This window comes from Lissotriton vulgaris, chromosome 11 (genome assembly GCF_964263255.1).
Source record: "Lissotriton vulgaris chromosome 11, aLisVul1.2, whole genome shotgun sequence".
Classification (NCBI taxonomy): Eukaryota; Metazoa; Chordata; class Amphibia; order Caudata; family Salamandridae; genus Lissotriton; species Lissotriton vulgaris.
Window position 1 is genome coordinate 925061302 of NC_141699.1, and position 72089 is coordinate 925133390.

Genomic DNA, 72089 nt, shown 5'->3' on the forward strand with positions numbered 1-72089 from the left:
GAACCACACCTAGAGGTGAACACACGAAATCCGCCACTGGCGGGCATTGAAAAGGTCCTGCTACCCACCCCAAGCTGACCTCCTTGGTAATTTTCTTGGCCGCCACTGCCGGGTTGTGCTGAACGGATTGCTGATTTTTACAAAAGGGGCTCCCCCGAAAATTACCCGCCGGGATGTTGAAGCCATATAGGAAACCATTCCTCAAAATCCCGGCGGATACATGATCAGGGTATCTGTTCAGCCAGGGGGTCAAAGCCATGACATCAATGGGTGAAGACGATTGCCTCCCAAGCATCACTTCAATCCTGCTTGGATCCCCCCTTTCCTCCCGAACCACCATTCTTGGACCTACAGCTGCTTTCCGGGTGTGAGGAGTTCCCACCGCCCGCACAAGCATGCCGGAACCTACATGTTCCCTGGGGCCTGTTACAGTTACCTCTGTTGAAGCCCCAACAAACCCCACGCTTGCCCCCATTTCCGCCGGTCTTGGGCTGTGATTCCCCACCGGCGCTTGCTCGAAAGGGCTGCGTCGGCCTTTGTTGAACTGTCCCAGACCCGCTCACGCCCGGCGAGGACGTACCTGCCGATCCAGGCAAGAGCTGTTTGTGCCACGATACTGTGTCAAGGCAATCCCATGTTAAAGTTACATCAAAATCTTTTGACTTTCGAAAGTGCACATCATAACCTTTCCACTCATTCCCCCCGTACATGGTATAAAAATCCATGATCCTGTTCTGGTAACAGGATAGATCGGGCAACACTTCAGGTTTACGTTCCCCCATTACTGCCGTAAATATAGAGAAGGCCTTCACCCAGTTCGCTACGGTCTCGTCGACCCTAAATTCAGCCATCTTGGCCCGCCACATGCTGGGGTGCCATAAATCTTTCTGGGTCTTTGCTTACTCTATCTCACGATGGTCGGTTAATAATGAAAACATATTAACATATTTGTCACCCCATATAATTTCCTTCGTGGCCGCTGGGATGTGCTGGGCCACCCTTTCGCGCCTCGAAGGCACTGAACTCTCCCCCACCATTGGCAATGGGTTCTTACTGGGTTCAACCACCGTGTCTGCTGTCTTTTCTCGGCCAACTGTTGTCGTTCCCGGTGCGACCTGTGGGGGAATAGAAGGAACATTCGCCGTCCCGGCTTCTCTTGCCTGCCGTAACTGCTCGATTAATAATCTGGCTTCCTCGCCGGATCCCCCGCAGCCACAGCCCCCCCTGATTTCTTCTTAAGCCAGGGCAATACTGCCGCTAACTGAAGGGCCAGTTCTGGGGGCATCTGATCATCATCAACCGGAGTTATTACAACGGGGATCGGCAAACCCACGTCTGGACTTGGTACCGGGGTGTCCACCGGTGCTACGGGGGCTGCTGGGGGTACCTCCGGGACCGGGCCCTCCCTGGAAATCGTCCTCTTCTTAATATGCCTCCGCCTACCCTCAGGGACGACTCCCGGCAAGGCCGGACCCATCACCTTCTTAGGACGGCCCGCAAGGTTGTTCTGGGCTGCTATCTGCTTTTTTACCTCTGCCAAGCCCCGACCGATCGAATCTACTTTACCCAGTTTTCTGTCCATGACCGCCATTCGGTTCGACAAAGTGCGCAGTATCTTCTCCAAATTGGAGTTCTTTCCCGCTTTTTTGCCGGTCATGGCTTCGTTTACTCCGTTCGAGTTGCTCGACAAGGTCCTAGATCCTTCACACGACTGAAGCTGAAAAAGAAAGAACAAAGATTACCAGTTCTCAAAATTGCCGCTTTTTCGTCGAGGGCTCACGAGCAACGAGTGGTGCAGCCTTCAGAGCACTGGAACAAGAGGACGCTTCTTCGGATTCCCGCTCTATTTATCCGTTCTCGGTAGGGCGGGGACCCTCCTCAGGTACGCCCCCTGGGCGCGGTCTTCCGGGCGGGTGTCTAGGACAACCCCTTCTGGGCGGGAAAGGGCGCGCTCCGTCTACGCCGCTTTGGGCATTCCAGCCGAACCACGCCCCCCGCCCAAAATGGTTTCCCGGGGGGATCGGGCACCCATCCATACGTTCGGGGGGACCGAGTGGTCTTCCCTTTCCATATTTCCAGTTGGCAAACGAAATGGGGCTTACCATGCAAAGAGAGACCGTTTCTCACATGCCCCGTCTAGAATTGTATACATCCTTTCTTTACAAAGGGAATGTTTTCAATGGTAAAGAGTCCCACAATGTCCTTTGGGCACTTGTCGACATCATATCATCAACTGCTCCTTTCAGTATCATCCTTTTTTTGTTGGTCAGTTCATGGCCTGCACCATGGAGTGCTCTAAATGACACTGCAGCACCCTTGCAGAATATCTCTCTACTCTACACTTCGCTCAGATCAAGCTAGTTGTGTCTTTGAATTACTGTAATATGTTAGTTATTTTATAGTCTGACATACATGGTTGATAAATGACAATGCCGTGTTTGTGCTGCCTATGCTCTTTGATAACTGTAAGGACTAATAACATATTAGCATAGAATTAAAGCACAGATTAGCAGAGAATAAAGCAAGAAATTTTGCATGTTGGTGAAAGACTCTCAATCTCAGTGAGAAACAAAAAAAGCACAAAGGATACACAGGCTGCAAGCAAATCATAATATTTTAGGTTCGTTACTATGCAGTTTGTGGCTCACACTTGCAAAGTAAGTCAGAAAAGCAAAGAACAACAAAGAAATCCTGTTGAGTTTTTTTTCCCAGCACTGGCGAAATCTTTGCTCCTCTTACACAGAATTCCTTTTTTAGTCACTCTTTTTGGGGTCAAGGCTTTATTTTCACTTCTTCCCAACCGCTGTGCAGGGTATTCCCAAGCATCTGGTACCTTGCACCAAACGAAAAACATCTACGAGTTCCATGCTCACCACACATGCAAATCACACTCATCGCAGGGCACACAATCCTGCCAGGCACTCTCCGTTAAGCTTTAAAATAAAGCCAGTGAGTTATGAAATATTAACTCAGTGGAGTGAGCATTACATGGATCTTCATTTTCAAATAATTAACAAACAAGAAAAGACTCCTGCAAAGTAATGGGCTTTCTTTCAATTAGTAACTCCGGCATGTATTAAGGAATGCTTGTATTGAAGTGACTATGATGTTTTTGATGTAACTGATTAACAAAAGATGATTAAAAAAAATAACACAAAATGTGTGGAGTTGTGAGCACATTTAATACATCCAATAATTAGCCCGTCAAATCCAGTACATCTGGAATGACTCAGAGGCTTCCATATCAACTTGCTTTCCCTTCTTTAACTTGCTCTTCCTGCTTCTTCAAAGCCGTCACATTATAGTTTTCCCCTTCAAAGGGCTCGCATCACTTGGGGGTCGTCTTCAAATAGTTCACATCTCTGTAGGGGAGGGGACCCTTCCACGGAGACTTCAGAACACAGGGCGGATACGCTTTGACAAAGATGTTATGCTGTTGTAGGAGGACGGAGGAGGAATTTCTCTTTTAAGATTTCTTACATTGTTAATGCGCAGTGCTAGCCTTCAAAACTGTGCGCGTTGGTGGGCTGTCCACCTTTGAAGGTGTTTACGCCACTGCTCACGGCTTCAGAGTCAAAATCACAGGGAATGGAAGAGGAGGGCCTTACAGTTTGTGATGGGCTTTTGGTACCTTCTTCATGGTGATTTAGTACAAGGACAGACGTTGAACTAACTGCACAAGCATATTTCACCTTTTGCACTAATATAGTACATTCATACAATACATTTTTGTAATGCATGCACATGTTTCTATTATTAAAATCTAAAAATGGATGACTGGAATTGGCAAAACAAAAATTAAAATAATATAAAAACGATCGCATGCACGTTGTTTTTATTAAAATACTGAAGAAGACTGGAGCTAATACACATAACCATAAAAACAATGTATTTAGTATTTGCTGCTGCAATATTTCCATGTTTCCACACAGTAAATAACATTTGCGACAACCTGATAGTACTCATTTTTGATCTTAGGAGTATAGTAAGCTGAAGGCCTGATTTGGAGTAGATTGGTAATGCATACACCTCAGAAAAACAGCTGTAATGTAATTTACTTCATAATTGTAAATTCCACCGCAGGATTCTCCATGGGATGAATTACCATCATAACGCGTGATGCAAATGATCACCTGGTGAAAATTACATTTATGAAGTACATTACTTTGCTGCTGTTTTGTAGTGGCTTATACATTGTCACACTTCCCTAAATCAAGAAAAAGCTCTCTAGCACAGGTCATAGATTAATGTTCTTCACAGTATACAAGTGTTTCCGCCATTCATCACTCTTGCATTCGTAAATAATTCTTGTCCTTATGGTCCTGTAAATTCTTTTGTAGTTTTATTTCTGGAGATTCACAGCCGACACGTGTTTCGTCGTATTGGGAATGTAACCCACGACTTTCTCAAGGCTATTTCCAGAATAAATCAGTCATATTTATTATGTGGTGATACTTCGAACCCGCAATGGGGTTCAATTGGGGACGTCTGTTGGGTTATGATCCTATTTGTTGAAGTAGCCAATATGTGGCTTCCAATCCAAAAGCAGTGGCTTTCGCCAGCTTCAATCGTTATTCTCCTCAGTCCCCCGCCTTTTGTAAGACTCTGCTTGAAAATCAATCCTGTTGAGACTCCAACCTGTGAACTGTAGGTGTCACACACCTCAGCAGTTTATGCTTAACATACTGAGATGTCTCACATTCTGTGTTTTTGTGTTGACAGAGATAAAGGACAAATATACTCCAATAACAGGTGATATTAGGATATTAGGAAAAGAGGAGTGCCCAATACATCGCAGTTGGTCATTCTTGGTTGGGCACAGCACCATTCAACCTGAACAGAGAATAGTTTTTGACCAGGCCCTATGACCAACCCGCCACTGCCAACTATCAGTCAGTCAGTCTTGAAACGTTATTCGATTTCAGTAAATCAGAAAAGCAACAGAAATACATTTCGAATAATAATTCAAAAATGTAAAAACGTTGCCAGGAACCTCTACAGAATAAAAAATTGTTCTTATTGTAAGAAAGTGCAAAGGTGCAGTGCTACGCAGTGAAATTAAAACAGCAAACAAAAAAATATTTTTTAAGAAGACACACTAGCTGGAAACATTCCTAATACTGACAGCCCTACTAATGAAACTGAGAACAGCTAGACAAGTTTCATGAAATCCCAAACAATGTAAGATCTTAAAACCATTCTTAATGGAACTGGGGCTATGCAATCTCAAAAGCGGAAGTAAACAAGTTCTCCTCACAGAGTGGTAAAGGTCACAAAAAAATAAAAAATGTATGGTGGATTGTTTTGAAGAATTAGCACAAGTCATGGGGGGGGGGGCTGTGTCCTACCTCCTTGGGTAGGGAATGCCACTAAAAAGTGCACTGTGCCTATCTAAACTAGTTGAATAGACTCTATGGTGAGGTTTTAAAATGAGTGTCAAATAAAATTGCATTACTGGTAAAAGAGAATCATCCATCGGAATAATATACATCCAAAGGTGGTGAGGTGTTGCTATATTGCAGCCTGCCAATGCCTTTTCCAAATTAGCAGCTTTTTTTTGTTCGCTGGCCGTGGTCAAAATATTAGCTGGATGTGAAGCAGCTAGTTAGGATTTGCCTGGTAAGGTCCATATCGTCATTGGCCCACATTTTTACCAAAGGAAGTAGGGGTGCAAACCGAATGCTGTCTTCTAAGTAGCTAAGCCCCACTTCAGAGTGACACAACGAAGTTGAGGACCTCAGGGGGGCATCAAGAGTCTCTAGAAGAAGGTGTTCTCAAAGACTTGGAGCTTAAAGCAATCCCCATAACTCAAAAACACCAGTACCATAGGCTGTTATGGAAATGCACTTTGCCTTATACATTACTAACATTTTTTAGATTGGCTTCTGCTGAGCCTAGCTGCAAATCGAAAACAAGCCTACCCTATTAGCATGCTGCACCTTTAAAGTCAGAAGAGGATCCCATTTAAGCTGCTTATTAAAATGAACCCTCAGGTAACAGAAATTTGAAACAGTTTCCACAACATGTCCTTGCAAATAAAAAGTCTTAGTTTTGGTTCTTTGGACCACACACCATTATACAGAACTTGTTATGATTTACTTTTAAATCCAAGGAAGACATGAATTCCACAAAAGCATCAAGGGCTTTTTGTAGGCTATTAGCTGTCCTTGCCAAGAAGACAGCGTCGTTTGCATAAAGAAGAGTAGCTACAAACTGATTGCCAAACGTAGGAAAAATCAAGTTCTTCTGCAAAAGGAAGGACTCAAGGTTATATAGATGAGGAACAAGAAGGGGGCTAGGATGCTGCCCTGAGGAACACCCTTAGTGGAAGTAGGGATTCAGTGCATTTACCTTTAGGGCCTATCCATACTGTCACCGTTGTGTTCTAATGGAGCCGCCAATGGAGGTTAGCTAGGAGTTCTTCCACCCGCAAATCATCCACCATAATTTCTCCCAATTTACAGTGTTGAAAACGCTCGATAGGTCCATGAAGGCCAGATGTATTGAGCTCTTCACAGACTTTGTATACATGCTGACAATTAGACACTGCTCAACTGTCGCACAGCCAGCTCTGAAACTGTATTGGGTCTTAGATAATACATTATTTTCAGCAATCCATGTTTCTAGTCGGGATAAAACTTGCACCTTAGCTGTGGCGTCCATCAGGAATTTCGGCCTGTAGCATGCTGAATCATTTCTGTCTCCATTTTTAAAGATGGGAACCACTATGTCCTCTTTCCACAAAACTGGAAATTGACCAAGAACAACAGTCCTAAAGATGTTAGTAGGAATTGGGGCCAACAGAGTGCTTTAGTTTTTAAAGCGGTCTAGTGGAACTCCATCCAGGCATGGCAATTTCCTCCCTATGCCCAGTGTAATGGCCAATTTTACCTCCTGGACTGAATTGTAGAACTGCATTGAGAAGCCAAGCTCCAGTTTGTGCATGTGATGGCATTGCCTTCCCTGTCTGCAGCTGCCTTAGCTACGGGATTAAAAAATAAGCGGTGTGTGCAATCTATGCTGTCCCATTTATCAGGCTCTCAATCTTAGTTTGGGGATCCTCAGTAAATATTAGTTGATTAACCCCTTGGCTGCGGGGCCAATTGCCCCCGCTGTGCTGGGGGGAGGGGGGCGCGCACAGCGCCCCAGTGCTCATGTCGAGCTGAGCTAGTCATGAGCCACGTTTCTCATGTGCTCATGGTGAGCTGGGCTCGTCATGACCACACCCCTTCTTTAGAACGCCCAGCACAGGAGGGGAATTAGCCCAGCACCTGAGCGTTCTAACGGTCATGACAAGCTCAGCTCGTCATCAGCACACGAGAACCGTGGCTCATGACGAGCCGAGCTCGTCATGAGCATAGGAGGGGTTAATAACGTCCCCGTTTTTTTTTTTTAGTCTTGTTAGTGCCATTAAGCTAAAAGATCAGACCAGGCTTCGGCCCTAGGTGCTTCATTTCTTGCATCAAGAATAACTTTTACATTTTCTGTGGTATCCTGACTGAGTCCCTGTTTCTAAGGACTTCATTTAATGCAGCTTTAAGATGTTAAGTGCTTTACTGCAAGCAGTATTAAACCAGTGGTAAGGCTTATCAAACTGAGTGGGAGGCTTCACCATCAGGTCTGATGAAATGGCTTGGCATAGCCGTTCAAAGTCCCTTATCAAAGCATTAGGGGAAGGCTCATCCAATAGGCAGTTATCGATCAAGCTGGCATTTTCCCCCACTAGTTTGGCTTCACAGGCCACCAAAACAAAATGCTCCTCTTTCAGTCTATGACCTTGATGTTGACTGTACATAATGGGAGTTTGTATGGGTTGTTGATTTCCTGCCTTGTACTTAAACTTTAAACTTGCTGCCAAGGGGTTATGATCACTAAAGCAGTTCAGTATGACATAAAAAAATTAACCAAATGACTTTAGTTTCTGGCTAATAGCATAACATCTATTGTGTTTGGTTTCACCCCACCCAAGAAGGTAGGATACATAATACGATCCTCTTTGGCACAATCTGACAAAAGGGCTAAGTCTTTTGAGAAGGCAAAGTTATTTAAGTCTTCACCCTACTTGGAGTGTTTAAAGTGGACTGTAGAACGGCCAGCCTCATTTACCAAAGCAAACACCCTTGTATTCCTGAAATCACAAGGGGGACAGTAAAAATCCACTGCCCATAACAAACATGAAACATATCCTGCAGTATCACTCTTCTGGATTGCCTCGCTAAACTTATCAATAGCATGTGTGTTATTCTGATGAAAAACATTATGATAAAAGTTAATCACCACAATATCAGAAGGTTCTAAGCCGGTTAGCAGTATTAATTGAAACCATGGTGTAGACTCTAACAGCTTAACTTTTACCCTGTTGCAATTGAGAGTAATCAGGTTCAGTGTGCCACCCCTTACCCTCCCAAAGGAGACTTACAGAAGGAGCGAAACCCATTAATATGAAAGTCTGTTAGGGACCATGTTTCTTGAAGGCAGACGGACTCATTTTCTTTTTTTGTTGAAAGTAACTTTATTCGATTCATCACAATCATAAAAGATTACACAATAAAATATATAAATACCATCCATAAATCTTAATAAACCAGCAAAATTAATCAATTTTAAAATCATTATAGCCATCCCAACCCCTCAGTTTGTACAATTAACTAAATCGAAAATTCTTAATAAAATGAATACAATTAGATTAATTTTCTCACTTCCTAACGTTTCCTCATTATAAATGCAGTTCTAATAAAACTAAGTACTGCACTAGAAATTACAGCAGTAGATAGTGCCCTTGAATAGACTTAGCCGTCTTGATAAGAGCAGGGCCTAATAGCGTTCAATATAGGTTTAATAAAACGTGCTCTAGGGTATTTGTACAGGGAACAGAACAACATAACATGCAGTGTACTCTGTTTGGGCAAGTTATTACAAGGACAGGGGGCTAGGCTCTCACACCAGCCAGCCTGTTTGGGATAGGCCACTAGAAAATGCAGTGTTCCCAGTAGAAATCTGGTCAACAGAAAACGCGATTGTACATGCGAAGTAAAAGACAAATAAAATTGCTGGGGACCTAATGCCCCATCATCTAACGTTCCCCTGCCCTGGTTGGACATCCTTAATTCAGAGTGGTATGCATTTTTTATAAACATTTTCATATTGGGCTCAATAGTGTCTGGGTTATTATAACATTCCTCTAGGCCAATCTTATAAAAAGTATCCCTAACATAACGCAGCCAAAGGAGTGACATTGCTTAATCCAGGTTCTTACAAACTTTAAGGATACTCCTAGTGAAAGTCAAAGTCCCTGAAGACCAGATTCTTGCCCATAGGATAAGGGGTGCAATGTTTATCCTATCTTTTACGTATTCCAGGCCCACCTCTGAGTGACAAAATGAGGTTGAAGTTCTACTCTGAATCATGAAAAGCCTTTTTAAAAATGTGTTCTCCAAAACCTGAATCTGATAACTCTTATGATAACCCCATACTCTGGCCCCCACAAGTAGCTACAGATAAACATTTGGATTTACACAAAATTATCATTTCTGTAACCGGTTTATGTCCCCTTTTACATGCAAAACGAAACAGCCCCTCTGTTATTCTACTGGTCTTTTGGGCCCTTTTCATAATTAGTTTATCCCAGCTCAATTTGTTGTTAAAAACGTTACCTAAATAGTTAAAATTGGGCACCGTCTCAATGATTTTTCCATTAACATTAAACTTTCTAGTCTTAGTTTTTTCTCGACCACAAACCCTAATAAATGATTTGCCATAGTTTATTTGAGGTCCAGTCCTAAAATAAAATCAGTGAAGGTGGTCAGGGCCTTTTGTAAACTATTGGCCGTCAGGGTCATCAATACCATGGCCGTCAGGGTCATCAATACCATATCATCGGCATAGGCCAACAGAGGGACCGGTCTACCTCCTACTCATGGAAAATCCAGTTGCTGTTTAGTCAAGAATGACTCTAGACCATTAGTATATACAAGAAATAGGAAGGGGGCCAGGATATAACCCTGTCGCACCCATTCTGTGGAGGCAATGGGCCAAGTCTTCTCACCTCCTGGTTCAAAGCGCACAGCCACAGTGGTGGATTCAAGTAGCCTGCGTAATAGGGTATTAAGGGGGTCGTCAAAGGCCATTTTGCCCATCATTGACCATAGCTTTCCCCTACAAACAGTGTCAAATGCACTGGACAGATCCATGAAGGCCAGGTGAATCAAGACCCCCTGTCCTTCACCTGCTTGCCAATAATCAGGGACAGGTTAAGACACTGTTCATTTGTCTCCATCCCCTTTCTAAAACCATATTGGGTATCGGCTATTAATCCGAAAGCATTAGCCCGTGACTCCAAACGTGCTAGAATCACCCTCCACATAACCATACATGTGGCATCTATTAGGGAAATTGGCTGGAAACATGTGGGATCATTCCTATTTCCTTTTTTGAAAATGGTTAACAAAACTGCTTCCTTCCATGAAGATGGAATTTGACCGAGTATTGCCGCCTTAAAAACATTCGACAGCAAGGGTGCCCACAGGTAAAGATTACTTTTGATCAAATCTAAGGCTACCCGTCTGGACCTGGTGCTTTCAGAGATATAGCCTTATGTATTGCATCTTCCACCTCTCTCACGGAAATACATTGGCTTCATTCATGAGCAGTTTTAAAATTAATAACTGTCTCATTCCTTTGCTCTTGTATTGCTATTCCTGTGGGTTAAATATTTTTAAGAAATGACTTCTCAAACTTTGCCTGTTATGGTCGAATTAATGGCCCTTGCATCATTAGAGAAAAGCGGGCAGTTTATAATCTCCCAGAAGCTCTTTGAGTCCTTGAGAGAGCTAGCTTTCTCTAAGTCCTCCCATGCTATACTTCTTAATTCATTTTGCCTACTGTTATTAGCTTGTTTATAAGACTGTCGCGCCATTTTTATCTCGTGTTATTTCGGGGGATTAATTGCAGAGCTTTCCTAAGATTTCTTTGGCCCTGGAACACTCTGTACTAAACCACCCAATTTCGAGGATATCCCGTTTCCTAATTGACTTACATAGTTTTTTAGCCACATCGGCACAGATACATTCAAAGGACTGTATTACTATGTCTGGAGGAGAGTCGACAGTTAGGCAAGTCCTGCATTTACGTACATTTTCTTTAATAGTGGCCTCCTCAAATTGCTTTGAGTCCACTAGACTCCATTTAAGCTGAACTCCTTGATTATGATTATATTTTATTGGGCACGCATCCCCCATAGATTTCTATGCTGTAACATTCATAGAGAGAATCAGAGGATTATGGTTACTTACAGGGTTTGGTTCAACTGCGAAACTATCAATCAACCATGTATATTTACTAGTAATAAATATAAAATCAATTGTGCTCACACTGGCTCCCCCCTGATAAGTTGGAAACTGTACTAAATAATTATTAACCAGGGTGTTTGCCATACAGAGATCATTCACCAGTATAACAGTATTCAGGGCATCACTCTGTGGTGTATGCTTAAAATGCGGGACAGAATGATTTTCTGTATCAGCGACCCCACATACTCTGTGTGAGCTATATGGGCAGCCGGTACAATTAAAATCTCCTGCCCATATTATGCACATAGGTTGGAATTTCGCTGCAACATTATCGATCTCCACTTTAAGTTTATTAATAACCTCAGTATTATTTGGGTCAAAGATGTTGTAGTACCAATTAATTGATAGAATTATGGTATCGGTTAGATAAAAAATTAATATAAGCTGGTACCAATGGGAATCTATTATACTCTCTGTCTTAATTAAGTCGCACATAAGTGAAATAAACGCCACTAGACCTCCCTTGGTTCTCCCTGCAGATGACTGATTTGCGTGTGTATTTAATAAACGTTATCCATCTAAAGTAACGCCAACCCGGCTCCACGTCTCCTGGATACAAATAATATCAAAAGACTTCACATATTGTAGCCAAACCTCATCTGTTAACTTTACAGAAATACCTGCGATGTTCCAAGATATAAACCTAAAAGGCCCTACGTTGGTGTGCTGGGTCCTAGGTACTTTGTGGACAACAACATTAAGATTCTGTGCCTCGCATGGCTCATCAGCACTATCATTAAAAGTTGGATCATCTTGCTCAATATTTGTGCCTGACCCTATAGCTTCTCTGTGATCATGATTCGAACTCCCAGGGTAATATAGGCTATTAATATTGCTGTTTAAAGGCAGTGTAGCTACTATACCACCCAACTCCTCAATATTAATCTCCGGGACGTTAACCGGGATAACAGTATCCCCAATATTGTTTTGAGCTAGGGTAAGTCAATCTATGTCTGCAACATTATTTAGTGCCTCAAAGAGGTTAGAATGAAACTAAGATGGGAGAAGGGGAGGCTGTATTTGAGCTACAAATCTGCCCTAGTCTTCAATATATCTACTGGCTCTGGGAGGCTGATAGAAAAACCCCAAGGGCTGAACAGACGTCCCCCTCACACCTTCAAAGCAGTTCTCTATTCTGTCCAATATGGTCTTTACCAAACCTTGAGATCTAAAAGTCAGAACAATACAAGCTCCCCGGAGTGATTTATTGGATTTCCCTACCCATCCTATACAGCAAACTATTTTAAATTCTTCAAATAAGAACACATTGCTAATGCCCATCCTGGTGCTCAAAAAATAATGCAATTTATTCCTCAGGGTTGGCCAATGCTTCACCTCTCCAGATGATAGTATTGGAGCACTACGGTTTAAGGAGTTGCCTCTGGGGGTAGGTGTAGATTGTGGTCTGGGTAGCTAAGATGTCTTTTGCCAGAGAACTGACTATCTATCCCTCCTGTATTTCTGGAAGGTAGGATACATAATAAGATCCTCTTTGGCACAATGAGACAAAAGGGTTAAGTCTTTTTGAGAAGGCAATGTTATTTAAGTCTTCACCCTACTTGGAGTGTCTAAAGTGGACTGTAGGATGGCTAGCCTTATTTACCAAAACAAACACCCTTGTATTCCTGAAATCACAGGAGGGTCAGTTAAAATCCACCACCCATAACAAACAGGAAACACATCCTGAAGTATTTTTCTTCTGGATTGCCCCGCTAAACATATCAATAGCATATGTGTTATTCTGATGGGAAACATTATGATAAAAGTTAATCACCACAATATCAGCAGGCTCTAAGCTGGTTAACAGTATTAATTGAAACCATGGTGTAGACTCTAACAGCTTAACTTTTACCCTGTTACAATTGAGAGGAATCAGGTTCACTGTGCCACCCCTCGCCTACCCTGAGGAGACTTGCGGGGTGACAGAAGAAGCGAACCCATTAATATGAAAGTCTGTTAGGGACCATGTTTCTTGAAGGCAGACGGACTCATAACCCCAGATGTATTTCAGCCAATCTACGTTATCAAGTTTCAACTGTATCCCCGAGATAGTCCAAGGCAATACTTTGAAAAGGAGGCATCATTATAGGGTGAAGAAACAAATATACCCTTGGCACTTAAGGCATCTAAGTTAGGTGCAAATGTCCTAAATTCTGAGGTATCTGCTATAACCTTTGAGGGATGGAAAACTAGGAGAGGTGCCAAGGTTAATGGAGCTGTATTTGTAAGGGGTTTGCAGGAGTCAGTGGTGTTCAGGATTGTCAGTCATTTTTCTGCAAATTAGATAAGGCAGACACACGATTAGTAAGAGACAACCAGGAAGGGGTAAAAAGAAGTGTAGGAGTAAAACGAACACTGTTATTCCTCTGAGAACCTACCGAGATGTGGATAAAAATGGCCCAATGGCAATGCTCTGATCAAATGGCTTGAGTCTGTTGGACAGCTTAGAGCAGAAAGGATTTGCCTCCCTAGTCTTGGTGATCTAAAGTTAATTACAATACATTCCTCAGCAGTGGATATTGGACGGAGGCCGACAACCAACACTCGCATCACTGTGAGGATTTCACGTGAGAGTTCCGTAGAGATCCTTGTATGCATACTCAGCCAATACAAAACTTTATTGGTCAGTGCTTCCTCTGATTCAAATTCCCCACTTTGAAGAATAGGGATATGATCCAAAACTATAACATATGGTGTTGATTCAGGGGGGAGGCGAAGTTGAAACTGTCAAGGTTGGGGTTGAACTGATTAAATACTCTTTGACCTTACTGGAGGACTCTTATTGCTGGCAGAAAGGGTTGCACAGGTCGGTAGCTGAGACCCAATATGGCTAACGTTAGTAGCTTCAGGATCAGAGATAGGCCACGTATTGTTGTTGACAGCTGGCCTCTTAAATTCTAATTCAGAAGTAAGGTGAGATCCCTCAGACGAAGGAGGAGGTCCAAGAATATTTTCAGTGTGGCAGGCCCTTTGAAAATTAGGTTAATGTTGGTTATACAGGGAAGTGAATTTTTCCAGGCACTGTTGAAATTTCTTAATCAAATCCTTTTAAAGAGCTAGGACTAATGATTCAATCCTGTTAAAAAGATCGTCATTTCCGGATTTTACTGATGTACCTAGCTGTGCCATCAATTTATCATGAGAGCCAATATTTGATAAGGAGACACTATAAAAATCCATATTTTGAGGCTGTTGACAATTCACCTTTGAGAGAAACTGCTTATTTATACACTTGCTCCGCTTTGATGGTGGTGAATCAGAGTTAGCTTAAGAAGCGGTGGCTGCTAAATGTGTCATAAAATTATGAGGAGAATTTACATCCTCTCCAAATACATGTGCAGAGTTATCTGCTGTGTAGTTATAGGGTTGCTGCCATTTTTTAGTGCAATCGGGCTAGAGGGACGCAATTTACTTAGTGACGCTGGTCCGACTCCCAGCTTCCTACTAGTGCTCAGCTTGTCTCTAAGTGACGCAGACACTCCCTCAATGGTCCTTAATTCGATAGCTGAAACTTGCGGGACAGATAGGGTTTTTTTCCTATACCTGACTGATTCTGATGTTAAGCACACGGATGCCCATTAACACGTAATTAGTGATGAGAGGTGTGCCCAAGACTGGTGTAGATGCAGCTGCTAGGGTAGACTTTTCCACACCTGCGCCTTGTAGTTTTCTCTTGCCCATACTTGCCCAATATTTCGCTAAACAGTCCTAAAAAAAGGAAGAAGAGATCGTAATGGGGCTAAGCCAGAATACTTCTACACAAACACAGGAAGAAAGTTACCTCCAAGAAGGCTTGATGCTCCAGGATAAAGAGGGGTGGCCCAGCCCAGCTTAGAATGGCTGCGGACAGGCACAGACGGGCCCGCTCTTTGCCCTGTCTTCACCCAGGCACGCACCTAGGTGTGTCCCAAGCATGCCCTGTGTGTGCCCCTTGGAACACCTGGGGTGCTTTAGTAGTGCTGATGATGCTGGCCCCTCCTAATAGCAGGGTGAATGCTGGGGGACTGGTCCCACCCCAGCAGGGCCTCCTCAAACTATGCTTCCGAGCTGATGCAGGCTTCCAAGACTGCCCGTAGTGCGTCTCACGGAACACCTGTGGAGATTTAGTAGGTCTGAGGATGCTGGCTTCTTCTAATAGCAGGGTGAATTCTGGGGGACTGATTCCCACTCGAGTAGTGCCTCCTCAGACTGTGGCTGCAGAGTGAATGTGGGCTTCCAAGACTGCTGGGTAGCGCGTCCCACACCGCGGAACACCAGTGATTATGTGGTAGCACTGACTAGGCCTGGGCGGCAAATTCCGTTCTGCTTACCCAAAATTGTGCGTTCACAAGATATTTCCCCCCGAGCACACAAACAGCGATTGCGAACAGTAAAAAAGCACGGCAAACAAGCAATTCCACGTGTTCATGGAATTTCTGTGTGTTCGCAGAGATTTTTATTGTTTCGCGGAGATTTGCTTAACGCGATTACGCAAATTCCGCCCACCCCTAGCACTGACTATACTGGCCCCTCCTGATAGAAGAGTGAATGCTGAGGGGCTGAGTCCCCCCAGCAGGGCCTCCTCAAACTGTGGCTGCAGAGCTGATGCAGGCTTCTAAGACTCCCCAGTAGCATGTCCCCAACTGTCCCTGATGTACATTTTATTTATGTTTTTTTGTTTTTTACTTTTTTAAAGACTTGTATAGTTAATCCTTTTTGGTACTTTTTTCTATTATGTTAAAAAAACTTTTTTTTGCAATTGTATTTTATCTCTATCTGTTTCTTAAGCCAGTATTATTATAATTGCTTTAAACTGTGAGACTTTTAAAAAAAAGTTTGCTGAACATCTTTAGTGGTCTTCACTTCTTTAAACTTGTGAAGAAGACAGTATAGTATTTCATTATATGCTGGCTCATCTCACAAGAGATGGATGATTTGTTTATTTCTACTTGTTCTTGTTGCAGTATGTTGAAAACATCTGCAACTTGAAGTCTTCTTCCTCTTCAGCTTCAAATACTTCCCTTTGGGTGTGCTGACTCTTCACCTTCAAAGTGTTGCTGCTTCTCAACTATCATAACCTCTCTTGCTGGGGCATCCTCTTCAACAACAGCAGCAGGTTGTAAGAGCCAACAACCGCATTGTAAAAATGCATACCATTACTCCGCAAGTCGGAAAGATGACTTGCGGAGGGGTCCGAAGGTGTTGGATTTGCAATCCAACACCTTCCTTACTGTTGCACAGACTGAAGCTGGAATATTAAATTATACTATTCCAACATTGAGCACCCCTCCCCGCCCCCCAGAGGAAGACGTTGTTCCGACTTTCGGAGTAATGTTAGCCATAGTTACAACGCAGTCGTTGTAACAACTGTGTTGTAATTGCATGCATTGAAATTGCATGCGTGATGAGATGACATATTCCTTAGCAATCTCCTAACTTACGTTGTCTTAGAAGCAGAACCATAGAGTTACACTTACTCTTCCAAAGTGCCCACCGGCCTTCAGCCACTTGCAGAATTACAGTACTTGCACAGATACCTATAGTACCCTCTCCAACAAGGACCAGGCCAAAGAATTTCATCAGGACGATAGGAAATTGGGTTATTTAGGTAAGGTGGGGCAGCCCTACTCAAGTAACAAACACAATCCTTGTCAGGGCGAATGTTGGCATTGGCCCTCTCTGCCGGGTCAGCCCCAAAATGTTTCCCTCACCCCTCCTATTTTTGCTAAATTTGTTTATGTTGGCCTTAGGACTCCATGCACATTACCACTGCTAACCAGTGGTTGTGCTCACCCCCTAAAGCATGGTAAAATTGGCTTACATCTTATTGGCAAATTCAAGTTACTGTTAAATAATTAGTAAAGTGGTATACCCCATAACCAGGGCTGGCAAATTAAATGCTACTAGTGGGCCTGCAGAAATTATTGTGCCACCTACCTAAGTAGACCCTTAAAACATGTCTCTAGTCTACCATTGCAGCCGGGGTGCAGTTTTAAACTGCTGAATCGACTAGATAGAATAACCTTGTGCCAAGTCTTAATTTTCCCTTTTATTACATATATATGTCACCCCTAAGGTAGGCAACCAATAAGGCCATACCGTGGAAGAGGTGTGGCGCAGCGGCCAGGGTGGCTAGGGCGACTGACGCTGGAATCTGGCGCTAACAGTTCGATCTCCATGTGACTCTGGGCAATAGCTCGCTTAATCTTCCCAAGGGCCCCCAGTGCTGGGACACCACTTAGGAGGTAGCTGTGCACTTTACAAGTACTGGTATTTCATTTCATATATGACACCCCTAAGGCAGGGCCTAGGCAGCCCATAAGCTAGGGTGCAGTGTAATTGAATGGTTGGACATGTACTCTTAAGATTTTCATTTACTGGTAGTAAAAAACTCCTATATGTGCTTTGTATTACTGTGAGGCCTACCCCTTCTAAAGTTAACATTGAATTGTCATATCACATTGAATAAGTGATTACCTTTGATTGGAAGCAAGTAGGACTTTCATGTTTCATGTCTGAGAATTGCAATTTAAAATCCTCCTTAACTGTAAAATCATATTTAAGTCACATGTTTGAAAATGCCACTTTTAGTAAGTTAGTAATGCAAGGGGTGGGCCCTATACCACACAGCTAGCTTGGGCCAGTAAATATTAGAAAAGTCAAAACATCTAGCTGACTATTTGTTGGCTGCTAACTTTTAGACAGACTCAGACCAAATTCGCTAATCAGTTGGTCCATTACGTTTACTTATTCATTTTCATTCATTTAATTTTATAAATCCTCAAGATAGAGGTCAGATACACATAACGTTCACATTACATCAAACCAAAACAAACGAGACATAGTGACAATTAACAAATAACAAAAAAAAAATTTGAGATGGTTTCCAGTTCGAAAACTGAAAAATCAAGTAACCCATGAATAACGTTTTCAAGAGTGCTTCTTGTAAATGTTATTCATGGGTTACTTGTTTTTAAGCTTCGGTGGCGCAGGCCTCTCAATCATATCTATGAAGCGATCCAAAGCCACCCCGCGTGGCTTTACATGGCGTAAGGCAAGGCAGCCCACAGCACTGAGTGCCTTACTCTGCAACAAGCAAGCATTCCATGGGCGTTGAGGTGGGCGTTCCCACACAACACCCATGGATTTGGCACTGCCTCAGATTTACAAAATCATGCAACGCTGGGGCAGCGTCAAAACCTTACACCTCCACAGAGCAGGTGTAACAAGGAGAAATGCTTTCATTTCTCCGCGCGAAGGAGGAAAATGCCTCTCTGATTTGTTTTTCTAAAAACAACCCTGCAAACAATGCAGACACCCTTGCATCATGGTGCAAGGGTGCCTGCGTTGGCCAACAGTGCTGGCTGAAAGGACAGGAATGCACTGTATCTCATAAATATGGTGCATTTCTGCTCTTTTAAATTGGCATAGGGAAGAACAGCAAAAAAAGATTGCAGGGCTTCCCTACGCCAATTAGGCCCTATGTATTTCTTACTGATTTTGGAGACAGGTGTAAAAGCAAAATTGGCCTATAATTTGTTTCATTCACAAGATAAGATTTTTTTTTACTCTATTCCTAATCGCCCACATTATGGTGAAACCAGTAACGGTACTGTTGTTTCCTGACAGTATTTCATTGACCATAATGCAAGGAAGGGAGGTCCACCACTCCTCCACAGATGATATCTAAATCGTAAAATGCAGCAATATTCAGGGTTGAATGGGACCCTCAGTCCTCTGGCCCCGGTGCCACTGCAAGTCAAGTCAAAGATTTATATAGCGCGCTACATACCCAGAGGGTCTCAAGGCGCTTGAAGAAGGGTGGAACCATTGTAAGCTACACCCTGTTACCTGCACTCACTCCTTCTGCTTATTCTTCCCACTTCTCTTTGATACTGCTTGCACGTTCTATCATAAAACCTCCTGTTTAATACTTAGGTATCAGGTGCATTTAAAAGTGACTTTACTGCAACTGTAGAGACAGACAAAATAATCAGTTTATACACTCTTCTATTTTGGGAGTCTATTTCAATCAAAAAACACAAAGATCGCAAAAAAATATATTTGCATTACTTGCAGCTGAACTAGTAATCCCCTGGGAATTGTTGCATAATTTATCACACATTAGAGAAATCATTTTTTGGCAAAGGAAAAAATGAAAAATATAATGCGCTTAGTGACATAAGAATGTATTGTGCTACTGTTCTGTATTAGCGCCCCATTTCCATACTCATTTTTTGTCAGGCTACTAAAATCAGAACCTATTTGTTATTCCTCTGTGCCAGCGCTCCCAGATAACATATGACTGGTATATTCAAATGGGTGTCATCAGTGTGAAAATAGTCAAATGGATGGTTTTACTCTAAAAAACAATTCAGGGTAGTGTCAACCGTGAATTATGCATCATGATACAAAGCACATGGCGTAATGATGTGAAACAGAACATGGCACAGACACTTCTCATAAGCCTTTATCTTGATGTGCTCGTTTATAAATGTACCATGGGCGCTACTGTTCATATTACTGAATATGGTCAGAGATTACTAGTTTTATTGTTGACAGAATTGAAAAATGCTTATGAAATGTCAAAAAACGTCTCCAGAAGACATAATGCAATGGTGTGAAACCTCCCTTGAGAAATACTTTTTTTCTGCCATATTTGTTTCAGTTTCTATGCATGCGTTTTATATTGATGTTTATAAAAGTACACATATATTTGTGGGAGTATTTATATATGTATATTCGCCACGTCTGACTTAAAATAATATCCTCATGCATATGGATGTTTGATAAATTAGATCCTATAATCCCAGTATAAAATCCTGGTTCTAATTTCCTTATTCCAGACGACTTCTGACGTTTTAGAATCCCATAATAATGAAATTACTTAGCTGCTCGACTGTAATAATGAATTACAGTTGAATTCTGACATCAGAATTCCTTCTGCCAGCGCCATCTGCCCAGGTGGCAAGGCAGGAAATGAGCATACATGCAGGCAGGGGAGGTAGGCTCTTCCATTATGGCGGAGGAGCGTCACCCCCCTGCTGAAAGCCAGCAGAGGCAAACGAGAAGAATAAAATGATAATAAATCAATTGTATTTTTCAGAAAGCTAGAGCAAGCAGGGTTGGGGCCCAGGACATCCCAAGCTTTTGGAGGAATAATGGGCATTGCTAAGTGCGCATATCAGTTCGGACTACAGTATTAGGCCTGCAAAACAGACATGCGCACTTAGCCTTTCTCCAACCTGAGCTGTGTTGCACAGCCGTGTGGAGAACAGTTCCGGGCTCCCATGCACTGTCTGAGTGGCAAAACAGGCCACTCAGACCAATCGCAGTGCTTCCCTAATGCTGGGAATGATTTTCCCAGTATGAGAGAAGTGCTGGAATTTGCATCTGGGAACCTGTGCACGTGCACCAGCCCTGGTCTGCTGGAGTCGATGATCCTGAGAGAGGAGCAATGCGGCGCAGTAGGTAAGTACAGTTTTTTATCAAATTTGAATTATGCCTGACGTATTTTCTTTTTTTTGTATTCTCCAATCCACCACTTTGCAATGTGAGCAGCCACTACTGAAGCAGCTGCTGTTTTAACAAGGCACAGACACGAAAACTGGGTTGCATTCCTATGGCCTGGTTCGCTAAAACAATCAGTGAAGAGCACAAAGGAGATAATTATGGCAATATGTTTGTGTTTTTGCACATTAAAGGTCATTACAACAAAAATAGACTCTCTCTGCCTTTTTCAATGCATTCTGAGCCATTGCGCTTTTTGTTTCTGACACATTAAACCGGTCCTAACATCCTATTGCAACAAATTACTAACTGCTTAATTTCACATTAGGGTCGACCTTTATTTTTCAAGTCTACAATCTTACTTCCTCTTTCATGTTGGAGAGAAAGTCTGCAAATATGTATGTGATTTGCAGGAATCATGATGGTGCATTCTGGCCCCATTTTTGTTCTCCTTATACATAAACGGTTTAGAACAAGCTCTACTATATTTAAATGTGTACTCACCAAGAGTAGGAAGTAGAGCAATCCTGGTTCTGCTTTACGCAGACGACGCAGTCTTGTTGGCACGCACCCCACTGGGCCTACAGAGATTGAGATATGGCTTTGTGGACTTTATGAATAACTTAGATTTGTCTGCCAACTTGACCAAGTCGTATGTACTGGAAACAGGAAGTAAATTAAGGAAAAGCTATAACTATAGAATAGGCGCCCATAAACTAGAGAAGGTACCTTCTCGTATCTGGGCATTTTATTTGATCGGCACTTAAATTTTAAAGCTCTAATGGAAGAACATTTTAATAGCTAGCCTCCAGCAAGGGGCAATCATGAACTTTGGTAGTAGGCTTGGACGCTGGTCTCCAGACCAAATGATGAGCTTATATAACTCAATTTGTTACGCCAAAGAGGCGTACGGGGCGGAACTCTGGGGGTTTGCTGAGGTAGACAAACTACAGGTAGAGGAGAACAAATTCATGAGAAGACTGCTCAAGGTCCCACAGTGTGTTCCTTCCCACATTGTTCACGAAGAACTGGGTGCGGCTCTCCACATAGAGGACAATGTTCAGGTCAGACCCCTGTTAGCTTGGCTACAAATTTGGAACAACCCTGAAGCAGAACTAACCAGACAAATAATTACGGATTGTCTAGGTAGAGACAGGGGAATGAACATTCCATGGCTAAATTATCTGAAGGCTGCTTTTAAAGAGATTGGTCGTAAAGATCTCCTCTCAAACCCGGGTGGAATCACAGGTGGGGATGATGTTAATGTAAAGAAGGTTTTTTTTATGTATAAAGCCTCTTCTAGAGAAGAGAGAGACTGGAACAAAAAGTTGGTCAAAGCTTATGGGTGGTGAAGTCATGTGAAGGAATAGAACCATACCTGGCCTCATACACAATGCCCAGGACAGATTTTTAATAACACGTTTTAGGCTCAATCTTTTACATTGTTTATTAGCCGATCCAGCAGGTTTTAGTAGTGTAACTGAGCCAAAGGGTCCCTGGGGCTGCGATCAATGATCTCCGCAGTACACCCTTCATTTTGTATTATTGTGCCCTTTTTACTCACTACCCAGACACCATTTTTTAGTAAATTTTCTGAAGAAGAACACATTTCTCTCCACAGATTCCCCTTCGTTTTTTGACCTCTCTGTGTGCCTCTGTTCACCCTCTTTTCTCTCCACAGATTCCCCTTCGTTTTTTGACCTCTCTGTGTGCCTCTGTTCACCCTCTTTTCTCTCCACAGATTCCCCTTCGTTTTTTGACCTCTCTGTGTGCCTCTGTTCACCCTCTTTTCTCTCCACAGATTCCCCTTCACTTTTTGACCTCTCTGTGTGCCTCTGTTCACCCGTTCTCTCCACAGATTCCCCCCTCACTCATTTCCCATCCCCCCGCCACCCTTTCCCGCCGTTTTGCCCGCATATCGGTCTCTTCCCCGCCTACCCTCCCGCCGCCCATCTCCCAGCTGACCCCTCCTCCCCCAGATACCCATAAATGGCGGCCGCTGCGAGTCCGCGCCGCTGGCGCGCCAAAGGCGCGCCTAAGGCAAGCCCATCTGCACCCGTCCGCGCCTGGACCGCGCCCAGCGCCAGGACCCCTGGCCCCCACCGACGACAGACGACTCGTCACACCTATGACGCCGCCGCACTCAACGCACTCAATGCCGGCCAGAACCCCGCCTGCTGCCGGGCCGCCCCAAAATGCTTCCAGGGACCCTTCACCTGCACAACCTGCAAGTTCACCTGCCTCCAAACATGCATCACACCCACCAAGCGTAACCCCAGCACCGACCTCAAGTGCATCCTGCTCAAAACCCGCTCCGTCCACAGACATGCCGTCGAACTCTGGAACCTGCTCGACACAACATCACCAGACGACGCGTTCCTCACTGAAACCTGGATGAATGCCTCCTCAGCCCCAGACATCGCCATCGCCATCCCGGATGGATACAAGATCATCAGGAGAGACCGCATCAACCAGACTGGGGGAGTGTTGGAACTGGGGTCACCAGTCCCCTAGGGTAGCATGGCACGAGCGGGTAGGCATCAGAAAGCATATGTGTAAAGCAACCATGCAGCACACGCAACCACTGAGTCAGAAACCTGGGCACGCAATTAGTGACACCACTCCAGTGAGCTTATGTAAAAACTCAAGTTAACTTTATTAAGATAGAGCAGGATCAGGGTATTTGGATTTCATCATAAAATTAGCTTATCCGCTTTCCACTAAACTACATGTGTGAGAACACTTGGCAATAAATACTGGATGAATAAATAATAAATATTAGATGTTCCATAAATATTAAATACTGATTAAATACATTTTTAGAATAACACAGGCCTGACCTACGCCTTGCTCCTGGTCAGCACCTGCATCACATACATTAAGAAGTTATAACAGAACGCATTACCATAACAGGTAAACCTTTCATAAGGCCTAGGCTGAACAGGACACTAGGCGGAATATGGATAATCCCTGGGTTTGGGTCTAGCAGTTGCTATCACTCTTCGTCAGGGAACGGTAGGCTTTCATTTACAGCCCCTAAACAGGGGGTTCCCCTATTAGGAATTGAGGCCTAAAAACTATGGACCTTGGGACCTCTAAAACAGTCCAATACCAGAGTAAACATTTCCTGCCATAAAGATAAGCAGTGCAACAACACATTTCCTTGGGGTAGAGAAAAGGGAACAATTCACTAATGTAACACATACAATGAAGGCATAGTCTTTCATTACTTCTTAATAACTTTTCATTGCGTCAGAAGTTTGCATGTCACTAAACCAGAGTAGGACATTTCATTATACACTGGTAGGCAATGCATCAACATTTCTCTAGGTAAGAATAACCCTAGCAGTAGACATGAACCAACATCCCATCGCCCACGAGTAAACAGGTCATTACAATCAGGCGGGAAGATACACTTCCTAAGCATAAGTGAAACATCTCCTTAGTCAGGAATAACATTACAATAATCTCATTCGCTGGTAATGAACCTTTACTAAATCAGGGCTAACCAGATCATTAAATGTAGTGCATTTAACTAGTACAAGGAAAACCTTCCATTAAGTATGCATCAACATTACCCAGCTATGGACCTTTCATTGTAACCCAGTAGGCATTTAGACAACCTTTCTTTCAGCAGGTTAAATACATGTAGGCCTAAATAAGCCTGGACCCTTACCCCAGGCAGGCAGTGAGTATTTTATCCCCTAACCCAGGCGTAGAAGTGGCTCATTGAGACATATGACCCCCTGCTCGTATGTCACAACAACAGGAATCAGGCTTCCTGCTCGGGGGCAGGCCAACAGAACAACCCCCTACCAGAGGGTTAACTCGGTTCCCAAGCAGTCACCCAATGCTTACTTCGGGCTCTAGCCCAGTCCAGGGAACTTCTTTCATACACCTGGGGCTACTGAGTATATGATATCTCCCCCCATGGCCTTTCTAATATAAAGGGTCTCCATAGGCCATTCAGCAGGGCTAGAAATAGATTCCTGGCACAGTTCAAAGGCCCAGTAGGCCTGTAAGCACTTTCTTTCCCCTCCCCTCCACCAAGTGATACCCTCCCGGTGTTTAGGGGTCCTGGCCCAGGTCAGGGGACTCTCCGTTAATCTGGGCCAACAGGGCCCGACAACAATCTTCCCCAGGGGAGGGGCGAACTCGAGGTCTCATGCGACCTTCCGCCCTCCTCCCCGGGGGTTTACCTGCCTTCTTCGGCCCTTCCCGGGCCCTTGCGTAGGTTGGGCTGCAGATGAAGGCTTCGACCCTCCGTTAGGCCCTACCCGGCCCAGTGGTTCGGTGGGGCTTGTTGCAGGCCACAGGCAGTCCAGACGGGGCCCCGCGCTGGTTGGAGAGGGGCTTCCAGGCTCCTCCAGAGTCCTCGGACGGTGTTGTTGCTGGTTCCCAGGCTGATCCGGGGCTTCAGTATCCTCCGGGGCCCAGAACCAGTCAGATCGCGGCCACGTGGGAGGTGCGGGGCCGGCCGCCAATGACAGTGCGGCCGTCTGGGGCACAATCTCCCAGGCCAATGGAAATGCGGCGGGGGTGGGATCTCTGACGCGCCCCCGTCACATGATGCAGGCAAGGGCTTCGAGGCCTGTCAGGCCTAGCGCGGCCTGAGAGAAATTCCGGCGGCCCTCCTCTAGCACCGGGGGCCGCCGCAACGACACACCTCACGGGGGAGCCTCCTCAACCCAGTCGCCGGACCGGGGCAGCGATGAGGGCCGCAGCAGGTCTCCGCAATGGCAGCAGACAGCGCCTCGCAGTTATAGCGCCTCAGGGTCACCAGGGCGCTCGACAGCACCACACAGGACGTCGATATCAGCGCTTCGCCAGAGACAAAAGGTGAGCGCTTGGGCAGAGTGCAGTGCCTTGCAGGCAATAAGGTGCTTGAAGAGAAGCGCGCTTCGGGATTCTAGCGCTTCACAGAGGGCTACAGTGCCTGAGGCTTTGATAGCTCAGTCAGCTCAGGGCACAGTGCGGGAAAGCAGTCCACAGCACTTGAGAGGCCTCGACAGGCTAGGCAGGACACAAATCAGGGCAGCACTCAGCAATCTCAGCACTACTCGAGGCAGCAACTTCCTCTGGCACTTCAGCGCTCCTCACAGGGACAGCAGGAGAAGGCTGGGAGAGCAGGGCTGACAACACAATCCGCGCAGGGTGCTAGCGCTTGGTAGTTTCCTTCGAAGCGCTTTCCCAGCACGGTTCGCAGCAGGCATTCACCACAGCGCTTCGCCTAGGGCAACCACATAGAGCAGTCCAGCGCTTGGGGCAACTTCCACCGCCCTGCAGGCAATTCACAGCGCTCCCACAGGACACAGCAATTCTTCACCAGTCAAGCGCTTGGAGGGCAATGTAGCGCTTAGGCAGTTTCTAGGTTGGCGCTTCATCAGTAGTTGCTTAAAAATAGAGGCAGCTCACAGGACAAGCCACACAGCAGTGGCAGGTTAGCGCAGGAACCCCAGGTGGCGTCAGGGGGCACAGGGAGCGACACAGCGCCAATACCTGTTGGGTTCCTCAAAAGTCCTGTGGAGATTTGGTTTTCTTCTTGGCGGGATGTTTCTTGCGCCCTTAGTTTCTTGGTTTCTTGTTCCTTGTTTTAGTTGCTTAGTTTCTTATTCCTTGAAGGGGGGATAAATTGGTGGCTGGTGTTCCAAGTTCTTCTCAGCCAATCCCTTCAAGTGGTCCCTGGGGGTTCCCTGCCGCGGGGCTAGGTCAGTGGGGGGGGAACAGGATACCTCAACACTTGTAAAGCAGCACACTAGGCCCTGTCATTCCAGCATCATAAGACCCTGCCCTGACCCCCACTGCCTATCCTCCTGCGTAGGTACTTCCCCAGGTCTTCTCTCCTTCTTCTCCTCAGGAAAGTTCCCTCCCTTTCCTTTTATAGTGCCAGTTGACAGTTGGTAGCGTCAGTTGGTGTCACCTCACCTCTCCCAGAAGGTTCCAGAGGCTTCCAGGAGGTTCCACCATTCTACCTGTGGACAGGCTGGCAGGCTAAGATGGATACATTGCCTGAGGGTTCCAGCCAGCCCCTGGCTACTAGAATGCGCCCACTAAATCACGCTGCTGCAGCAGTGGTCTGTGGCGGCCATGTTAGGGGTAGGAAGTACCTGTACTTTAACACTAGTTTTAAACTACACAGGCCCTTCAGCACTACACAAGACCTACACACTGTTGTTTCAAGGGGGGCATTCTAAATTAACAGGGGATAAAAAGCGAAAAATTTCTGGGGAAAGGGCCAAGTCTCACAGGGAGGCATCGCCATCATCCACAAGAACACCATCCGCATTACGACCCACACCGACGACCCCTACACCGCCGCCGAACACCTCCACTTCCAGATTCACACCGACCCTAAGACGACCCTCAGGGGCACCCTGTCTACAGACCCCCGGGACTACGCACACAATTCAGCGAAGACATCACGGACTTCATCAGCCCGCACGCCCCCCTCCGCCGACTACATCCTCCGAGGGGACCTCAACTTCCACCCGGAGAACAACAAGGACCGCAACACCGTCACCCTGCTGGACAACCTCACCAACCTCGGACTCAAGCAACTGGTCAATACCCCCACCCACTACGCCAGCCACACACTTGACCCCGTCTTCTCATCCAGTAAGCACATTGCCTTCAGCCACTCCACCGGACTTCACTGGACCGACCACAGCTGCGTCCACTTCTACTTCAGAAAAACCACCACCCACCACCACCCGCAACAGGCTCCCCACAGAAGCTGGAGCAAGATCACCGCCAACCAGCTCACCACCTCCCTCAGCCAGAACCCACCTGTCAGCACACCGGACCCCAACGAAGCAGCCCGCAACTTCACGCAGTGGCCGACCGCCTGTGCCGACGACCTCGCACCAATGAAGAACCCTCCCAGCAAACCCAGAAGCAAGAAGGCCCCCTGGTTCACCGACGAACTCAAGGACTCCAAGAAGACTTGCCGCACCCTCGAGAAAACCTGGCTCCTCGACCGGACCACTGACAACTTGACCGCCCTCAAACACGCGACCCGCAAGCACCACCAGCTCATCCGCACCACCAAGAAGAACTCACTGAAGGATCGGCTGGACAACAACGCCCACGACAGCAAGGAACTCTTCAGCATCGTTAAGGAGTTCTTCAACCCCAGCATCGGCAACAACGACATCACCCCTTCACAAGATCTCTGCGACTCCCTCGCCTCGTTCTTCCACCGCAAGATCGCCGACATCCACATCAGCTTTGGCGCACCATCCTCGCACCCAACCGCCGAACCAACGCACCCCTCCGCCACCCTCCGCACCTGGACCGCAGTGACCACCGAAGACACAGCCCGCACGATGAACACCATCCACTCCGGATCTCCGACTGACCCCTGCCCCCACCACATCTTCAACAAGGCCGACTCCACCATCGCACCCCAACTCCAAGACGTCATCAACAACTCCTTCGACACTGCCACCTTCCCGGAGAGCTGGAAGCATGCAGAGCTCAGCGCCCTACTGAAGAAACCAACAGCGGACCCCACCGACCTCAAAAACATCCGCCCCATCTCGCTCCTCCCTTTTCCTGCCAAAGTCATCGAGAAGATCGCCAACAGACAGCTTGCCGCCTTCCTCGAGACGAATGGATCCCTCGACCCCTCGCAGTCCGGTTTCAGAGCCAACCACAGCACCGAGACCGCCCTCATCGCAGCCACCGACGACATCCGAGCCCTTCTCGACAATGGGGAAACAGTGGCACTCATCCTCCTGGACCTCTCTGCTGCGTTCGACACTGTCTGCCACCGCACCCTAGCCCAACGCCTCAGCAACACCGGCATCCAAGAGAAGGCATTGAAGTGGATCATCTCACTCCTCGCTGGAAGAACACTGAGAGTCCGCCTCCCCCCGTTTCGCTCCGAGGCCACCGAAGTCATCTGCTGCGTCCCGCAAGGATCATCAACGTCTACATGAGACCTCTCGCAGCCATCGCACGCCAACACAACCTCAACATCATCTCCTATGCCGACGACACCCAGCTGATCCTCTCCCTCACCAGAGACCCCGACACCGCCAGAACCAACCTCCACAAAGGGATGAAAGACGTCGCCGAGTGGATGAAGAACAGCCGCTTGAAACTGAACTCAGACAAGACGAAAGTCCTCATCCTTGGGCCATCACCCTCCGCCTGGGACGACTCCTGGTGGCCCCCAGCCCTGGGCACCGCCCCAAAGCCGACAGACAACGCACGCAACCTGGGCTTCATCCTGGACTCCTCCCTCTCAATGACCAGACAAGTCAACGCTGTCTCCTCTTCATGCTTTCACACCCTCCGCATGCTCCGCAAGATCTTCCGATGGATCCCGATCGAAACCAGGAAGACGGTCACCCAGGCCCTCGTCACCAGCCGGCTGGACTACGGAAACACCCTCTATGCCGGAACAACAGCCAAGCTACAGAAAAGACTACAACGCATCCAGAACGCCTCCGCCCGACTCATCCTGGACATCCCTCGACGCAGCCACATCTCCGGCCACCTGAGGAACCTGCACTGGCTCCCCGGCAACAAGAGGATCATGTTCAGGCTCCTCACCCACGCACACAAATCTCTCCACAACCTGGGCCCCAAGTACCTCAACGACCGCCTGACCTTCCACGCACCCACCCGCCAGCTACGGTCCGCCAGCCTGCCCTCGCCGCCGTACCACGCATCCGAAGAGCCACCGCCGGAGGCAGATCCTTCTCCTACCTGGCTGCCAAGACATGGAACTCCCTCCCCATCCACCTTCGGCTGACCCAGGACCACCTCGCCTTCAGGAGACAACTCAAGACCTGGCTGTTCGAGCAGTAGCGGCCCTCCTCCCCCAAGCGCCTTGAGACCCTTCCAGGTAGGTAGCGCGCTATACAAGTGCTTTGATTGATTGATTGATTGATTGATTGATTGATTTAATCAGGCCAAGGTGGCCCTTTTATATTTGCAAATGGCACAAGACCCCCTGACTCTACTCTCCATTACGAGTTTTTTAAGATTATCAGTCAAGTTAAGAGAGATGAGAGATCTGTTGAAAGGAATCCCTAAGGAAAATATGAGCAAAATGTGGGGAGGGGATCAGAATCAAATGGACTATAAATAGATCAGTTTGTGGAATCCTTTTGAAGGGATAAATGTATATATATGATATTGTTTTAAATTGTACTTTTATGGTGTTTTCTAATGCTGAATAAAGTTTCTTTGATGATGATGATGACTATGTATTATAAGGAATAAAATACCCTCTGTAGTGTATTTTGAGGATATTGCAAGTCTTCTTGAAATTCCATGATGTTAAAACGAAACTCAGCCTTTGGCCTCATTCCTCTGTATACCACAAGGTCCAACAGAACTCAAGGATGGCAATATTGAAATATGTAACACACTAACCAAAATGTATTGTTTTAATTTACATGGTTATTCTGGAGTTTTTAGCTTGAGAAATCTATTTTCTGAAACTGCAGCTAACAATGGAAACTGGTTCGAATTACAATGCTCAGATTTTGTTTACGTGGTTGGAAGTCTTGTGGGCCAGTAAATAATACCTCAAAATAATGTTTGTTTCTCGACAAGTAATTATCTTTTGTACCTTTCTGTTGCCTCCTAAAAGATCTCATTTAATTCCATAGTATATGTGTATAGTTTTTATTTTACAGATTTTGGATCCTGAATCCAGCAGTAGGAGTTAGCCTCATCCGGGGTCATTTCCCTCAAAGAGAACACAGGTGATAAAGTATTGAAAAAGAAATTACATATATTAAAAACTGAACTTATTAAAAAACTTTTTGTCTTCCTTCTATGAATATCTGCTTTTCATTTTCTTTTTCTGTTTGCAATGTTTCCTATCCTAACTTATTGTCTTGTCTCATGTCCGTCTTTCCTTTCTCTTCCTACATTTTCTCTCCTAAACTAACTCAAGCCATTTTTATTGATGAAGTATCATATAAATATATAGAGAATTCATTATGGGTCATTTATTTCCCAGGGCTGCTTTCTTTTAGCTATGATACCCACTTGTGTGGTTCTCTACTATCTTCCTTCACTGCTGCAGCACTTGCCTGGTCCATGGATGGTCCCTGAGCTGTGGTACCGGGCTTGTCACTTGGCTCTTCTCTTAGCGTAGGGAATGGGTGCCATCAGTCACCATTCTCTGGTTCCTCCTCAGGGATCTCATATTTTTTCATGTCCCTTCTTAGTCCTTCACTCCTGGTGAGGTGGTTTAGGTTTTGCAGACATCTGAAACTTCTTCTTCCTGTCACCCTTCTTCAGCCAGGCTAGATTGAATCCAGTGGCACAGTGAGCAGACTTCATTTGTGGCGCCGAATGCGGTTGCATGTCTAGTTTTTTTTTTTTACTATTTAATAACTTTTATTGTAAAAGTGCCCCATGCCACACTTTCCCTTTAATTGTCACCACACCTCTTTCCTTAGATGAGCAAGGTCTAAGGAAAGGGGCACAGCCACCTTTAAAGTGAAACCACTGCAAAAAGCACCCCATACCGCACATTTACTTCAATGGCAGCCGAACTCCTTTCTTTAGACACGGCTCATCTAAGGAAAGGGGCACGGCCAACATGACAGTGAAAGCTCCGCTTGGTCGCTTTCTCAAACAAGCATTTTCAATGTAATAGGTCTCGCATTTACAAGAGTTTCGTAATTGCAAAACCTATTGCATTACAAATGCTTGTTTTCAAGGGTGCTTTGCATCTGGATCCATCAGAGTCTTGGTGCCTTCTCGTTTTCGGCCCAACAAAACTCTTTCTTTTTTTCTCCCCTTTAAAGCTGTAATTCCTCTTTCTTACCGTTTTTGTTGATTTGCCTTTCTGCACCTTCTACTTGTTTTTCTTCTGTTTCTACTGGTTCTCTTTCTGTCCCTTTAATATTTTTCCCTTCAAAGTTCTCCTTCTGGCCTCTGAGACATTTACTCATGTCTCTGCCTTCATTCCTTTTCAAAGGAATGTATTGTCCCTGAATTAAACTTTTGACATTAGCCTTTCATTAAATTGTGGACAATAGTGGATTTATGCCATTCTGTTGCAGCAACATTTCACATATAACTATGAATTTAGGTCCATATGTATCAAGCAAATTAGCATTCGCAAAGGCCTAAATGGTATGTATGAAACATTTTGGCAGCAAAATAAGGAATCTCAAAATTTGCTATTCCTTATTTTGCGATTGCACTTAAGGAATCGCAAATTGTGCGATTCCTTAAATGCAATGTATCAAAGGAAAATTAATGCAAAAATGCCCATAAGGATTCGCAAATTACCACCAACTTCTAGTTGGTGGTAAGTTGCGAATTCTTTTAATAAAACAATTTATTAAAAATCCAAAGGTGCCATATGACGCTCATACATGCCCTTAGGGCATGTATGTGCGCCATATGCCCACACATGTCATTTTCACGGATGCAGCAGGGTGTTCTTGTAACACCCCTGCACCCTTGAAAATATTCCTAAATTGCGATTAGCAAATTGCTAATCGCAAATTTCCCCTTCATTCCTATGGTCCTCCTGGCCCATAGAAATGAATGGGAAATTTGCGATTAGCAATTTGCTAATCGCAATTTAGGAATGTTAAGGAATCGCTAAAAAGAAGCGATTTCCTACATACATACCATTTTGCGATTTCTAAATGGCGATTTCTTAAAAATCGCTATTTAGAAATCGTAAATGGTCATGATGATACATATGACCCTTAGTGAATTTGGCACTTACCTTTACATTTTCATAATAGTATGTTTTTTTTCTTTTAAATGGATGAAAATAATGCTGCCAGAAAATGTGGCACACATGTTGCTATTTATTTAGATAACATTTGTGTATAATTTCATTCTTCATCTCCGATATGGTGTAACTAGCTCATTCCACAAGCTAACCTTGTCATGTTCTGAATTAGTTGCAATGGATTCATTAGTTTAGTAGCTAACCCCACATAATAGGCACTGGAATATTCAATTCCTGAATAAATTGCATCAGCTATTACTTTGGACCCATGTGGCTTTGAAACCGCTTTCAGGTTTTTTCTCAATACTCTGAACTGATAAAAACAAGAAGAACTATTTAATCTGAGCCCCATGTGATAGTTTTTTATCCACCTTAAAGCCCAAGGTCTTCACTACCTCTACTTTTGTGGGAGAAGACCCAAGACTAGGCGCTGAGGGATTATTGTCCAGAGTGAACTTGGACCACACATCAGAAGCTCAGTCTTCCCTGAGTTCAGTTTCAGATTTCTTTGCTCAGTCATGAAAATTTAAAGGGTAGTTAAAGCTGAAAAACAGCTGAGTGTTATCTGCATATGACAATGCCAAACAAATCAGAGAAATAAAAGGGTATATGTAAATATTAGGCAGAATAAACATAATGGAAAACCAGCTGACCCGGGAACTAGCACCTCACTGGGGCTTCATTAAACATGGTTGGGGGGGCTTGCGGCCCCCCAGGCCCTGGGGAACGCCACCTCCCCAGGGCTGTCACAGTGCATTAGTGAGGGGGGCTCAAGCCCCCCTCCACACTGCCCCGGGGACCACCGCCTCCTCGCGGCACTTTGAATTTAAACACCAATGCCCCGGGGACCACCACCTCTCTGGGCTTTTCAAGCGTTGGGAGTGGGGAAACCATTGATGGCCTTGGGGACCGCCACCCCATAAGGCCGGCTCCTGCAGTGTCCCTGGGTGCCCACCCCTGGAACACTGCTGTTGGCTATGGCAGGGCGGGAGCCGTGCTGCTCCCGCCCTGCCATAGCAAACTTTGCTTTGCTTCATTGAAGCAAGAGCAGGAAAACCTGCTCTTGCTTCAATGAAGCAAAGCAGGATGCTTTCCACAAGGGGAGCTGCATGTCAGCAGCTCTGCTTGTGGAAAAGCAATGCCGGATCCGATTCCTGCAGAAGGCAGGGAGCTGTCGGGATCATAGGGGAATTGGGGCTCTCACCACAGTCCCCAACGGAGAGGCCAGGCCAAAGGGGATGGGGTCCCGGTGCCAGAAGTGGCCCGGGAGGGTGGCCACGTGGTCCTTCTCCCTCAAAATAAAAAATAAAAATAGAGGCAGCGCCCCGGGGGATGGGGTCCTGGGGTCCTGAGGACCTCAGGATACAAGTGGACTTCATCGTCCGAGCAGCAGTGCGCCAGCAGCCGTGTTTGCAGCGTGGTATAAAAAGGAGCAGGGCCTCGGAACACCTCTCTGCAACGCAGCTCTGTGGCACTTAATGGAGGTACCTGGTGGGCTAGTTGGCACACAGGGACCCTCAGGATTCAAGGGGACCTAATCCCCTAATTTACAATGCACCGAGGGCGCGTTTGCACAGTGGTGCAGGGAGGGGGCAGGCCTGATATAACAAGTTAACAATCTTGCTATGTGGGACTTACTGAAGGTAATAAAAGGGGTCATTGGCCCCCAAGGTTGACATTGGGGGCTAACTACCCCTCCTGTTACCTCCAGTAAATCCCACGCAGTGGGATTGCTAAAAGGTGTTTGGAGGCCACGCTCACCTTTCTCCATCACTCTGAAAACAAGTCTGCTATGTTATAGTTAGAAATTAGCATTTAAAAAACCTTTTGAAATTCACTGAAAAAACATAGGTTTCAGGGACCTTATAGTTAGTTGGACATTTCACTTGTACGAAACCATAGAAATTCGGCCATTATAGTTAGTTCAGCTAACTATAACTCACGCCCCAGCAATACACTGCTGATGACGTCACATATTACATCATTCATGACGTGGTCAGTGACATCACTGATGACATCACTGATGACATCTCAAATTACATCACTGATGTGAGAAGTTGGCCTCGTATATGCTGTCCACTAGTTATAGTGGGCACTTTGTGCCAGTCCAAACAGCCCCTTGGAGGTGATAGGTTTAAGACAACCTTATTTGAAAGCTATCCTAGTGGTAGCTATAGAGAGCAGCCTTCAGGCTAAGTCTTGAAAGAATGTAAAACAGCTTGTTTTACCAGTCTATAATCTCTTGAATGACCAAATGAACGGAGAACCACACCAGGTATAAATATAATGTATATGTGTTTTTTCTAAACACACCCTACTAGTCTCTTTATGAGGGTAGAGGTCAAAGCACATATGTTACACTTAATATATCACAGTAAATTAGCAGAAATACGTTGAGCAAGTGTTATAAGAACCATGACTTGACTAGACACAAGGCCTAGAGGGCTAGAGCCTGTAGAATCGCTGGGACCACAAGGAACCACCCAAGGTGGTGACACAGGGGACCCACAGGGGACGCGTGCAGTGTGAGAACACAGCCGCAAATTACCGTTAGCTTCTATGGGGAAAGTCGCGGATGGAAATTTAAAGATTAAGGACACTTAGGAGAGGACTTTGAGCAAACCCCTTTAGACTTAGGGGTTTCTATGTCCAACAGCTACAGGATAACTGGAGTACTCGAGTTACCACACCCAGGGTAGCTGGGTGCATAGGTGTCTTTTGGTGTCGGGAATCGTTGTTGATTTCAATAGCGATTTGCTACAAAGTGTTGCTGCCGTCGAAGAGGAAAGTGTCCGGGTTGATCCAAGTCTGTATCAAAGATGAGATCAACCTGAAAGCAGAGGGGACAGAGTCTGGGTCACTTGCCAGTGACATCGGGGATGTCATGAGGGTTGTCACTGACCATGTCATGATTGATGTAATATGTGACGTCATCAGCAGTGCATTGCGGGTGCGCAAGTTATAGTTAGCTGTACTAACTATAATGGGGGAATTTTTATGGTTTTGCACGAGTGAAATGTCCAGCTAACTATAACACCACTGAAACCTATGGCTTTTTCAGTGAAGGTTTTTTAAATGCTAATTCCTAACTATATTGTGCCTGAAAACTGTTTTTTTCAGTGAATTTCAAAGGTTTTTTTATGATAATTTCTAACTTTAACGTGACTGAAACCTATAGTTTTTTCAGTGAATTTCAAATGTTTTTTAAATGCTAGTTTCTAACTATGCCTACAGAGGTGGGACATGTGAAGAAATAAATAAAAACGCACAGAAAGAAAAAAAAGAAATGCAGAAAGAAGCAAAAGAAGTCGTCAAAGACGAAGAAAATAACAGGAAGAAGGAAAACGTGCAGAAAGAACAAACAGAGGAGCAGAAAGTAGCCTTGTTGAAAAATCATCCTGTACCCTCAACTTTTTCAGACGGTTACTGGTGGTAACTGAGTCTGACTAACTAGTCCTAGAGCCAGTGCTATGTTAAAAGACACTTAGAATACAGATAAAACTTCTACATAAACTAGGGAACACTATGAGTTGTGGTCCCCGGGGGATTAGCATGACCTTCTCAGTAAGCCCCTAGTATATAATAGGGCAGGGGGATTAAAATTACCTCTTAAAATTCGCCACTGGGTACCTTTGCACACTGGTGAAGGGAGGGGGTCCTGAGGTGACATATGTGCAAATACACCTTGTGGCCGTTTTAATTCGAGGGATAAAGTCTCTTGAATCCAGAGAGTCCCTAGGGTCAAACTAGCCCAATAGGTACCTCCAGTAAGTGCTGTTGCAGAGAGGTGTAAAAAGGGGCACGGCCTGGACTACTTCTCTGCAACGCAGCACAATGGTGCTTACTAGAAGCACTTGGTGGGTTAGTTGGCCCCAGGGGCCCTCAGGATTGAAGGAGAATTAATTCCCCAACTTAAAATGTGCCACAGGGCATGTTTGAATACGTCACCTCAGGCCCCGTCCCCTCCCTTCAGTACTGTATAAACGCGCTCTGTGGTAATTTAAAGTTGGGAAATTAAGTCCTGTTGAATCCTGAGGGTCCCTTGGGTCAAACAAGCCCACTGGGTACTTCCAGTAAGCACCACAGAGCTGCATTGCAGAGAGGTGTAAAAACGGGCGTGGCCTCTGAACACCTATCGGCAACGCAGCTCCCTGGCGTATACTGGATGTACCTGGTGGTCTTTTGGGCCATCAGGGACCATCAGTATTGAAGGGGAATTAATTTCCCAACTTTCAACTGGCCAGGGGCGCGTTTGCACAATGGTAAGGGAAGGAGGCGGCCCACAGATGACGTGTCTGCAAACACGTACTGTGGCACGTTTTAGGTTGGGGAATTACTTCCTCTTCAATCCTAATGGACCTGAATATATGTTAGCGCTTTACATTAGCACCGATTACAATATACAAGAGCACATTGGCATGGACATATAGTTATGTTATTGTTAACGACTACTCACAAGTGTGTACACGCAGGCGTGTACGCACACACATGCACATGCCCCTGCTGTGTTCCTTTCACAGACAATAAGAAGTGTGTGGTTACAAGCCTCGCATCCCTCCCCTCACGTCCCCAGCAGTGAGCAGCCTCTAAAGTGCTGTGAAGCACGTTGCAGCTGTATTTGTGTATTTATCTACATTTAAAATAGCGCAAACTCGACCCGAATATATGAGAGGTCTTTACACTAGCACTGATTACGATATACAAGAACACATTGGCATGGACATATCGTTATGTTAACGACTACTCACAAGTGTGTACATGCAGGCGGGTACGTACACACATGCACAAGCCCCTAATGTGTTCCTTTCACAGACAATAAGAAGTGTATGGTTACAGGGCTCGCATCCCTCCCCCCACGCCCCCCAGCAGTGAGCGGCCTCTGAAGTGCTGTGAAGCACGTTACTGCTGTATTTGTGTATATATCTATATTTGATATAGGGCAAACTCGACCCGAATATATGCAAGTTCTTTACATTAGCACCGATTACGATATACAAGAACACATTGGCATGGACATATCGTTATTTTGGAGAAGTGTTGCTCACTGGTTAGAGGAGGCATACCCTGAAGCAGAGGTTAGACCCGGGACCAGGGTTCAAGTCCCGATGCGGCAGGGTCCTAAGCCCAATTGTCCACGGACTCGATAATTCTCGCTTCGGTGCCCACTCTAATCACGGGTTCACACTCTGCAACTCTGGGCATTAAGCTTGCTTAATCTCCACTACTGCCCCCCCGTGGCGGGATGACTGGCTTTCACCTTGGGGATGCCCAGTATGGGTTATCTCACAGGGAAAAGCCAGGACGTGTTCGCAAGGCAAGGGCCGAGATGCCCTAGGGTAAGTCGAGCGCTATATAAGAGCACACATGCATACATACATACATACATGTTAACGACTTCTCACAAGTGTGTACACGTAGGCAGGTAGGCACAAACTTTCACACACCCCTACTGTGTTCCTTCCACAGACAATGAGGAGTGTGTGGTTGCAGGGCTCTCAGACCTCCCCCGCCCCCCCCAGCAGTGAGCGGCCTCTGAAGTGCTGTGAAGCACTTTGCTGGTGTGTGTGTGTATTTATACATATTTTATATAGCGCAAACTCGACCCGAATATATGAAAGCGCTTTACATTAGCACCGATTACGATATACAAGAACACATTAGCATGGACATATTGTTATGGTAACGACTACTCACAAGTGTGTACACGCAGGCGGGTACGCACACACTTGCACACAACCCTACCGTGCTCGTTTCACAGACAATAAGGAGTGTGTGGTTGCAGCGCTCAGACCCCTCCCCTCACTCCCCTAGCAGTGAGTGGCCTCTGAAGTGCTGTGAAGCACTTTGATGCTGTGTGTGTGAATTTATATATATTTTATATAGCGTGAACTCGACTGAATGTATGCAATCGCTTTACATTAGGCCTAATTACAATATACAAGAACACATTTGCATGGACATATCGTTATGTTAATGCCTACTCACAAGTGTGTACATGCAGGCGGTACGCACACACATGCACACACCCCTACTGTGTTCCTTTCACAGACAACAAGGAGTGAGTGGTTGCAGGGCTCGCACCCTTCCCCTCACTCCCCTAGCAGTGAGCGGCCTCTGAAGTACTGTTAAGCACTTTGCTGCTGTGTGTGTGTGTATTTATATATATTTTATATAGCGAGGACTCAACCCGAACATATGCGAGCGCTTTACATTAGCACTGATTACGATATACAAGAACACATTGGCATGGACTTATCGTTGTGTTAACGATAACTCACAAGTGTGTACACGCAGGCGGGTGCGCACACACATGCACACGCCCCTACTGTGTTCCTTTGACAGACAATAAGCAGGATTTCACCCCTTCCCCCACACCCCCAGCAGTGAGCGGCCTTTGAAGTGCTGTGAAGCACTTTGCTGCTGTGTGTTTGCATTTATATATATTGTATATAGCGCAAACTCGACCTGAATATAGGCAAACGCTTTTCATTAGCACTGATTATGATATACTAGAACACATTGGCATGGACATATCGTTATGTTAATGACTACTCATAAGTGTGAACACTCAGGCGGGTGCGCACAAACATGCACACACCCCTACTGTGTTCCTTTCACAGACAATAAGGAGTGTGTGGTTACAGGGCTCGCACCTCTCACCCCACCGCCCCAGCAGTGAGCGGCCTCTGAAGTACTGTGAAGTACTTTGCTGCTGTGTGTGTATTTTATATATATTTTATAACGCGCAAACTTGACCCGAATATATGCGAGCGCTGTACATTAGCACCGATAACGATACACATTATCACATTGGCATGGACACACCGTTATGTTAACGACTACTCACAAGTGTGCACTTGCAGGCGGGTGCGCAAACACATGCACACGCCCCTACTGTAATCCTTTCACAGACAATAAAGAGTGTGTGGTTGCATGGTTTCCACCGCTCCCCCCACAGCCCCAGCAGTGAGCGGCCTCTGAAGTGCTGTGAAACACTTTTACTGCTGTGTGTGTATTTTACATATTTTATATAGCGCGAACTCGACTCGAATATGTGTGAGTTCTTTACATTAGCACCGATAACGATATGCAAGAAGACATTGGCATGGACATATCGTTATGTTAACGACCACTCACAAGTGTATACATGCAGGCGGGTATGCACACACATGCACACCCCTACTGTGTACCTTTCACAGACAATAAGGAGTGCGTGGTTGCAGGGCTCGCACCCCTCCCCCCACTCCCCTAGCAGTGAGCGGCCTCTGAAGTGCTGTGAAGCACTTTGCTGCTGTGTGTGTATTTATATTTATTTTATATAGCGTTAACTCTTCCCAAACATATGCGAGTGCTTTACATTAGCACCGATTACGATATACAAGAACACATTGACATGGACATATCGTTATGTTAAAGACTACTCACAAGTGTGTACACGCAGGCGGGTACACACACACATGCACACGCCCCTACTGTGTTCCTTTTACAGACAATAAGCAGTATGTGGTTGCTGTGCTTTCACCCCTCCCCCCACCGCCCCAGCAGTGAGCGGCCCCTGAAGTGCTGTGAAGCAATTTGCTGCTGTGTGTGTGTGTATTTATATATATATTATATAGCGCGGACTCAACCCGAACATATGCCAGCGCTTTACATTAGCACTGATTATGATATATAATAACACATTGGCATGGACATATCGTTATTTTAACGATAACTCACAAGTGTGTACATGCTGGCGGGTGCGCACACACATGCACACGCCCCTACTGTGTTCCTTTGACAGACAATAAGGAGGTTGTGGTTGCATGGATCGCACCCCTCCCCCCTCATCCCCAGCAGTGAGCGGCCTTTGAAGTGCTGTGAAGCACTTTGCTGCTGTGTGTGTGTGTGTGTATTTATATATATTTTATCTAGCGCAAACTCGACTCGAATATATGCAAGCGCTTTACATTAGCACCGATTACGAAATTCAAGAACAAATTGGCATGCACATATTATTATGTGAACGACTACTCACATGTGTGTACACGCATGTGGGTACGCACACACATGCACACGCCCCTACTGTGTTCCTTTCACAGACAATAAGGAGTGTGTGGTTGCAGGGCTCGTGCCCCACGCCCACAGCAAAGAGAGGCCTCTAAAGTGGTGTGAATCACTTTGCAGCTGTGTATGTTGATTTATATAAATATTTTACCTAGCGTGAACTCGACCCAAATATATGCGAGTGCTTTACATTAGCACCGATTACGATATACAAGAGCACATTGCATGGACCTATCGTTATGTTAATGATTACTCACAAGTGTGTACATGCAGGTGGGTACGCACACACATGCACACGCCCCTACTGTGTTCCTTTCACAGACAATAAGGAGTGTGTGGTTGCAGGGCTCGCCCCACTCCCCCACACCCCCACCAGTGAGTGGCCTCTAAAGTGCTGTGAAGCACTTTGCTGCTGCGTGTGTCTATTTATATATATTTTATATAGCGTCAAACTCGACCCAAATATATGCGAGTTCTTTACATTAGCACCGCTTACGATAATTAAGGACACATTGGCATGGACATATCGTCATGTTAACGACTACTCACAAGTGTGTACATGCAGGTGGGTATGCACACACAAGCACACACACCTACTGTGTTCCTTTCACAGACAATAAGGAGTGTGTGGTGGCAGGGCTCGCACCCCAAAAGTGAGCGACCTCTGAATTGCTGTGAAGCACTTTGCTGCTGTGTGTGGATACTTACATATATTTTGTATAGCACAAACTTGACCCGAATATATGAGAGCGCTTTACATTAGCACCAATTACGATATACAATAATACATTGGCATGGGCCTATCGTTATGTTACCGACTACTCACAAGGGTGTACTGGCAGGTGGGTATGCACACACAAGCACATGCCCCTACTGCGTTCCTTTAACAGACAATAAGGTGTGTGTGGTTTCAGAGCTTGCACCCCTCCCCCCACAACACCCCAGCAGTGAAAGGCCTCTGAAGTGCTGTGAAGCACTTTGCTCCTGTGTGTGTATTTATATATATTTTATATAGCGCAAACTCAACCCGAATATATGCGAGCGCTTTACATTTGCACTGATTATGATATACAAGAACACATTGGCATGGACATATCGTTATGATAACAACTACCCACAAGTGTGTACACGCAGGCGGGTACGCACACACATGCACACGCCCCTACTGTGTACCTTTCACTTACAATAAGGAGTGTGTGGTTTCAGGGCTCGCACACCCCAGCAGTGAGCGGCCTCTAAAGTACTGTGAAGCACTTTGCTGCTGTGTGTGTCTATTTATATATATTTTATATAGCGTCAAACTCAACTCAAATATATGCGAGTGCCTTACATTAGCACCAATTACGATATACAAGAACACATTTGGATGGACATATCATTATGTTAACGGCTACTCACAAGTGTGTACATGCAGGCGGGTATGCACACACAAGCACACACCCCTACTGTGTTCCTTTCACAGACAATAAGGAGTGTGTGGTTGCAGGGCTCGCACCCCCAGCAGTGAGCAGCCTCTGAATTGCTGTGAAGCCCTTTGCCGCTGTGTGTGGGTACTTATATATATTTTATTTAGCGCAAACTCAACCCGAATATATGCGACTGCATTACATTAGCACCAATTACGATATACAATAAAACATTGGCATGGGCATATCGTTATGTTACGGACTACTCACAAGTGTGTTCTGGCAGGCGGGTATGCACACACATGCACACGCCCCTACTGTGTTCCTTTCACAGACAATAAAGTGTGTGTGGTTTCAGGGTTGCACCCCACCCCCCACCCCACCCCAGCAGTGAAAGGCCTCTGAAGTGTTATGAAGCACTTTGCTCCTGTATGTGTATTTATATATATTTTATATAGCGCAAACTTGACCCGAATATATGCGAGTGCTTTACATTTGCACCGATTATGATATACAAGAACACATTGGCATGGACATATCGTTATGATAACGACTACCCACAAGTGTGTACACGCAGGCGGGTACGCACACATATGCACACGCCCCTACTGTGTTCCTTTCACAGACAATAAGGAGTCTGTGGTTGCAGGGCTCGCACCCCTCCCTCCAGATCTCCAGCAGTGAGCGGCCTCTGAAGTGCTGTGAAGCACTCAACTGTTTTGTGTTGTTTTTTTCTTGATATATATTTGATATAGTGCAAACTCAACCCAAACAAATGTTACCCCCAGGACTTGGCCCCTCATTTTTTTTCTCGGCAGATTTTGCAGATTAAAAAGAAAAAAGAAAATTGGCCCTGGGGGTCCTTCTGGGACTTCTTAAGCAGGCCTAGGGGGTCAGGGTATTCCTACCCTGCCCCCTTTTTCCAGTTTGCGCACTTGTTTTCCTGATTTCTTGTGCCTTGGTACCGAGGCAGAAGATGACTGCCAACACTTCCTGGTTTGGAATGTTGACAGCCAATTAGCATAACGCTTGTGCTCGGGAGGATCCGCGGCCCTAGATATATATGCAATTTTACTTTTGAATTTCTCAGCAACTCACTGAACGGATTTACACCACCTAATAAAAAGGGTTTTTTCTGAACCAAGACCTACCTCTTTAACAAATTTGGTTTTACTCCATTCAGCAGTTCGGGCTGTAGCTCTGTCTAAATTTTCCTATGTTAAATTGCATAGAGAAAAAACATTGTGGGACCCCTTTTTTTTCTGCCCCCGCTTGACAAATCACCATGAAACTTGCAGGATAGGAGCGGACCGGAGCGCCCCACGAGTAATGAAAATTTCACGAAAATGTGTCAACTGGCGCCAAAGTTATTGGAAATAGAATGTTGCAGATTTCCATTGGAAAATAGTTCCTAACTATACCTACTGGCGAGCCCCTTGCAAAAAATGCACACCCGGAGTCTCAGGTATACCTAGCAGCCATATTTTAATGAAGCTCGTTATTCGTTTTGTCCGTAGACTTGATCACACGAACAACACAACCATTTCCATGTGAATAAATAAAGTTCAGTCGATATTCATGGAAATCAATGAGAGACTACATGTTAAGTAATACATCAGACATTTTGTAAGGTGCAATGTGAAGCGTCTACTTCAATGGCAATATATTTTACAGATAACCAGGAAAACGCATTGTATACCTTCGAAATGTATTATTCCTGATAATTTGGGAACATATTACACCTTGCATGAAACAGAAAGGATTATCTACTCATTTCCATCAACTTTCTGCGATATAGTGCTTATTGCCACATTTTGGCCATAGTGTGACCTTAAACATTGTGTATTGGTATACCTCAATTTATACATTGATTTAATTTGATGCACGTTCCATTTAAAAGCAATATATTGATGTTATTTGACAATCGCACTATTGGCTATAGAAAGTCCATTTTTTAGCTCTCTACTCGAATTAAGGGTCTAGTGCCCATGTGTTCTCCATATATTCTAGCCATATTTAATCGTTGCTTCAGATATTTATGTACACGGTCTAGTGCCTTTATCCATTTACATTCATGCTCTATTATTTCCATAATTACACAATGCAATTGTTCTTTCATATACAGTCCTAACATATTTCCAGATTATCTTCAGTGACAATTCTTATTACGTGAAAAAAAAGGGAGAAAAGAAGAGAAGAAAAAATATCAAATAGAAAATAGATAACACAAATACATCTTTCATTTGTATTTTGCCTTTTGTGTAAGAACATTTAAAAGGTCTCTTATCTGCGTTTAGTGATGACCCGTGCATGGGAAAGAAAAGGGTAGGGGACCCGTGAAGTGACTGTACACCAGGTGGGCCCCTTCCTTTCCTCCTGTGAAAATAAAAAACACAGAAAGAGATGCATTTAAAAACAACCTTATCTAGAAGCACATTTTTTCTCTTACATGTGCACACAATATCCATATATCCAATATCCAATATCAATCTATTGCTGTTCTTCATGTGCACATATAAATATAGTTGTTATTCTGTATAGAAATGTGTTGCTAACTCCTCATCGAGATTAAGCCCCCCAGGGAATCTTGCCTCTAATTCAAGTATCCATTTAGACTCTTTTTGCCTGAGGGACATCTCCCGATTCCCACCTCTTAAGCCTAAGGCTATTTGCTCAATGGCGAAGAATCGGAGCAAAGAGTTCTTGGACTGGTGGAATTCGAGAAAATGTTACGGCCCTAAGGTGCTCCATCACCCTTTTCTTTACCATGCATGTGGTACTGCCCACATACCTAAGTTGGCAGGGACATTCAAGTACATATATAGCAAAGTTACTACTACATGTCAGAAATTGAATAATTTTCCAATTTTTTGATCTCCCTGGAATACTGAATTTCTTTACTGAATGACTGGATTTGCAAGCCCTACAATGCCCTCAGGGAAAGAAACCCTTCAATTCATGAAAACTGTTGCTTTTCTTTTCGGTAATATTTCCCTTCACCAATATATCTCGGAGGCTCCTGCCTTTCCTATAGGTAATAAGAGGTCTGTGCCCTACTTCTTTACCTATTATGGTATCAGTCTTAAGAATCTTTACAAGTTCTCAGACAGAACTTTGCGCACCTTATCTGTTATTGTATGTAGTTATTAATCTGATGCCATTGTCAAGATCCTCACTTTCTTCTTTCTTTTGCTCAAAAGATTCAGCTCTACTTACATCTTTGACTTTTTAAACTGCCTTCCTAAGAACCCATTCAGGGTATCCTCTCTGGTGGAACCTGTAGAGCATAGTTTCTTGTTCTTATAGGAATTTCTCTTCTACACTACAATTCCTTCTTGCTCTCAGCAGCTCCCCATATGGAATGCTCCATTTAAGGGATTCCGGGTGGCCGCTGAGGGCATGAAGCAAACTGTTGCCTGCTGTCTCCTTTCTGTACAGACTAGTGACAAGTTTATAGTCCAAAACTTCAATGCACGTGTCTAAGAACTCTACCTTGTTTTTGCTAATGGTGTGTGTGAGTTCTAAATTGTATGGATTGATATTAAGTTTCTCAATGAAGGTCGTAGCTTCTTCCACAGTGCCTGTCCAGACAATAAATAAATAGTCAATATACCTGAGCCACAGTGCGACTGACTAAAAGTATTTGACCATTGCTGCATCCGTTCTCCTCCCATCTGCCTAGGAAGAGGTTTGTAAAGTTAGGTGCGAAGCACGTACCCATCGCCGTTCCTCGCACCTGTTTGTACAGAATCCCATCAAACATGAATATGTTGTTTTTCAAGCATAACAACATCATGTCGGCCGGCATGCGTGTATGTTCCAGATATATAATGTCTCTGGTTCCCAAGTAATGCATACATGCTTCTATCACCTGGCCGTGATCTATTATAGCATATAATGAATTTACGTCCAGGGTTATGAGATAGTATTTTTTGTCCCAGCTGAGATCTTGGATCTTACTTAAAAAATCTTTAGAATCCTTACATAGGACGGTAATTCCATTACATATTCTTTAAGAAAAAAATCCACATATTTCGAGACCTTTTCCTTTACATTACCCAACGAGGGCACAATGGGTCTCCCTGGTGGAAAAGTGGGGTGTTTATGGAGCTTAGGAAGTAGATATAAAATGGGTAATTTGGGAAAAACTCATTTTAGAAAACAGTATTCCTGCCATGAAATAATACCTAGCTCTTGCCACTCTGTCAGTTTTTTCCAGGTAGTTGTTTTACTGGCATTATGTGCTGCTGTATCACATACACAGTAAAATCCTTTATTATTTAGCTGTTTCCTTGCCTCAGCAGTATACAGTTGTTTACACCATAACACAACATTACCACTTTGTCAGATGGACGTATCACCAAACTGCTGTCTTTAGACAGTGACATGATAAAATTACATTGTTTTTTAGATAAATTCTTTGTTTCCTTAAAGTATACATTGTCATGTTTCTGTTTTATCAATTCCTTTGTAACCACATCATGAAAGGTATCGATGGAATTGTGTGGTAAATTAGGATAAAACACTGATTTTGGCTTAAATGAAGTACATGCCGCTTTATCAGTTGTCACATTTTTGGTATCTGTAGCATAGGGTCCTCCCAAATCTAGCACTGTATCCAATACATCCGCATCTTCAACTGTCAATCCTGGTTTTATTGGATTATTATACATTTGTGCCATATTATATTGTTCTCCACTGTTGTTAAGTATATGCAACTTTTTCAATTTTACCTTTCGAATGAATTTAAACATGTCTATTCGAGTATTGGCATAATTAAATAGTTCTGTTGAACAAAATGTCAAACCCAAACATAAAGTAGATTTTTCAAAAAAAGAAAGGGTACTTGTGGAGAGATTAACAATAGTTTTATTTACCATTTGGGCATCCATTACTGCATTTTCTTCGAGCCTCTTTTTCTTCTTCCCATGGGCTCTGTAACTCTTTGATGTATGTTTTCGCTTGAGGCGTCTTTGTTTGCTGAGCCCCTGACTCTGCTTCTTCCTCTCCCTCTGCCTCTTCCCTGTCCTCTCGGTGGAGGTGTAGGGGTTTGTGTGACTCTCCCCGATTGTTGGCTTCTTTTCATCACCCTGAACTAGTCTGAAAAAGTTGCCTGACGAGTTACTACTTCTACATCAGATGACGAACTTGCGGTATGTATTGAACCATCCGTGTCAGAGTCTCTTACCTCTCTTGGCACAGTCACATTGCTGATGTTTGTGGTTGTATCTGTATTTATTGCAGTTTGGTTATAGAGATGGTCATACTTATGACCATAGGTCAAAACTCGCCCAGTCTCATAATCTATACAGTCTCTGTGCAATTTCCTCTGTTTACATTGCTTAATATCTTCTTCGTGTTTCATTAATCTTCCTTTACGTTAATCCTTGAATTTCTGTATATGTGCTTGCTCTCCATGTTTCTTTAATTAATCCTCAATATCTGTGAGTTCCTTGATAATTCTGTCCCTATCTTCCCACGCATATTTAATTAGTATTACCATCATGTTTTTCAAACTCGTGGCTGAATAAATAGCCCATTCCTCCAACATCTGTCCGTTGGGCGACTCATGTGATGGGGTTATTTATATTCTCAAACCCCTTGGTATCATCTGTTTATCAACATAGTCCTGGAGGGAGATCGCCTCCCACCACTTTGACCTTTCTTATTTCTTGAATTTTTCATATTTGCGCAGTAACACATTCAAATCGTTATCCTTTTTGTGGGTCATTATTATTGTTGCTGGTGTCCCTTTCCCAGGTGCTCGTGCAAATAATGATTGCGCAGCAGCACGTCTTTCTCTTTCTTCTTCCATATTCCTGTAATTGTAGTGTGTATGCTTTCCTTCTAGGTTGTTTTTATCTTATTTATTTTTATATTTGTTTTCTGTTTTTGCCTAATATGAGCAAATTTAACGTTCTTTTCTTTTTCTTCTAGGGGGATATTTTCTTCATTTGAACCTTAAATTAGTGGTCTTGTCCCCTAATACAGGGGTACAAAAGGGGGAGGTGATGGACGGAGCATCTGAACCAATCAAACACTCACACCCAGTCAACAGATCTGGGTTTAATCCATCACCCTTCTTTAGCCCACTCTGCCACCCCGGTTCAGACATGGCCATATGCAAATCAGTCTGGCCCTGTGCCTCATGGGAACAGTCCAGCCCGAACTGCCAAGCCATGCCTTTTCTGGACCGGAAACAAGCTTCCTAGGACTGGCTTCTGGCAATACAGCCGTCTTCAGCCAGGCTTGCTTGAATCCAGTGGCAAAGTGAGCAAGGGACTCACGTCTGAGCATACCCTGCCAACTTATGGCGAACAAAGCGGTACAAAAGGGGGTGGTGATGGACGGAGTATCTGAAGCAATCAAACACTCAAACCCAGTCAACAGATCTGGGTTTAATCCATTACCGTTCTTTAGCCCACTCTGCCACCCCAGTTCAGACATGGCCATATGCAAATCAGTCTGACCCTGTGACTCATGGGAACAGTCCAGCCAGAACTGCCAAGCCATGCCTTCTCTGGACCGGAAACAAGCTTCCTAGGACCAGTTTCTGGCATTATAGCCGTCTTCAGCCAGGCTTGCTTGAATCCAGTGGCAAAGTGAGGAAGGGACTCACGTCTGAGCATACCCTGCCAACTTATGGCGAACAAAGCGGTACAAAAGGGGGTAGTGATGGACGGAGCATCTGAACCAATCAAACACCCACAAAAGGGGGTGGTGATGGAGCTGCTGTTTAATTCCTGGACTCCCCCCCACAGTCCGCGGTTCCTGGTGTCGCAGTATGTGTATCGGTCAAAGAAAAGCCACACGTGGTAATATATAATGGGCACTCGTAATTGTTGTTATAATACTATTATGGCCGTATAATTCTTTAGCGCTGTTTTTCGAATTGTCCCAATCAGAGGCTGTTTCATGCCTCGTATTATCCACTAGTGTAACCTCTCCCCAGAGATATTTATCCAACCCTCTGCGTCACCCACTACAAGGGAGCCTGTTTAGCCGCAAGCAGCAGCGGAGCTCTCCTACCGTACGGAGAACGTCAGGGGCTGGGCTTATCTCCGAGTGCGAGGCTCCTTCGACAGTTCTTTCAGGGTCCTCATTCCACAAATGCACCTTTAGCAGCCGGCTCACAGTCTTGACAATCAGTTCCTTTTCTCAGTCGGGTCACATACAGACCGAGCCCTTAGCCAGTTGGTGCATAATGCCGATTATGCCCGAAAAGCGGCAATTTTCATAAATCCAAATCCTTGCAAAAAATGCACACTTGGAGTCTCAGGTATGCTTAGCAGCCGTATTTTAATGAAGCTCGTTATGCGTTTCGTCCGTAGACTTGATCACACGAACAGCATAACCATTTCCATGTGAATAAATAAAGTTCAGTTGATATTCACGGAAATCAATGAGGGACTACATGTTAAGTAATACAGCAGACATTTTGTAAGGTGCAATCTGAAGCATCTACTTCAATGGCAATATATTATACAGATAACCAGGAAAACGCAATGTATACCTTCTATATGTATTATTCCTGATAATTTGGGGACATATTACACCTTGCATGAAACAGAAAAGATTATCTATTCATTTCAAACAACATCAAAATGTTGTTTTTAAATGGAACGTGCATCAAATTAAATCAATGTATAAATTGAGGTATACCAATACACAATGTTTAACGTCACAGTATGGCCAAAATGTGGCAATAAGTACTATATCGCAGAAAGTTGTTTGAAATTAATAGATAATCCTTTCTGTTTCATGCAAATATTTAACAAGTTTTATTTTCATATATATATTTCATATTTTAAACTTTACATATTTAAACTTTACAGAAACACACAGTCACTGGATGATGTCATCAGTGATGTCATTTAAGATGTTATAAGTGATGTCATCAGTGTTGTCAGTGACCATGTCATGAAGGATGTAATATGTGACATCCTCAGCCATGTGTTACGGGGCGCGAGTTATAGTTAGCTCAACTAACTATAACGGCCGAATTTCTATGGTTTTGTATGCGTGAATTGTCCAACTAACTATAATGTCCCTGAAACCTATGGTTTTTTCAGTGAATTTTAAAGGCTTTTTAAATGCTCAAAGATTTTAAATTACCACTTCATTATGAACCTAGTGAAAACAGCCAATATCCCCAGTTTTCCAGTAATAGCTTCCACAAAAAAAAATCATCACAAATGAGAACAACAACTAACGGGAATACACGCTGAGCGCCAAAGACACTACTAACTCATAGCGCCATAAGTTATCACCAGGTGGTATTATTGAGGCAGAATTCAATAGACAAAAAGACATTGCTCCGAGTGCGGCTCCCCCAGACCACGCAGCATTGCAGGGTACGTACACGCTGAGCGCCAAAGGTGCTACTAACTCAGTGCACCATAAGTCATCGCAGGGAAGAGTGAACAGTTTTATGTCAGCAGTGAAGCATACTATCACTCAAAAATCACCCAAAAATACTTATAATATAAAAAGAACAGAAGAATCAAAGTACAGTAATGATTACAGTCTGGTGATTTTGAAGACGTGGACATTTAATATGTTGCAGATATTGCTGTTGCTCGCTATGTCACGTCATATATTACCAAGTCTGAGAAGACAGAATTGAAAGTAATGTGGGAGGAAATTTCACAGGAGAAGAGACTTAGCAAAAAATTGTAACTCTTCAGCTTGAAAATGCTTTCACATCGAGAAATTGGATCCTATGATCGACCCTATCACCCTACATATTTCAACAGTGTGTTCCATAAATGTTTCATCTTTTTTTCCATACTTCTACACTGCGGTCAAAAGAGCTCAAAATTTAAATTGAAAGATGTTTTATTTATTACAGAGAGAATTGTACTCTATGTCCTCGAACTTTGTCAAGAGGAAGTGACTAAAAACATTCCTTGATATCTGTGCTGACAACTGCTCCCGAGAGGTGGAGAACTTTACGATGCCAGATGAGATGTGGCAGAGATCGTACTTGCACCTTTCTTTATAGCTGGACGAAGTTACCAATAAATTATCACTGAAAATACAAGTACATCTGTGGGGTGGTCACTACAACCCTTTATGATAAAATATTTTGTGTATAATTTCACATCTACTGTCCTACCTCAGTGTACCACAAGTTATGAACCCTTTACGATAGAATCTTTACTGTATAATTTCATATCTGGTGCCCGTACCTTAGTGCAGCACATATCATTGACCCTTTATGATTGAATATCTGTGCCTGATCCAATGATTACTGTTGTACTTGTTGCCAGCACCAACCATTCCCGGAGGGTTGGCTTACAATCACCCCACACGCGTCCACCACACACGTCACTGGACATGTGACCCTGGTAATAAAAAGGAGTCGAGCGCACGTGCCCATACCCAGTTCCACTATCTGTCTGTGTCCGTGTGTTCATTATATATGCAACATGCGGCCCCTGGGCCCTACCACATTACATAGTGCTCTGGACAGTGTATGCAACCATCTTACCTTTCCAATGGCTCTAACATGAGCCCCGAACAACACTCCTGTCTTCATCCATCGCGCAGCTCCACATAGGTGACTCCTAAAAGAGCGAGTCACATGGCCCCCGTTTACCGGGGTGGTGCAACCCAGCGGCAGGACCGCCACTAATATATTATGCTCCTTGGGGTTGTCCAAGTAGAGGGTTGCACTCGAGCCTGCGAGCGCCTTCCCCAAAGCACCACAAGTGCCGAAAGGCCACGGGCGTGGCCACGCCAACCTAGGCGGGTGCAAGATGTTTTTTGAACGGATGCCGGGTAAAACCACCGTATGCCAGCACTCTCAACAAGCCCTGAGCCCATGAATATGTGTGGCAAGCATGAAACGCGTTGGGCTGGACTAAGATGATTTGAAGCACTCTGCTGTATCGTCACGCTGCATCCTCCATCAAAATAAATTGCAGACCTCCTACTCCTCGTCTGGGCCTTCTCATTTCAGGCAAACTGTGTTGTGGATATATATACACACATATATATGTATATATACACATATGTATATATATATATATATATATATATATATATATATATATATATATATATATATATATATATATCCATACCAGTCTCTCTCCTACCAGCGTAGAGAAGAAAGTGTGAACAACTCCGGGGGAACAAAGGTTGCTTTTAATGATGTAAACAGCGCTGACAGAAAGTTAGTTCCTGAAAACGCTAGGCAGACGCGTTTCATCCTTTGATAGGAATCTTCAGTGCCCGTTTCAGTCCATTGCCATAAACCAGGGTCCATTGCTTTGGTGATTTTTAAAGCTGTGACCACTTCCCATTCTGTGGCCACGCCCTGTCCTGCCTCGCAGGTGGAAAGTATATATATATATTCACTGAAAAAAACAAAGGTTAGGAATTAGCATTTAAAAAACCTTAGAAATTCACTGAAAAAACCATAGGTTTCACACATGTTATAGTTAGCTGGATATTTCACTCATACAAAACCATAGAAATTCCCCCGTTATAGTTAATTCAGCTAACTATAACATGCGCGCCCTCAATGCACTGCTGATGATGTCACATATTACATCACTCATGACATGGTCAGTGACAATACTCATGACATCACGGATGACATCTCAAATGACATCACTGAAAAAGGAAAATCGAAACGATAATCCATATACTGCACTCAATGTAGCTCGAGGCAGCGCTCCGTAATAACTAAGCATTCGATTGCTGAGCAGCAACAGCAGAGAAATATTGTCGTGTGCTGGAGGATGTGCATCCATATTTATGTAAACAAATTAATAAAAGCGGACCGGCAACCAATGTGAGTATTAAGCTCAATCTACCAAAGATGCTGGAAAAAATCGAATGAAAAAATCTCCAAAAGACATCAAATATAGTTTCTACAGAAGTCACAAAGCCACTGCTTCTAACTTTAAAAAAAGTAAGGTAACCCCGTAGTCAAAGACACATTAAAGATACTCTAAATTAACTCCCCAAAATTCAAGAGCATGTCTGTATTTAATAAAGTATGCACTTCTGTGCGGGTGTTTGCTACTTGAAGGACAGATGTTTCTGTAGAAGACATAAGAGCGACCTCTTTTTGAGACAATAGCGTTCTTATACGACTCATTTGGTTGACTCTGCTTTCAAGGTCGAAATCGACAGCCAGATGGAAACATCAAGCTTCCCATGCAGAGGAGTTACAACACTTTTTTAATCAAACCACACGCTCAGTTACCGTTATCTTGTAAACAATGCCTGCTAATATTGCACCACAATCTCCATTATTTCAAAGTAAATAACTCCCGTTTCCAGTAAACTGAACGTTGTTATGATAGCAGGTGTCGGACTACCTTTCAAAATTCTGTCCAATTTAGGCGCATCTTGTATACAAGAGCCATGCAATTGTATGTGTCTACAAATTAAGGAGTGATCTGGTGCAATTGTGCAATCCTCGCCATTCACATAGACTTCTTTTTCCTCCCTCAGGCACGTTATGTTGTTATGTTATGTTAAATAAATTTATTGAGCGCGACTAACACCATTAGGTTTCTTGGCGCTTTTGCTGAGGGAGCAAAGAAAACAAAAAAAAAAGTGAGATAACAACTAATTATAAGACTCAGTGAAAAGGAAGGTTTTAAGAAGGGATCTGAACCCGGAGTAAGGAAAAGACAGCCTAAGAGGAAGGGGTAGGGAGTTCCAAAAGGATGGGGCTAGGAATGAGAACCTGATGCCGCCATGTTTCTTCCTCTTGAATCTGGGAACTGATAGCAAGGCCATCTGAGATGACCGAAGAGTGCGAGGAGGGACATACGGGTGGAGAAGAGAGGAAATAAAAAGGGGCCAGCAAGAGATTTAGAAATAATGCAGCCAAGCTTGAATTTACAGCGGGCAGATACCGGGAGCCAATGGAGACTTTTTAAAAGGGGGCGAACATGTTGATCTCTGGGTTGGTGATAAATCAAGCGAGCGGCCTGATTTTGGATCAACTGAAGTCTCCTGAGTTGGTAAGCAGGAATGCCTACATACAGTGCGTTTGCGTAGTCAAGCCTAGACATGACTAACGCAAGCAAGGCCAAAGTAAGGGCCTCGGTAGTAAGTAGGCGAGAGATATAACGTATTTTCCTGAGTTGAAAATGGCTAGAGGATACTACTGCGCTTATCTGGGGCATCATAGAGAGGTCACTACTAATGACGACTCCCAGGCTTTTGGCTGAATTGACAGCGCAGGGAGGACTGCCCAGGCTTGCAGGCCAGAAGGAGGGGTGCCAGGGATATGTAAATGGTAATACCCAAGCTTCATGGAGATAAGCGCTGCCTAAACATCCATATCTGCCTACAGCATAGTATTTCATGCAAACCTCAAACTTAAACAGGTTAAAAAATAACGGTATGATACTGTGGATAAGCCACACACTTGGATTGGATCTCCAATGAGTGAACACTTCTACCCATTCTCATAGCGCGCCCTGTGCTCTGATTTGATAGTGAGAGAGCGATCGCACTATAGTTGGTACTGCTAATCATTCTCAGCATACGCTACGAATATGCTTTGACGTTACGCGTCACATCAAAGCTTCTGTGTGATGTCATGTACGGGGCCCCGTACAAAAAAGACGCAAATGTTTTTTAATTGTTTAAAAACATATATTCATGGATTTAATGAACATACTAACAGAAGACTTAATCTAGGATAATTATGAAATCATTTTTGTTTAAGTTTTAAAAATCCTATATTACTTCTATATTGTATGAGTGGAGCTGCGTGGCCCTCCGCCTGGTGCCCTAGACTCCATCACGCCCAGACCCGGTTCATAAGCACGCGTGATCATCACCACAAAACCATTAGCACGCATATCGCTTTACCACACATGCTTTTACAACTAGTATGCATTTACCACGCATGACAAACGCATAATTTTAATAATTTTTTTTGTTGACGAACAAGCGTTGTAATGGCTATGTCTTACGTCCTTCAAATTAGTTTCTAGGTATATGTGTGACCAAGTCTGATAAGATCGGAGGCCAGGGACAAACACTGTGGTGTCTGTGGGAGAAAATCTCATCGATCACAGAGAAAATATGCGCAGGGTAAAATGAAAGTAACAGGTATAATAAAATAACGGAGTAAAACTACTAAAATGGCAGTTGGACGGAGTATGTAATCAACGTTTGGCGCCTCGACACTACATTTTAAGTAAATATACATTAAATATATTTATTATTATATATTACAAAAGTATAGCACCGGATGACACACACGACCCGGGAAAAGAAAGCTGCAAATTTAATACCTAAAATCAGGAGATGTTTGCTTGGCGAGCTTGAAGAAAAAGAAAAAAAAGTGCACTTGCAAACAAGGCTGCGCATGCGCAGAGAGTGCAACTGATGCAGGAAAAAACCCAGAAAGTTTTACATACTGTCATAGAAATATAGCTCTAAAAATTGCCCCCGGAATTGGCCCCCTGAGACCTAATGAATGAAACAGGCTTCTAGTTTTTTTCCCTTTTCCACCACGTACGAGTATCATACGCGTACACCGCGATTTTTTATTTAAAAAAAAAATAAAAATTGACCCTAAAAATCCATGTACGACCCCCTGAGCAAGCCTAGAGAGTCCTTATTTCTCAACTTTGTTTTACTGTTTTCTTGTGACTCGCTTCTAGCGACGAACAAAATGGCTGCCAACACTTCCTGGTTTGCAGTGTTCACAGACAGTTGACATCCAATCAGCATGCAGCTGGTGCTTTTAATTGTCCGAATTTCGGTACGCGTGTCGGACTCCGTCACTAGATATCTCGATGATTTTACTTGTAATTTTCTCCGAAACTACTGAACTGATTTACACCATTTAACAAAAAGCACAATCTGCGAACTGAAATCTACCTCTCTACCAAATTTGCTATAATTCCGTTCAGCAGTTCGGGCTGTAGCCCTGGCTTAAGTTCCCTATGGAAAATTGCACGGGAAAACACGTGTTGGACCCCCCCCCTTTTCTCTCAGTCCCCACACGACAAATCACCCCCAAGCTTTCAGGGAAGGAGCGGAACCATGCAGGCCATTTTCTTGGAGAAGTTCACGAAGATTCGTCCACCTACGCCAAAGTTATTCCAAATAGAATGTTGTGGCTTCCTATGGAAAGTAGGTCCTATCTATAACTACCTACTGGTGACCGCCAGTAGGTTATATATATATCGGCTGACCGGGAGGGAACTCGCAGCAGTAACAAGCAGTAGAACATAACACCCACTGGAGGGTTTTTTAAACATTGACACTCGCTGGAGAAACCACAGGGCCCATCAGGCACTTCGAAAGGGAAGAGATTCCAAACTGGGCGGAGCCTCTGGAAGGAGGCGGGTAAAAGCATCAAAACTCACCTGTGGCAGACCTGGCGTCTTGAATTGGAGAGGCATACCTGAAAAGAAGTTTCATGAGGAAACGAAACATGTTGGTCTAAATGCCGCTTCTGCTTGAATAAAGTTTACAAGGCAAGTTCGTGTGCGACTCGTTGATCCCCTGATGGAGATAATTTGTCAAAATATGCATCGGCTTGGTTCTGCCGAAGAGAAACGCACAGCCAAGCTCGCAGCGCCAGGCATCCCCGCACGAACCAGATGGTGGGAACCGGCAACGGATTGAAGGGGAATGCGGTGCTCCCGGGGACTGGACTCCGGCATTTGGCCCTCTGTCAGCTTTCAAAGTCGGCTGACCGGGAGGGAACTCGCAGCAGTAACAAGCAGTAGAACATAACACCCACTGGAGGGTTTTTTAAACATTGACACTCGCTGGAGAAACCACAGGGCCCATCAGGCACTTCGAAAGGGAAGAGATTCCAAACTGGGCGGAGCCTCTGGAAGGAGGCGGGTAAAAGCATCAAAACTCACCTGTGGCAGACCTGGCGTCTTGAATTGGAGAGGCATACCTGAGAAGAAGTTTCATGAGGAAACGAAACATGTTGGTCTAAATGCCGCTTCTGCTTGAATAAAGTTTACAAGGCAAGTTCGTGTGCGACTCGTTGATCCCCTGATGGGGATAATTTGTCAAAATATGCATCGGCTTGGTTCTGCCGAAGAGAAACGCACAGCCAAGCTCGCAGCGCCAGGCATCCCCGCACGAACCAGATGGTGGGAACCGGCAGCGGATTGATGGGGAATGCGGTGCTCCCGGGGACTGGACTCTGGTATTTGGCCCTCTGTCAGCTTTCAAAGTCGGCTGACCGGGAGGGAACTCGCAGCAGTAACAAGCAGTAGAACATAACACCCACTGGAGGGTTTTTTAAACATTGACACTCGCTGGAGAAACCACAGGGCCCATCACGCACTTCGAAAGGGAAGAGATTCCAAACTGGGAGGAGCCTCTGGAAGGAGGCGGGTAAAAGCATCAAAACTCACCTGTGGCAGACCTGGCGTCTTGAATTGGAGAGGCATACCTGAGAAGAAGTTTCATGAGGAAACGAAACATGTTGGTCTAAATGCCGCTTCTGCTTGAATAAAGTTTACAAGGCAAGTTCGTGTGCGACTCGTTGATCCCCTGATGGGGATAATTTGTCAAAATATGCATCGGCTTGGTTCTGCTGAAGAGAAACGCACAGCCAAGCTCGCAGCGCCAGGCATCCCCGCACGAACCAGATGGTGGGGACCGGCAACGGATTGATGGGGAATGCGGTGCTCCCGGGGACTGAACTCCGGTATTTGGCCCTCTGTCAGCTTTCAAAGTCGGCTGACCGGGAGGGAACTCGCAGCAGTAACAAGCAGTAGAACATAACACCCACTGGAGGGTTTTTTAAACATTGACACTCGCTGGAGAAACCACAGGGCCCATCACGCACTTAGAAAGGGAAGAGATTCCAAACTGGGAGGAGCCTCTGGAAGGAGGCGGGTAAAAGCATCAAAACTAACCTGTGGCAGACCTGGCGTCTTGAATTGGAGAGGCATACCTGAGAAGAAGTTTCATGAGGAAACGAAACATGTTGGTCTAAATGCCGCTTCTGCTTTAATAAAGTTTAAAAGGCAAGTTCGTGTGCGACTCGTTGATCCCCTGATGGGGATAATTTGTCAAAATATGCATCGGCTTGGTTCTGCCGAAGAGAAACGCACAGCCAAGCTCGCAGCGCCAGGCATCCCCGCACGAACCAGATGATGGGAACCGGCAACGGATTGAAGGGGAATGCGGTGCTCCCGGGGACTGGACTCCGGTATTTGGCCCTCTGTCAGCTTTGAAAGTCGGCTGACCGGGAGGGAACTCGCAGCAGTAACAAGCAGTAGAACATAACACCCACTGGAGGGTTTTTTAAACATTGACACTCGCTGGAGAAACCACAGGGCCCATCAGGCACTTCGAAAGGGAAGAGATTCCAAACTGGGCGGAGCCTCTGGAAGGAGGCGGGTAAAAGCATCGAAACTCACCTGTGGCAGACCTGGCGTCTTGAATTGGAGAGGCATACCTGAGAAGAAGTTTCATGAGGAAACGAAACATGTTGGTCTAAATGCCGCTTCTGCTTGAATAAAGTTTACAAGGCAAGTTCGTGTGCGACTCGTTGATCCGATGATGGGGATAATTTGTCAAAATATGCATCGGCTTGGTTCTGCCGAAGAGAAACGCACAGCCAAGCTCGCAGCGCCAGGCATCTCCGCACGAACCAGATGGTGGGAACCGGCAACGGATTGAAGGGGAATGCGGTGCTCCCGGGGACTGGACTCCGGTATTTTGCCCTCTGTCAGCTTTCAAAGTCGGCGGACCGGGAGGGAACTCGCAGCAGTAACAAGCAGTAGAACATAACACCCACTGGAGGGTTTTTTAAACATTGACACTCGCTGGAGAAACCACAGGGCCCATCAGGCACTTCGAAAGGGAAGAGATTCCAAACTGGGCTGAGCCTCTGGAAGGAGGCGGGTAAAAGCATCAAAACTCACCTGTGGCAGACCTGGCGTCTTGAATTGGAGAGGCATACCTGAGAAGAAGTTTCATGAGGAAACGAAACATGTTGGTCTAAATGCCGCTTCTGCATGAATAAAGTTTACAAGGCAAGTTCGTGTGCGACTCGTTGATCCCCTGATGGGGATAATTTGTCAAAATATGCATCGGCTTGGTTCTGCCGAAGAGAAACGCACAGCCAAGCTCGCAGCACCAGGCATCCCCGCACGAACCAGATGGTGGGAACCGGCAAAGGATTGAAGGGGAATGCGGTGCTTCCGGGGACTGGACTCCGGTATTTGGCCCTCTGTCAGCTTTCAAACTCGGCTGACCGGGAGGGAACTCGCAGCAGTAACAAGCAGTAGAACATAACACCCACTGGAGGGTTTTTTAAACATTGACACTCGCTGGAGAAACCACAGGGCCCATCAGGCACTTCGAAAGGGAAGAGATTCCAAACTGGGCGGAGCCTCTGGAAGGAGGCGGGTAAAAGCATCAAAACTCACCTGTGGCAGACCTGGCGTCTTGAATTGGAGAGGCATACCTGAGAAGAAGTTTCATGAGGAAACGAAACATGTTGGTCTAAATGCCGCTTCTGCTTGAATAAAGTTTACAAGGCAAGTTCGTGTGCGACTCATTGATCCCCTGATGGGGATAATTTGTCAAAATATATAAATATATATATATATATATATATATATTTATATGTATACAAAATTACCTCCTTCGCAAAAAAGAGTAGAAGCAACAACTGGGGAATTTCCAGGGAGCCGCTTTAATTTAGAGGTGTATACCTGGTATATATATATATTCACTGAAAAAATCATAGGTTTCACACCAGTTATAGTTAGGAATTAGCATTTAAAAAACCTATTAAATTCACTGAAAAAAACATAGGTTTCACACCAGTTATAGTTAGCTGGAAATTTTACTGGCATAAAACCATTGAAATTCCCACGTTATAGTTAGTTGGACTCACTATAACTTGCGCGTGCAATGCACTGCTGATGACGTCACATATTACATCACTCATGACATGGTCAGTGACATCACTCATGACATCACTGATGACACCATCCAGTGAATGTGTGTCTTTCTGAAAAATATATATTAGTGAGTAATGTTTAAATTTTTAAATATATGTATTAGTGTTTCACTTTGTGTATACGTAGCTGCATGGGTTGGTGAGTAGCTACATGTGTATGTACATGGGTTATCATATGTTTTTTTAGTATCAGTATGAGTATCTATGTGGTTTGGTGGGGGCATTACTTAGCACATAGATGCATGATTGACTGACTCTCTGTTTGTATACGTTTTGAAGACAGCATGTGTGCAGGACTGTATGGGTGAATGAGTGTTTATATGTGTATGTTAGTGAGTGAATGACTGTCTCACTATTGTCTTTATCAGTAACTACATATGTTTTAATCTAGTATATGTGAATATTGATGTATATAAGTGAGTATATGTGAGAGTAAGAGATTGTAAGAGTTCCTGTTTAAATAAGTATGTGTTTCTATAAGGGATTGTTTAAGAGAATAAATATGTTTTAATTTCAATAGAAGTAAGGTGGTAGTGTGTGTATAGATCTATATGCAAATAACTGGATGCTCAATTGTTTATTTGCATGTGTGAGTATGTGTGTGAGTAACTTTTGGATGACTGTCAGTGTGTAACAGGATGTATAGGTGTATCACTACATATGATGAGTGAGTATATGTATAAGTAAGTATATTGAACTGTTTGTGAATGAGTAGATGTGTATATAGATGGTGGAATTACTGAATTGGTTGTTGTAACTGATTTGGTTATCTCCATTTTAAAAAACAATTTTGTTTCTATTTTTGAATATGTGTTTCAAGGGTTACATTACAGTGAAAGGAGGTCTGTCACTCTGTCACAAGGATGGTGTCATCAGCGATGTCATGAGTGATGTCACTGACCATGTCATGTGTGATGTAATATGTAACGTCATCAGCAGTGCATTGCACGCGCAGGTTATAGTGAGTCCAACTAACTATAATGTGGGAATTTCAATGGTTTTATGTCAGTAAAATTTCCAGCTAACTATAACTGGTGTGAAACCTATGGTTTTTTTCAGTGAATTTAATAGGTTTTTTAAATGCTAATTCCTAACTATAACTGGTGTGAAACCTATGGTTTCTTCTGTGAATTTCAAATGTTTTTTTAAATTCTAATTCCTAACTATAAGTCTCAGTTTATATGTAAGACTGTTAGCGCTCTAGTTGTTCTTTAGAACACTCTGGGACATTCTGTCATTGGGCTATATTTGGGCTACATCTGGCTGATATTAGGGCTACATTTTTTTTGTCTCTGGTGGCCATATTTGGGCTACATTGGGCTACATTGGGATACATTGGGATACATTTGGGCTCTAACATATATATAGCCCAATGTAGGCCAATACATATTTTTTTCAAAGTTAATTTTCGTAAAAACCACTTGAGCATATATCTTGAAACATAGCAAAGGCACATCAAGCTACCAGTCCCTACAATTTTGCCAATTTTTTTTGTATACATTTTTTTTGCCTTGGAGCGCCACAGAAAGCGTAGTTTTATGAAGCGCCCCGGGGCGTGCACCGGGGAGTGTCCCATAAGCGCCAATATCGCGAATGAAAACATAATCGTGACGTATTCCGTAGCCGCGTCCGCGTGATACGCACGGCGTAAGCGCACCCAGAAGCACTCGAGCGAATACGATCGCGCAACATAGGCGTCCGACACGCTTACGCGACCTGCCCCTGGGCGCGCCCTGGGGCGCGTAGCGTAAGCGCGTCGGGTCATGTGACCTGAAAATAACACTTTTCATCGGTTAATAACAGTTTTTTTTCACAAGTAGGGGAACACACCACCCATTTCCCTCACAACCTGTTTGCTTTTGCTGAGACAACACCTCTTGTCTGTTCCTGCAAAAAAATCTAATTCAACCATGTCTGGTTCCCAGAACCCTTCCCAGGACCAGTCCTAAGACTCTTCGGATGGATTCCTGCCTGAGGCCCCGCCACAGAGAAAAGTGAAGGACCACTTCATATGGAAGTTTTTCTCTTTTCCAGAGGGGTAGAAAAAATGCAATGCAGCCAAAGTCACCTGTAAAATTTGTGACACTGTCCTATCACGTGGGGATCCCACCCGGAAGTATAGTTTCGCGAATGCTACTTTAATCAGGCATGTTGAGAGGAGGCACCCGATTAATTATGCACGGGAGAGCACCAGGGCCCTGGCTCGCAATCCACCACCCGATGGTCCCTCCACTTCCACCGGAGCTTCAACATCATCGGTGAGAGGAAGACCAGCAGTGATGATCCCAAATATTCAGCCTGTTTTAGCAGATATTACAATTCGTTGTAAGCAGTGTGACCAACTGCTCTGTTATGGGGAGCAGAGCATTGAGTTGATTGTTAGAAAGAGGGAGGAACACCGCTGCGCCCCTCAGCCCTAATTATTCCCTTTTTTTTTTGCTCCTGTTGAGCAGTTTTGCATTCCCTAGTTTTGTTTTTGTTCTGAAAAAAATACCAAAAATTTTTTAAAACGTTCGGAAAAAGTACAAAAAAATTAAAAACTAAAAAAGAAGAAAAAAAACAGTTCTTTTTAGAACTACCTCCAATTCTCCAAAAAGAGCTATATTCCTTACATATTGTGTTGTTCTTTTTTTCAATGAATGTGTACTGCATAACCGTTTGGATGAAATGACTGAATGAAAGGGAGAAAGAGACTGATGGAACAAATGACAGAAGGGGAGTGAGTAAAGGTGAGTTGATTACAGTGAGGAATGCAAGGTGAGTGAGGGTGAGTGAAGGGGGAGTGACAGAGTGGGAGGATAGAGGGAGTGAGGGTGAGAGAGAAGGAATGAGGGAAGAGGAGTGAGAAAGTGAGAGGACAGAGGGAATGAGAGAAGGATTGAGTTAAGTGGAGTAAGGTGAGTGAGAGAAGAGGAATTACTGAGGGAGCGAATGAAGGGAAGAGAGGGGAAGGGAAGTAAAGCAGGGGGACTGAAAGAAGGTGAGTGTGGGAGTGGAGTGAGAGGAAAACAACAATTTAAGGGGCAGATTTACAAGCCCCTTGCGCCACCTTTGCGTCACGTTTAACATGAGAAAAGTGACGCAAATGTGGCGCAAGTGGCTTGTAAATCTGCCCCTAAGTCTCTACATGTAGGTACTTAATAAAAAAACCAACAAAAAGATTTTTTTTAAAAAAACAGCTACTTTTTTTTTGAAGCTGTCATTCTTTTTTCCCCATGGTATGCCCCCCCGGTACGCTCCCCGGTGCGCTCCCTGGTGCGCGTACCGGGCGCTCCCCCCGCAAAAATAAAAAATAAAAAATTTTTTTTTTGCCCCGCGGGCTCTTTTTTGGCCCCCACAACAAACCTAGTGGGTCGGGGGGGTCTACTCTGCCCCCTTTTGGTCATTTCCCCCTTTGTTTTTGCCACCTCTTGTGTCTCGATTTTACCGAGACACAAGATGGCGGCCGCTCCGGACTGTTTCGAATGTTTGCAGACACCCGAGAGCCAATCAGCCTTCCGTGCGCACCTAGCGTGGCGCGCCCGGTTCGCGCCCCGGTGCGCGTACCGGGGCGCGCTTATAGATATATATATTTTTTTGAACCTAAATTACTCAAAAACCACTGGAGCACATATCTTGAGACATAGCAAAGGCACATCGGGCTACCAGTCCCTACAATTTTGCCAAGTTTGGTGGAAATCCATTCAGCCGTTCGGGCTAAAAGTGAGTTCGACCACCCTATGGAAATTAACATGGGGAAAACACGTTTTGGGACCCCCCCTTTTATCTCGGCCCCTGCTTCACGAATCCCCCCCAAACTTTCAGGGAACCGGAGCACGACGAGGCAAATTTGAGGAAATTTTCAGGCAGATTCTTCAACCGACGCCAAAGTTATTCACAATAGAATTTTGAGATTTTGCATTGAAAAAAATTCAAACTATAACTACCTACTGGCGACCGCCAGTAGGTAATATATATATATATATATATATATATATATATATATATATATATATATATATATATATATATATTCTACCAAGGTTGCCTCTGCAATGAAGACGCCACTCCGCACTCAATGGATTCACAAATCCTTTTATTGAAACAGCAGCTATACCAGGTGGGTTTGTAACTAGCCTCAACGCGTTTCGAAGCTCCATGCTTCTTTGTCAAGGCGCAGGCAGCAAAAAGCGGTGAAAACTACACTCGTCATTTCCCCTATTATGTATGCGCTCTCCAGTGAGGCATACTGGTCGGTGTAGTTCCAATAGAATCCCTCATTGGGGTCCGTGTTCGTGCTGTGTTTATAGTCGTTGATTTGTTATTTATTGTTCTTACAGCGCTCCAGTGGGCCCCCAACCTTTGTAAACTGCTTCTGTATTTACAGAAATCTTGTGCGCTGATTACACAGCCGAAGGTTCACAGCCATCCAGACCCGTTTCAAATTGCTCGGGCGGTGCATCTTCCGCGGCTGAGACCTGCAGCGTGTAAATCCTACCAATGTTGCCTATCTATATATATATATATATATATATATACACACACACATACCAAGGTGTATGGAAGAATGTGTGGTTGTATGAATGTCTGTATGGATGATTGCATGGATGATTTAGCGAGTGCATGACTGACTGTATAAGTGAGTGATTAAACATGTCTTAGTGAATGTATGGGTAAGTGACTCATCTGTGTGAATGTGTGTATCAGTCTGTCAGTTGGTGTGTAAGTGGCTGAATGGGTTGATGAGTAGGTAGTTTTATATTTTACCCCTTCCCACACAATAAGCATGCTAAATTAGATTTTACATTTGCATCCCATACTATTCTTCATGCCTGCTCATTAGAGAAGGCCCCATGTATAGTGGCCAACCACAATCCCTTAGTAGTAGAACTTAAAGAGGTAGTGTCCAGAAATATGGGAATGACTAATTGGAGCTTCAAACAATCTTTACTTTTTAATAAATAATACTGTGAACACATGAGGATGTGGATTCTCCAATTTCTTAAAGAGAATATAGGGAGTGTAGGGGGAGAGGTAGTGTGGGATGCACTGAAAGCAGGAATACGGGGAGAGACACTTAGCTTTTTGCTATCCCTGAATAGGGAAAAACGTTGACTGCTAAATGATATGCAGAGTAGCTTAGCTACAGCTGAAGAAGATCTGGTCACAGTGCTCCAGAATGGGGGTGACTCTGCAGATGCACTTGCAAAAGTGCTGGTAGCCAAGTCATCAATTATGGAGACAAAAGCCAAGAGGGCTGCAGCTAGATTAGCAGCTTGGAGGGAGGAAGCGTATGAGTGTAGTGAGCAGGTCGGGATTCACCTTGCAATTAGAGCTAGACAAAAAGCTACACGGATTATAATTGTAGAAATCATTGTCCCTATATGAGGAAAAATCACAGATCCAGAGGGAATACATAAGGTATTTTATATATATTACCACGACTTATACCATGAGGTCACATCTGGCCACTTGGGAGATATTCCGACATATCTCAATCAGATTTCAATGGAATATATCTCCCAAGAGTATCAGCAACAACTTGAGGAACCCCCCCAGTGCGTGGATATTTTACTATGTATCAATAGCCTCCAAAGTGGAAAAGCCACCGACCTAGATAGTATACCTCTAGAATAATATAAGAAATTTTCGACCGAGTTGAAAGTTGGAATGCACCAAATATTTCAGCATGTATTTAAGGGGGAGAGACCACATGAATCCTGGACACAAGCAAAAATAATAGTTTTTCTGAAAAAACATAAAACATCAGTAGAACCAGGCTCCTATTGCCCGATAACTTTGATAAATGCTGATAGTAAGATCTATTCTAAAATTTTAGCCACTCGTTTAGCTTTAGTAATCCACAAAGTAGTTTCACCAAGACAACATGGATTCATTCCAGGACGCGGCACTAAAGATCATATTAGAAGAGTGACCTCACTCTTTGATGCCGCCAACATTTCTAGGGACCCAACATCACTCATATTGCTGGATGCTGAAAAGGCCTTTGACAGATTCTCCTGGTTTTTCTTATGGGAGACTCTGGCAAGGGTCGACATAGGCAAGGGATTCATACAGGCACTTAAGATGCTTTATTTCCAGCCCACTGCAAGACTGTATTTAAATGGGGTACTCACAGATTTATTTAAAATAACCACAGGTACCCGACAGGGTTGCCCGAGTTCGCCGCTTTTGTTAGCATTACATATAGACCCCTTTCTACAACAATTTAATGCTAATATGAATATTAGCCCTATCATATTCCATGGCTGGGAAACTAAAGTGTTGGCATATGCTGACGATATTGCTCTGCTAACCCCTAATCCTGAAACAGCTATAGTTGAGATTGAGGCAGAGGCGGCGAGATTTGGGCAGCTGTCTGGTTTTTCCCTCAACAGTATTAAAACTCAAATTATTTGCAGTAACACTAGTATGGGTAATGACACTAGACAGGTGGAAAAGGCTGCATATCTTGGAGTAGATATTATGGCTAACATAGAAAACATTATCAATGGTAAATAGATCCTTTGATTGCTAAAACTAAACTTGAACTAGTAAGATTGTGTAATCTAGACCTATCGATAATTGGCAGATGTGACATCATTAAAATGCTTTTTTTTCCCTACGTTTTTTGTATTTTTAAGGGCTATCCCGTTAGAATTTTCTACTAATTGCTAGAAGAGAATTGAAGATTTATTTTATCTGGGCATACAAAAAGTCCAGAATAGCATATAAATATTTATTTTAAACAAGAGAAAAGGGTGGACTGGCCTTACCAAATTTAAGACTATATTATTGGGCTACCACTTTTTTATTTAATCTAACTCTTATTCGTGATAAGCCAATAGATAATCCTTTAGAAGGAATACCTACACCTATAGAACTTATAATGGGCAAAGATGAATGGGGATGGGTCTGGAGATTCCTGAATGACAGTCACTATAAGAAGGTTTGTTTTAAAACTTTGATTGGAGGGCATAGAAGTATGAGATCAGTTTGCAAATTGTTAGGTTTGGGCTGCCTGAATTATTATACACCAATTGGTAATAACCCTAACCTGCCAGAAGTTTTTTTAAATTCTATTATTAAAAAATGGCATGATACGGGTCTGTCCAAGCTCAGTGATTTTTATTTCCTAATCGATATAGTCTCTTTTGAAAATCTCAAGGAGCGGTATAAACTAGATTGGAGGGATTTCTACAAGTATCTTCAAATTCGGGATTTCCTTAGTAAGAAAGGTGGTGGCCCATCTGGCTTTATCAATCATCATATCATGGATAACCTGAGAAAAAAAGGCCCGCTATCTATTGGAGCTGTGTATAATCTCTTCAATTCATTATTGCCAGATGACTTGGAGGCATGAGCCTTAAAATGGAAAGGAGAGACAGGAATTCCGGAAAGTCCATTTTTCCACTCAGCTGAGTTAGCACAATTTTTTTTAATTCCGGCCCGGCTTCAGGCTCAGTATTATAAATCCTGTTTTTCACTTTACTACACCCCAAAAAAGATTGCTAAATGGGGGACAGGGAGAGGAACTTCATTCCCTCGGTGTGCATTACACGAGGCAGATCTAAATCACATGTTTGCCTCCTGCGGTGCTGCAAACGGTATAAAACAAGAGATTTCAAACATTTTTAAGGAGGTATTAGGGGTTGAATATCTTCTTTCCCCTTCCTTGATTGGACTACTGGTGGACCACAAACTGCAAGGGAAGCCAGGAGAAAAACTGGTGTTTATAGGCATGGCGATATGTCATTCATTTCTGGCTTTGGCTTGGCTGAATACAACCCCCCCCCCCACCCCCCTGGATTTCACCTATGGTTTTCTCGTCTACTGCTAAATTATCATTTTAAAAAGGCTATCTATGAAAAAAGAGGATCGCGGTCTCAATATTAAGGCCTTAAAATTTGGGCACCGTTGACTAGGTGGCTCGAGAAGTAAGGGTAAACTCCAATTGTCCATCTCATTACTAACTTTTTATCTAAAAACTAAGGAATTTGAGTCAGCTTGTGTAACTCTGGTGGGTGGGATGGGAGGGTGGGTGGATTTGATTCTGGGGTGGGAGCAGGGGGGGAATAAAAAAAAGACCTTGTCTCTTTGTTCTTTTTTATAAAGCTTATATAAATTCTATGTTTGAGGTGCATGTTTATATAATATGCTTAGTATGCTGTACTTAAAAGAGATACTTATTTGTTTTGAGTGACATGTTTTAGTTGTATGCCAGCATTTTTTTTATCACCATTATCTCTTTTGTTTGACCGGCATTAGATCTTTCGACAGTCCATTTGTATATGTTGGGTGGTTGTATCAACCCTTACGTGAGGGTGGTTTATTGTTTTTTTTTCCAAAACTTGTTTCTTTTTCTTTAGAGATGGGAAGTTTTGTCTTTCCATTTTTAATTTTTTGCGTTACAGTCCAACTTAATGTAGTGTTGTTATGTACCTAGTGTGTAAGTCATCTTGTGCTTCACATTTTGTTGTTGTAGTGGATGTTAGACCCATCTACACAGGTTGTAGTGGGTGTTAGTCCCAATTACACTGTTAGTAATGGGTGTTAGTCCCATCTACAGTTCGCGCTATGGGTCATAGTCCCATTTTTGCATTAATGGTCCCTTACATGAGAGGTGGCAAGTGGGTTATAGGCCCTTCCCGATATTTTTCTTGGTTGTTTTCCTTAGATCGGAGTACATACATGGGTGCGGCCGAACAATAGTAAGGAGTACGTGCATCGGTGCGGTCCACCCATAATGTTTGTGTCAATAGTAAGGAGTACGTACATGGGTGTGGTCCACCCATAGTGTTTAAGTTCTGGGGGTGCGTTACTCACATGTGTCTCGTCACAGTGTTAGAGTTCTCGGGGCATATTTCTACCGTGTTTCTCTTCACTATGTTTCAAGTGTATTGTCATGTGGTTTTTATATCACTATTTGTCAGTGAGCTTATCATTCTCTATACTTTCTAGTTGTTTCTACATTAAAGTAGGATGATGTGTGATATTTCATGTGTATCTTCCATCTTCTTTCCTCTTTTGTTTAGTCTTTGTTCCCTCTCGTGATGTGGTTATTCACATTCATCCCTAGGTCATGGACTATTGATCTCCTTTGTACATTGATGTGTATAGTTGTTTTCATTTTAGTATGGTTTTATTATTTTTCAATTTTAAGCGGAGAAGATAACATAGTATCTTCTTGTTATGTTTGTAATGTTCCCTTTTACCTAGTTCCTAGCTGCTCAGCAGGTGTGAGTGTTCTGTGTGTAATGTTGGTGTGATGGACATGAGTGAAATGCTTGGGTGGCTGGTGTGTGTGTGTTGACAGTTGGAAGATGGGCTTAGCAGCAGGCAATCTGCTCCTGGTGGGGCTGCTACCACTGTTCTTATGGACTTAATAAATAACTTGAAAGACACTACTCGGCTATGTCTTCTTCATCACCTAGACGCATGGAACTCGCTTGTTACACAATCCCACTGTTTGGGACTTACTGGAGGTAACAGGTGGGGTAAATGGCCTCCAAGGACATCCTTGGGGGACAACTACCCCTCCTATTACCCCCAGTGAGTCCCACACAGGAGGATTGCTAAGTATTCAGAGCAGGACACGCCGCCTTTGCTCATCACTCTACAAACACGATTCCTGGATCGCTCTTGGATGGGTAGTCCCCTTTGCTACTGTGGGTCCTTAGGGGCCAACTAGCCTCCCTGTTACCTCAAGTAAGCTCCACACAGTGGGATTGATGAGAGGTGGATGTAGGCAACGCCCCCTTTCTCCTCCAATCTGCAGCCTGCTCTTGGTTGGAGATGAAGTCCCCTTGCTTCTTGAGGGTCCCTGGGGGCCAACTAGTCCTCCTCTTACCTCTAGTTAGCCCCACACAGCTGGATTGGTGTGAGCAGTCCGAGGCCATGCCCCGTTTTAAACCACTCTGCAAATGTGCCTCCTGGTGCACTGCTGCTTGAGGGATGAAGTCCACTTTAGTTCTGAAGTCCTCAGGTACAATGAGACCTCATCTCCCCACCAGCAATGAGCCAAGAGGCATGTTTGCAGAATGTTGTCAAAAGGGGTGTGACTCCGTCCTCCTCTCAGCAATCTCACTGTTTGGGGCTCACTGGGGATACCTGGTGGGCTAGTTGGCCCCTAAGGACCATCAGCCTTGAAGAGAACTTCTTCCCCCAACCCAGGCACATGTGCAGTGTAGTGCCGAGAGGGGACGGGGCCTCCAGCAAGAAGCCAGTTTCTTTTCTTTTTTTTAGGAAGGGGGCTGTGTGACCCCACTTCCCTTGACCCTTTTGGGCCCCGGGGACCCTATCCCTCAGTGTCTGAGCTATTTGGTTTGTAATAAAATGAAAAGGGAGGGGGCGCCCAGCCCCCTTCCTGAGGCCGAATACAGTCTTGGGGACCCCATCCCCTGGGGCTAGGTCTTTGTTTATTTTATTGTTTTCAAGGGGACAATCCTTTATTTAATTTTTTAAATGAGTAAGGGGCCTGCACGGCCCCCTACCTAGGCCATTTTGGGCCCAGGGACCCCATACCCAGGGCTTGGCCACACAAAAGGACCACGGGGGAGCCCCAAGGCCCCACCGTCCCTGCGGGCTACCCACATCCCGCTGGAACCAGCATTGCTTTTGAGTAGAGGGCGCTGCTAACATGCAGCTCCCTCTGCCCTAAAGCAATTCTGCTCCACTTCATGGAAGCAAGAGCATTTTTCATGCTCTCGCTTTCAAGAAGTGAAGCAGAGTTTGCTATGGCATGGCAGGAGCAGTGCTCCCTCCATGCCATAGGGAACGGCAATGTCCAGGGGATGGGCACCCCAGAACATTGCTGGAGACGGCCCTGGGGGGTGGATGACCCCCTCCCATCTTTTAGATAGCCCTGTGGAGGTGGTGGTCCCTGGGGATGGGGGCCGCAATGGACTCTAATATTTTAATTAATGTATGCCCTGGGGAGATGGTGGTTCCCGACACAGAGTGGGGAAGCATGAGGCCACCGCACTCAATCAATTACGCCCCTGGGAGGTGGCTGTCCCCAGGGCTGTGTGGGGGCAGGCAGGAGCCCCCCACACTGTCTATTACTGAATAAAGCCCTGGGGAGGTGGCAATCCCCTGGGCTGTGGGGGCCATGTGGCCCCCGCACTTAATCATCAAAGCCCTAGGGTGGCGGCGGTCCCTGGTACAGCATGGGGCCAGGCAGGAGCCCATGCCTTTTATTACAGAATAAAGCCCGGGGAGGTGGCATCCCCAGAGCAGCATGGGGGCAGGCAGGAGCCCCCCACACCTTTTAAAATTAAAATAAGCTCTGGGGAAGTAGCAGCCTCTGGGGCTGCAGGAGGATGCATGTCCCCACATTTATTGAATTGCTCCCCGGGGAGGTGTCAGTCTCCAGGTCAGTGGGGACCTGGCCCACTCAGGGGCTTAAAGAAAACAAAGCACAGCAAAAGAAAAATCAAATGCTTTTTGGGGGCCCACAGGGATCCCCTGAGCAGGCCTAGGGGGTCAGGGTGTTTCTACCCTGCCCCTTTTCTTGTTTTTAATGCTTTTTTTTACCTTTTTTCTTTTGACTCAATTCAACCGAGTCACAAAAAGACTGCCAACACTTCCTGGATTAAAGTGTTGGCAGCCAATCAAACCTCAGGCACAAGATTGGGAGGGTTTGTGGATCCTCCGCATCCCTAGATATACAATTTGAAATTTCTTTAAATTTCTCAGGAACTACTGAATGGATTCACACCAAGAATGCTTTCCGAACCAAGAGCTAGATTTTTGCCAAATTTGGTGTAATTCCATTCAGCTGTTCAGGCTGTAGCCTTGTCTAAAGTTTCCCATGGAAATTAACATGGAGAGAAACACATTTTGGGACCCCCTTTTTACTCGGCCCCTGCTTGACGAATTGCCCCAAAACTTTCAACACAGAAGCTGAAGTGAGCGGGCCATTAGCTTTGAAAATGTTGTGAAGATTTGGCAAACCGCTCGAAAGATATTGGCAAATCAAAAACAGTTTTGCCTATGAAAACTAGCTCCTAACTATAACTACCTACTGGCGACCGCCAGTAGGTAACATATATATATATATATTTATATAGTCATATTTATATCTGGCTTTATTTGGTATCATAAAAAAAAGCAGTTTATATAGTATAGAAAAAAATATGCATCCTTTTTGTGTC